This window comes from Gopherus flavomarginatus, chromosome 7, assembly GCF_025201925.1.
Source record: "Gopherus flavomarginatus isolate rGopFla2 chromosome 7, rGopFla2.mat.asm, whole genome shotgun sequence".
NCBI classification, from domain to species: domain Eukaryota; kingdom Metazoa; phylum Chordata; order Testudines; family Testudinidae; genus Gopherus; species Gopherus flavomarginatus.
In genome coordinates, this window is record NC_066623.1 from 9,065,399 (window position 1) to 9,137,487 (window position 72,089).

Genomic DNA, 72,089 nt, shown 5'->3' on the forward strand with positions numbered 1-72,089 from the left:
CTTGTCTAAGAGACAGATTTTTAGTCCAAGTTTCTGTGATTTCTTTCAAACAGCAAGCCCAAACAACTACTTTAAAAATCGAGAAATGCCTTGATGGTGTCGTGTTGCCAACTTTCATACTTCATTGTGTTGCTGCAGAATGGAAATGTCAACCCTAGCTAATGGGTTATATAAATCTGAGCATACACAGCTCCCATTAATGTCAGTGGCAGCTAGGCACATGCAGAGAGACGAGTGTGCAGCAAAATGTGAAAGCTGTACCAAGCCTTTTGTGTCAGACTTCGGTATTTTGTGATGAAATTATATCACTTTAAGTGATATTCCAGTATTTCTAGTTTTCCCCTACTGGCGTTAGCATCATTGTACAGAGCCAATCCACGAGCTGAGCAAAAGGAGCAGTAATCAAGTTATCCTTTTTTATGGCGATGTTCTTGCAGGCTGATATTCAATTGTGCATTTATTTATTTCACTGTTGTGTGAAAAACAAACCTCTCATCCAGCTACTAATTCTTTTTTTTTTTAAATGTGTCTTCCTCCAGCATCTTCATGTGCATTTCAAAATGTCAGAGATGGACTGAATACACTTAAGAGTGTGAGTCTGCACTGCATTGCACCTTGTTTTGTTGTTTACATTTGTGCAACAGGGATATCAGAGGCTACCAGATCAGATGGGGAATGATCTGCATGCACTGTGTGCAGGGATGAAAATGACTATCCAGGGTCACCAGAGAGACAGGCTGTAGGCCTACAGGTACTGAAAAGAGCTGATAAATTATTTGCTCCTCCTCTGTTGTTTTTTTAGTTAATTTAATTCAATAACTACTATTTAAGAATAGTTACAGCAAAGAAGGTGGATTTTGCAGTAGAAGTGAGTCTGCCAAGTGGCTCTCACTCTGGTTCTTAGCAGTTACTTTCTTGTAAGTTTCCAACAGATAGTGGGTGAAATTCTCCCAGGCATCCTCAGCACGAGGGCTAGAATGGGATTCAAATGGTGCATAAGCCTTGGACTGGTCCTCCGCACTAGAATAGATTTCATCCAACATGAGGATACACCGAAAGCCATCATACAACTAGGTTATGGAGCTATTGGAACTGGGCAAACTAGAGAGCACAGGGCATTAGGCCTTGGAATCTATGAATCTATTTCACCATTTTCTAGGCAGCTGAAGTAGGACAAATATAACCGAACTTTCAAGTACCTCACCTCCCCAGGAGCAGAGAGAATTGGTATTCAGGTATGAGACAAATACTTGAGTGTTACTCACTGTGCAAACTGTCCTTTAACAATCATCCTCAACGACTTGACTGATAGTATCTCGGGAGTATTAGCCTCCAATAAAACACAGATATTTTGGGAACAGGACCTTTTAGATTCAATGTGAAGCAATAATTGGGTGACCATATTTCCCAAAGGGAAAACGGGACACTGCATGGGGCTAGCCCAAGCCCACCCTGCACCCTCCCCCTGCACAGAGCTGGCCCGAGCTGCTCACCCAAACACTGACCTCCTCCCTGCACAGGGCTGGGGTCACCGCTTATCCATGCCCTGCCTGCCCCTCCCTCTCCTCCCCTCTCTCCCTGCAAGGCTGGGGCTAGCGTTACCGCTCAGCTGAGTCATGCCTGCCACCCCACAAGACTGAGGCTGGCATCGCTGGTCGCTCAAGCCCTGCCTGCTCCCCGCCGGAGCCCTGCCTTTCCCCCACACAGGGCTGTTTGCTCTTGCCAACTTGATCAGTTGGCAAGAGCAAACAGGACAAATGCCCACTTTTGTCAAAAAATGTCAGGACGGCTGGAACCCAGAACTTAAAAAAGGGACTGTCCCGGCCAAAAGGGGATGCACGGTCACCCTAAGCTATAGGCCAGACCAATTAAAAACTGCTGGGACTTTTCTTGTTGTCTGGCTGCTCCTCTCAATCATGAATTCTGTTTGAGTCAGTCTTACTCCCATCTGTGCTCCCCTTCTGCCATTGTGGACAGACTCAGATTGTTGCCCTGCAAATTGAAAAAATCTGGGTGAGCCTGGAAAGTTGCTAATTTCCTCCTGGATGCCTTTGCCTCTGTTGAGGAGGGCTTATGACTAACAAGCAGCTCTTCCAAAACTTCAGTAAACGTTTTGTATCCTCCTCTGGTATATGCAGGCTCTGTAATCATACCCTAGTGCCCTCAGCCCAAAAGACCAGGGGTAGGTCTCCCTTCAGAGCATCGCCTGCTATATCAAACAGCCAGCATAGGCTACTGTTGCAGCAGCAGGAAACCTTCCTACTTCTGTGAAGTTCCCAGGCCTTGCTGAAGTGGAGAAGACTCTGGATTCACAAGCTCAAACATCCTGTAAGTCAAATATTTGAACTAGCCAACCTCCCTTCAAGGCACCGGGAGCTGCCGTTCTAAACCCAGTTCACTACAGAAAGTACTGGAGCACTGGTACTTTCCAGACAGCTATAACCCTATCAGCTAGCTGTATCTGACCAATACTATGTCAATCCTATAATGAGCACCTTTTAATGTTCCTGTCTTCCTGGAATGACTGACCCTATAATGGCTGTCTGGAGTTTGATGCACCCATGGATAAGTCTGAGTTTCGGGGTGTAGCCTGAGTAGCTGAGGAATACAGGCTCCTATGTGTTTTCATAGCAGACCAAGCCTGGTTAAAGTTTACAGTATGCTTTTCTCTCAGATTCCTATGGCCTGTATCTGGCAATAGGATGTATTGGATCTTGTACTGGGATGAGTGGTTACAGTTCAGTAATTCTTTGCCTATCCCATTAACTCTTTGCATTCAGTGAAAGGGACAAGCTCAGTGCTATTAAATTTAAGGAAGCTTTCAAAGGTAAATTCTTACGCATGTGCATAACTTCCCCTAGACTGTAAAAAAGAGTGAAACTGCTAGTGTAACAATTATGGAAATTATATCAGTGTCCAAGGTTCAGAACACTGCGATGTATGCCATGAATCTTTAAAAGTATGAGTATTCAATTTGCATAGGACAGAAATCTGATGTAAGAGTTGTACTTTTAGCAAGTTTTATGAAATGTGAAAGCGTCTGCTACTGGTGGCTCCTAAATGGACTCAAAAGCATTACTATACATTCCAAATGTCCACCAAATTTTACCAGTGGTGTTATCAAAACTCTGTTTTTACCCCTCTGCTATACAACTCCCTGCGCAACTGTGCTTAGAAAACTGGGCGCTATGTTGTGAGAGATATTTTTATAAAGCAAGAACCAAACTGGGCATTGAAAGAAATATGGTATTAAAGATGTAAGTGACTCCTGATCACATGAGCATGGGTACTGAGTAGCTGTGTTTTTTCCTGCAATTTGTTTCTTTGTTTTTGTTGTTGTTTTAAACCCAAGTTCCTTCATATTCAGGTCAAATTGTTATCCCAATAACATCTTTTGTTAAATAGGAGTTCTCAGTTAATATTGACACTATATTAACTGCACAGGCAGGCAACAGGAAGGTTACTTGAAAATAGCTATTATGATTTTGTGACTGTACATAGACCTTACATAATGTTCATGGTAATGTGCATACTATACCCTGCATAAACACTGCAAAAATAGCATGGTCATCAGTACGCTTTATAGCCGTTCGTGGAAATTGTCTTAGCCTACATTCATGATTATAGTGTCCACCCCACTCCAATGCCTTTTTATACAGCTGTGGTGAGATTGTTATGGACCCATTTTGTCAGTCACGTTCAAGCTAATTTACTTATGTATACAATTTATATATTACAAACCTAATTTATACTGTGTTTTAACAGTTTGCCTGAACTGTCTCTGGTTTCTAAATTTTGTAATGTGGGTGTCAAATAAAAAAAATCAATGAAAGTTGTTGGTCCAGCTGTTCAGCTTTTAATGCATGTGCAATTTTATTCTTGGAGGAGACTTAGATAACTGGATCATCAGAACAGACAGTAAATTCTTTCTGCCTCTAAAGTTCCTCTAAAAAAAGACAGACAAACCTGATTGCACCTGGCAGTTTTCAAATAAACGGGTAATTTCTGCAGCTTTTCTGGGGTTTCCACTTCACTGTTTTGTTTTTTCCTGTGTAGGTATGAGATTGCACTGCACTGTACATCACAATAAAAGCGAAACACTGATTGTCTTGATTACTAGTTATCAGAGCTTAAGAAAATGTTACAAACATGAATCCCAGACTCACAGGTGCTATGAAGGTTGAAGATTTTACAGTCCTTTAATATACAATTCCTTCTTATGACCATGTTTCATTATATTATGATTGTTATTTGCACTGCAGTAGTACCAATTGAAATGTTTACTATGTGGGTAAGCATTTATAGTAAGATTCAGCCCTGAAGAAGCAAAGTGACATGCCCAATCGCACGGGAGGTGAGTGGCATAGAAGTCCTGTCACCTGTCCCATCCTGTGTCCTGTCCACTGAATCTCACTCTCTCTAATTGTACTACTTTTACTTAACATGCAGGATGATCCTTCATTGCTTTTACTCATGTGAGTAGTCCTTGCTCTTTGGAGTCATATCACTGACTCCAAATCTTGCAAATCCTTATTCACATAAATGACCTTGCTTGTGTAAACGGTGCCATTTTTTTTTTTCTGTTGAGTAGTTCTGACTGGTGAAAAATCCCACTGTCTTCAGCTAGATTACTCTAGAGAGTAAGGCTCTGGGCCATAGTAGCAAAAGAACTAGTGAATGCAGAGCGGGACGAGAGAACAAACAACACGAGACCTGTGTAGTCATGTTGCTACTGGAAGATAGTACATTGATGAGCTTTAGAAGAACCTATATAGAATAGAAAAGGGGTGGCAGTCCCACTAACCCCTCCCCTCCAACCTGCCCCTTTTGGGGATGCTGGATAACGCTGCTACCGTCTCTCTCTCCCTTCCACAGTCTGTCCCATAGTATTACAGCTGGAAATTCTGTAAACAATTTTACCCCTTCAGAAATGTGATCGGTATAATTCATGAGACCATTACCCTCAATGATATGCTTCTGCGCCCTTTGCTGAACTGTTCTATCTTATCTCTTTATCACTGCTATTATCTTCCTGAACTTACACATGCCATGAGCACCTAGGATATTCCGCCCCCTCGCAGTAGGGGGTCGGGGAGTGAATGTTGGCTTTCTCTACACATCTTAGAAATGCGCCCTGTGTTTTTCCAAAACCATCCACCCCAGCCCTCTTTTTAAATGTGATGTGTTGCTGTCATTACCACGTCCTAGAGCATCCAGACAAAGTTCACTTCCAGTACTGACCAACTCAGTGGATCTACAACCCTAGTGCCAGCAGCACATAAACCAAACTACAGTACACACGCTGGAAATCTGTTACAAAGACAACTAATGCAAAACATAACTACTAACCAACCTCTAGCATTGACCAGAGAGCAGAAATATGAAATCACCAAATCCTTAACTGAGAGAGGCCAGGTGGCCTGAGCACAGTACAGGAAGCCAGCAACTGACTCTGTCCTGTGGCTTTGGACAAGGCACTTAACCTCAGTTTTCATTTTCCCAGCTGTAAAATGGGAGATTAAATAATATTTAGCTCTATCACGTAACTGCCTGAGGATGGATCAGTTAATGTTATAAAGCACTCTGAAAATAAGTACTATATGAAGGCTATGTATTGTTCACCCCAAAGATTACATAAAAGGAATAAATTCAGAGAATTGTATTGTGAAGCAAATACTGCCAACACGGTCTCATTCACATTTCCTTTCCACAGTTTATACATTTGATGCTATACAGTCTCTAAACATGGTAACACTTGATTTTATAGATATATTTATATAGAGACACACACAAAAGTGCCAACCATGCTGACTCTCAATAAAAACTTTAATTATTTTCAAGTAGATTTGTATCAAAAATATCTTCTCAAACTGGTGTCAGTCTCAGTAACTCCACAGCACGTGAAACCACACTCCCTTCCCCAAGTTGCCAAGATTGGAACTCCTCTGCTTTCACAGTTAGCTAACAACCCCTCAAAAAAGGCCTTTTGTAGATGGGCTGTTTCCACCTTTGATACATAATTCTGCCTGAGTAAGCCTGTCATATTGAGTGAAAATATGCTCACAGATTGTATTCTCTATAGCAGAGGTTCTCAAACTGTGGTCTGCGGATGAGCTCCATTCAGGCGGTCCACAGATAGTTCCCTCTAAGGTGTGCGCCTGGGTGGCTGTACATGAGAGAATGAAGGGCCACCCACATAATTAGTGAAGTTGTGCAGGCGTGGCTCCGCTAAATAGTTTCCTGGACCCTGGAGAAGACGCACGTGTAAGGTGAGGTGGTGGCCTTGGGGGGAATAGAGGGTAGGTGGGAGGGGGCAGTGGGGTGAGAAGAGGGGGTAGGGGGAATCTGAGATGTGCAGGCTGCGACGGCCAGAGAAAAAAGTGACTTTCCCCACATCCAGGGCTGCGGCTGCAGGGGAGAGACGTTCCTCCTTCCCAGCCCAGCTCAGTGGCTGCTGTGGTGGGGGAGACCACCCCCTTCTTCCCAGCTCCAGCTCGGGGGCTGCCACGGCAGGGGAGAGGGAGAGACCCTGCTCCTTCCCAGCCCAGCTCAGTGACTGCTTTGGCAGGGGAGACCCCCCCCCCTTCCCAGCCCCAGCTTTGGGGCTGCCATAGCAGGAGAGAGAGGGCACATCCATTGCATTAGAAAGGTAAGACTACTCGCATTAAAATATGAGTTGTGTGCTTTTATTTGTAGAACAAAAAACATCAATTATTATTAAGGTTTTTTTATATAGTGCTTTTATCCAAAGCGCTTTACAATAGTTAGCTAACAGTACAAACAACGTTTGGAAATATCTTTAAGTGGTCCACCGAGACCCTCAACAATTTTCAACTGGTCCATGGAAAAAAAAGTTTGAGAACCACTGCTCTAGTCTATAGGACACTCCTAGTATACCAGCAGCCTGATTCCCACTACTGCTGTGCCATCACTGCCACCTGCTGAACAGAAAGGAAAACTAAATAGGAATCATCAAAACAAATGTGATTTTTTTGTTCCCCTTATTGTTAATATTGCGTTCCTTTTTTAACTAATGTAACAGTTTGTGTGCAAGCATTTTGTTCTGCACACACAGGTGCAAGGTTTGAAGCGCTGCTCTCAAATACGTAGCGTTAGCCAATTAAATGAATGGCTACATTTTTGTTATTAACACTCATATGTATAGAAACCCACTTACCAGGCAGCACAAGGGAACACAGTAAAGTAAGCTGCAGAGCCAGGAAGAGAATGCAGCTACCTGTCCATTTTCTTCTGCAGCATCCATACACGTGAACTAGTCTGTACTGCCACTACCCTCTCCTCTTCCCAAGCTCTTCCCAAGCTCTCCTTGAGACCCACTTGAAAAAGATGTTAATGAGAAATTGTCACTGGCATTGGCTAGATAGCAGGCCAATTGCAACCGAAAAAAAACATTATTGTGTTTTATTCTTCTTCCTCGCCCTTCTTCTATTGCTTGTTTTCTGAGTTTGTGAGCTTCTGGGGGCAGGGACTGTTATATGTTTGGAAAGCTCTTAGTATATTGTAGCTGCTGTTGTAATGGTAATAAATGCGAATAATTAATCCTCCAACCCTCTAGACCTTAGTTCCTCTTCTGAAGAACAAGTGGATAAATGGGATTTTCAGTTTGATGTAATCCATGTTTAAAGCCTTACCTCCAAGAACTCCTTCCTCCAAGGAAATCTTAATAAAACAGTTCACACAAAGCTAAAATGCCACGTTTGTCCACAATAGGTGCATGACTAGTCGCTAGTACTTGGCAGGAGTAAAAGTGAAAAAAACCAATTGTGCACCTACGCTAAAGTCATGTTTCACTTTAGGTATACAGTCAGTTATAGTAAAAGCCATGCTACACCTTAGCTGTTCACTACTAGTTTGGGAAGGCGGTTGCTCCGGGAAAGCAAATCCCAGAGTGTGCGCCAGAGTCTTGCCAGCCCTGCTATGCCAAGGATGACAGTTCCACAGAGTGCTCTGTGGCTGAGTCACTAGGAAGGAGAATCCCAAATATATCCACTTTATCTCCAGAGATTTAAATTTCCCCTCAGAAAGGCTACTGTAAATAAATGAGTCTGAGTACCGATGTATTTCCAGTGTACAGAATTGTACATGTGGTCAAATGCACTATACCAAGGGTTTGCTTACCTCTACAGCATCCGTGCTGAAGCAGGATACCAAACGTTATTCATTACAGAAAATGCCATGTTCCCACAGATATCAAGTGTCTAATGGTCAATATTGATCTGTTCTATAACAGATTATATGGAACCAGAATCTGCCACCCTTCCTCTCTGATTTTGCAAGTACAGGCAAGTCGCATCTTAGGCGCATTTAACATGCGCAAATTCAGCTTTGCGTGGTCAGCAAAAACAGGAAAAAAATAAAAATATAAAAACTGCATCTGTAGTGTGGGTGATTCCGCTTGCCATTCAACTCAACGAGTGTTTCACTATACGTGGTTTTCACCTTATACGCTAACCGCGGAACAGAACCCCTGCGTAAGATGAGACTTGCCTGTAGTTTCACTGAAATCAATCAATTGCATCCACCAATTTTGGGCCCCATCAGGAATAAGAAATAGATGGTCTCATTGATTCACTTTTGCTGAGTGATGCATATATTCTCTCTATTTAGGGTTCCAATCAATTCTCCAAAGGCTAATAATGGCATGAAGGATGAGTGGTTGCAGCTTTCTGACTTAGATAGGAAATCAATTGTATTAGATATTACTGCAAGGCCAGGGCTGGTTCTAGGTTCCTACAGCTGGTCCTGTGCAAGGCCTTCTGGTGTTATATAGAAGAGAAACCCTGAGGACAATCTGTTAGCCATTTGTTTAAGTCTGTCCATGACAATATAATTAGTCAACCTAGACACCAAATTGCCAGAGAAGAATTTAGAAACAGGAGAAAACTTTCTCTGGCTCTCACGGGGAATATGACTCACCTAGCGAACAAAGTGAGAGAATGTAACATTTGGTCCATTTGTTATGAGGAATTGAGGCTGTATTCATAAACAGAGATAAACAGTTTTTAGATGGTACAATTCATTACAAAAACTGACAAAGACACTAATAAATTGGCTACTGATGCTAGGTGAGGGATAAAGAGGTAGAGATGTATAGTCCCTTTTAGCCTTTAAAAAGGGATCATTTCAGAATCTAAAGCTGATGCAGCACATGAGATACTGTTTGTTAAGCATGTATCTCACTATCGGCATGGCACTAGTGCTTTGAGATCTGCACTGGCTGCTTGTTGCTTTCTGAGTATAGTTTAAGGCAGGGGTAGGCAACCTCTGGTACATGTGCCAAAGACGGCACACAAGCTGATTTTCATTGGCACTCACACTGCCTGGGTTCTGGCCACTGGTCTGGGGGGCTCTGCATTTTAATTTAATTTTAAATTAAGCTTCTTAAACATTTTAAAAACCTGATTTACTTTACAAACAACAATAATGTAGTTATATAATATAGACTTATAGAGAGAGACCTTCTAAAAACATTAAAATGTATTACTGGCACGCAAAACCTTCAATTAGAATGACTAAATGAAGACACAGAACACCACTGCTGAAAGGTTGCCGACGGACCCCTGATTTAAGGTGTTAATTCTGAGCTAAAATATTTTGAATGGTTTAGGAGCTGCCTACCTGAGAGACCTCCTCTTTCCCTGTACAACACTGCCCCATGAGATCAGAAGATGATCTCAAGAGCTCCTGAAGTATTATTTCACTAGTGCTTGAAGCATAAACCTCAATTAAATTACCAAACTCTGCATACAGCATGTTGACTACACCACTGTCATACTTCGGGGTGCAATTCAGATCACTAAGGGGTTGTGTCATATAGCCTGATCTATAGATTATGTATTCGTTATATTGATTACTTAAGAATTCCCAGTTAGCACTTTGAGGGTAGACAGATTCTCATCCCAAGCTCAGGCCCAGTAGTATTAAAATTACTATATAGTTGGGAACCCTGATGTGCACAGTTGCAACACTCACGCTATAGGAATTCTTCTATATTTACAAATAGAGTTTTAGCAAAGTTACAAACACTGACACTCAGTAATGGAGATAGAGAGACTACAGCACGTACATCTGAACCTCCATCTACTCAAACCATCCCTTGCAGAACAACCTGAAAAGTTACCAGTAGGCTTCCTCATCATCTTTTTCAACATCACCAGTGGGCATTATTCTGGCACCTCCCAAGGGATCTCTCTCCTACTGCCGACAGGCTGGGATGCAAAGTTTATAATAGGATATGCTGATGCCATGATATCTAATGCATATTCAGTAGGGGTATTCCTTTTCCTTATTTGCATTTCTTCATCCTACTAATGTTGAGGTGTCCTTCTTTTACAAGTTAGTATATTAATACATGTAGCTACCATTTCAGCTCATCATCATATTTGTCACCCCTTGCTTAAGCAGATTCACGGTTATTACTTCCATGTTCCTTGTGGTAACACGTATGGGAACATTCTAACGCCTACCATTGAGCAAGAGCTTCTTAGTTCCTCAAATCTAAAGATAACCCTTAATCTATGGCTACAGCCCCACTCTGCCTTCTACCAGCCTTGGTTACAAGTGGCAAGGTGACCCCAACATACTCTCAGTCCTGAATTTCCCCGAAACCATGTGCTCTGCAATGTCCAGCCCTCTCCTGGGCCACTCAGAGAAATAACAAGGTTTGTTGCTCCTGTAAAAAGAAAAAAGCACATTACAGCTTATGAACTTAACGGGAGTAAACACACCTTTCCCTTCAAACATAGCACTGAGTTGGTTTACAGTATCAATGAAACAAATGTATTCACAATAGGACATAGGTTAAGTGATGCCAAGTAAAAGGAACAAAGTTAGAAAGGGTTCAAGCAAATACAATTGAAAACATACATCTAAAGTCTACAATTTAATCTTGCAAGATATCGGCTGGGCTTTGTTCAAGATGAGTTTTTTCACCAATTTTCCTTTTTCCCAGCCACGGCTGATTTTCTCTCAGTCAGGACCTGGCACAGAAGCACAAGGAGTTAGTCACCCTTGTCTTCCAAGGCAAAAGATCTTTGCCTAAGCAGATTTCTCACTTATATTCAGTTTCTAGAGACTTCAACTCCACCTTGTTTCTCTCTTTGTTTGGACATAGACTGTAAAGCCTAATATTAATAAGTATCTATAATTCTTAATATAGTGCTAATACATACATTTTACAATGACATTAATCACCAGTGTGTCATAAGCTTTTATAAAACACCTTATACAATAAATTTTTATAATACAGTAATATTGTACACAATCAGTTGATTCCATTTCTTATCACTTGAGGTTCAGACCCCTTGTCTTTATAGCCCAGATAAAGTTTCTCTTTCCTGATGGAAGCTGTCTCCACCCTGACTTGTTAGCAAGATAGCCTTGTTCACCTAATATGTAAATGAACCTTCACTGTCTCTGCCTGATGACCAGACTGGTCAGAGAAGTAAATACACTTTCCTTTATCTAGGGCAGACCTGTTTACCAATTACCCCTGACATGCCTGGTTTAAACATATTTTAGTTATCATTCCAGCATATATCCATAACTCACACATACATCTTGCAAGAGAATTAATGATCAGCAAGTTATTCGTTTTCCAATATCATGTTACATGACACCTTTTAGATACAGATTATAACCAGAGTGAGTTAGTCAGAACAGCTGAAACCCATTACCTGATACCAGCAAGCCCTTGCCCTCTGGCACTGGGATGCTCTAAGGGTGTCATAAACAGATAGCTAAGTGTTAATGTCTCTTACACCTGGAAAGAAGTAACCTGAAACACCTGACCAGAGGACCAATCAGGAAACAAGACTTTTTCAAATCTGGGTGGAGGGAAGTTTGTGTGTGAGTCCTTTGTTCTTGGTCTTCTGCCTGTCTCTCTCTCGGCTATGAGAGGATTTCTGTCTCTTGTTTTCTAATCTTCTGTTTCCCAGTTGTAAGTACAAAAGATCAGATAGTGATTTATATGGTTTTTTTTTTTTGTATTTACATGTGTGTAGTTGCTGGAATGTTTTGAATTGTATTCTTTTTGAATAAGGCTGTTTATTCATATTTCTTTTAAGCAATTGACCCTGTATTTGTCACCTTAATACAGAGAGACCATTTTTATGTACTTTTTCTTTCTTTTTATATAAAGCTTTCTTTTTAAGACCTGTTGGAGTTTTTCTTTAGTGGGGAACTCCAGGGAATTGAGTCTGTGCTCACCAGGGACTTGGTGGGAGGAAGAAGTCAGGGGGAAATCTGGGTGTGTTAGATTTACTAGCCTGACTTTGCATTCCCTCTGGGTGAGGGGGAAGAGAGATTAGCTCTCGGTAATTCTCTTTTCCAGGACTGGGAACGGGGAGGGTGGAGTCCCTCTGTTTAGATTCACGGAGCTTGCTTCTGTGTATCTCTCCAGGAACCTAGGGAGGGAACACCTGGAAGGGAGAAGGGGGGAGAAATGGTTTATTCCCCTTTGTTATAAGACTCAAAGAATTTGGGTTTTGGGGTCCCCAGGGAAGGTTGTTGGGGGGACCAGAGTGCCCCAAAACAATCTAATTTTTTGGGTGGTGGCAGTTTACCAGGTCCAAGCTGCTAACTAAGCTTGGAGGTTTTCATGCTAACCCCCATATTTTGGACGCTAAGGTCCAAATCTGGGAATAGGTTGTGACAAAGGGTCACACAACCTCAGTCAGTGGAGCTGATATCTTTACCTTATCTTCTGATTGCTTCCCTTTGCTTACCATCATCACCTCAGTCTTCTCAAGGATGTAACGTCAGCTAGCTCACTCTCATTCATGCTCATATATTGAGAACGAAACTAAACCACACTCTCTGGGTCAGGCAAAATGGATAGATGGAGCTGAGTATTATCAGCATATAGAAAATATGAGATTTCGTCCCATGTCTCCTCCTTATTTCTCTCACCCCGTAATGGCCCTATATGCTGAAAAGGAGGGATGAAATGATGGGGCCCTGTGTGGCACTCTCAGGAGAGAAAAATAATTACCTAAAACTACTCTCTGGGATCTCTTGTATGGAGAGAATGAAGTCACCACAAGACAGCCGGGTCCCCAAGTTAGCTGGCAGTAGTCCATGATCAATGTATGATAGATCAAGCACTATCAGTATGGACATCTTATCTTTAACTATTGCCAGAAAATCATTGACAACGCAGTTTCAGGTGCTGTAACCTGTTCTGAAGCCAGACTGACAAGGACTGAGAAGCTCAGAGGCATCTATGTAACCTGCTCCACAATCCTAGCCAAAAAATGGAAGATCACGATGACCCTCCTTAAAGGAGGTCATGACATTCTCCATCAGAAAAGGACTCGGTGTTTGCTCACTAGCCTTCACCAGCCAGGTAAAGCATGAGTCCAAAGCATGGGTTGTGGAATAGAGTCCAGCATGTCAAGAACTTCATGGAGCAGCACCAGCACAGGTTCTAGCATTGACCTAGCCTGCTCTGCTGTCACAGATACAGACAGCTCAGTACGGAGCTGGAGCAAAGTTCTCTGCAAAATAGCAAAAGCTGTTTCCTCCCAGAGGGAAGTGTAAAAATGAGTCCCCAGAGGAAAGCAGCCTAGACAGAGCCAGTTATGTGCTATGCAGGTAGATCTGCTGAGAGAGATGGTGGAGGTACTAACATCTCCTTCATCTCCTGCACAACCAAGGGCATAGGAGCTGGGGAAATCCTGGGTCAGGAGCAATAAGGACATATTACTACATTATTCACCAGTGTGGTTAGCAGCAGCTGCCCTAGGTGCAGCTATCACAGTCTCTGTTCTCTCACAGCCTTCGTGTGAGGTTGTGTCCCACTAGAAATCAGACTTTGATTTCCTGATTGTATAGCTATTCCCAAATTTTTTTCTGCTTGTCAGTAGTGCCATGTGCCTGTCTCAGCAGTCGGGACATGGAACACTTGACAGCAGAAACTCTGTCTCTGCTCCAGCAGGCCCGAATCCTTGTGCCCCGCTTTACAGTGCCCCACAAGTAGGGTCTAAGCATCTACACCTCCTCCTTCCCCACAACAAGGGGCGGAGTTTGTCTCCCTTTCCCCCCAACAGGGGGCGGAGTCTCGGAGCCTCAATGCTTCCCAATCGCCGCTCCCGCTAAGGGGCGGAGTCCCGTTGTTCCTTTCTCATCCCATCCCTTGCTGAGGGCGTGTGACGTCATTCCGCAACGGGGCGGGGGAAGCGAACCGCAGGTATCTCTAGTGCTCGGGGGCGGCCGCCATTTTGTTTCTGTGCGGAGGGCGGGGACGGGTTTCGCTGAGCTCCTCGCCTGCCGTTAAGTGACCTCCGCCCGCATCCCGATCTCGTCAGGGGCCGGGGAAGGCCGACGTCGTGGTGGACTCGAGCCGGCTGAGCTCGAAGCTGGTCGCTTATCGCCTGGGCCAGGACAGGGGGCTGCCCGAGGTGGGGTAATTGTGGCGGGAAGGGGCCTGAGGGGGATTTTTGGAGGGAGGGAGAGATTCTGAGGGGGTAATTTGGCGGGTGAAGGACCTGGGGGAAGGGCAGGCTCGGGGGGGTGATTGATTTCTGGACAGACTTCGCTGGGCCCTCACACGGGTGGCCCTGGCACCTGCCCAGTTTGCAGATAACCCCCGTGGTCAGACAGCCCGGACATACGCACCCCTCCCCCTCATGGCGGGAATGCCAGGGAGACGCGCGCCTTGTACCCTGACTGCGGATCGGGGCCGGCAAAGGAAGCAAATGTCGGTGGAGGAGCCTTCCCTGCGCATGCGGGGCCATCGGCCCTCACCGCTCTCAGCCGGCGGCCCAGTTCCCCGTGGCTGCTGTGCTAGCTCACGGGGAGGAGGATGGCCTGTGATGGACCTGGGACACAGGCAGTTTAGGGGTGAATAGTGTCAGTAGCTGAGATGGCCCTAGGAAGCCAGGGGATGTGTTGGAGAAATGCTGCCGTGGTAACCCTCTGGTGTGCGGGCATCACAAACGTGATGAGAGGGGATGAGTTCGGAGGGTGGAGGTCGCAGAACTTTATCCTGGTGGTGAACAGCTTTACAGTAGGGCAGGGCCTGGTTGAGACCTTGCAGAGTGAAGGTGGAGTAACAATGGGCTCCCGCTCAGCTGTTTTTCCAGTTGGCTACTTGATGATTTGGAAGGAGGAGCTTGGGAATCTACACTCCACAGCAGAGACCACCTCCACCTGGAGGTTGTGAGTTCAGCAAACTAAGCAGCAAGGGTCTTCAATTTCATCCTACTCATCTCTTCAGGGTGTAGCAATACTGGTCTCCTCTTGCCCCATCCCCTCCCCCTGCCCCCCGTGATGATGTGGGACCCTTGGAATTAGTGGGGAGTTGGGTCTTCCCTTTCCTTGCACGATTGGTCCCTGGTTAGTACTGACTGGGTCCCTCTTTGCATTTAATTTGTGTACACTTGGTATGCTGCGATGGCACAGCTGAACCATTGAAGTGCTTTAGTGTAGATGCTGCCTAAACTAATGGGAGGGTTTTTTTCTGTCTGTGGGTAATCCACCTCCCTAAGAGGCGGTAGCAACATTGACAGAAGAGTTCTTCTGTTGATTTAGCACTGACTACATGGGGATTTAGGTCAGTTTAACTACGCAACTCACGGGTGTGGATTTTTCACACCCCTAAGTGAAGGAGTTAGGCCTGGAGTGCACCAGAAAATTAAGTCAGCCTAACAGCTGCCTCACTCTTGCAAGACTGAATTGGTTAGGGTGTGATAATAAAAACTGGGATTCTCATTAATTTGCAGCTGAATGAAGGGAAGAGGAAAATTCCTCATCCCCAAAAGAGAGAAATTAAAGTCCTCGATTATGAGGAGTGGATATAAAGAGGAAGACTTTGGAGTAGGGAGTGGAGGCAAAAGGTGAGGGATTGAGGGATATACAGGGGGGAATGGCTTCACCCTGAAAATATAGTCAGGTATGCACTGATTCTGCAAATGCTTATGCATATGCTTAACTTTCCTACTCTGAGTAACTTCATTGAATTCACTGGGACTACTCACAGTAGTAAAGTTAACCACGTTTGCAGGATTTAGTCCATACTTTTTATACCTTTTGATTCATCCTCTCTTGTAACACTGTGCTTCCTCTTTTAAAACCTGGTGATAGAAGTGATTTTTTAAAATCTGTTTGAAAGAAATTTGGTAGGAAGGATTTTTACGATTGTCAGACGTCAAAGAAAGCGAATTGATCAAATTAACATCATTTTGATGCTGCTAGTTTGTAATATTCTTTGTATAAACTTCAGAGTTAAGAAATACTTTCAGGTGTGGAGAGAGACAAGTCAGAATTGCTGATAACTGTCAACGATCAGCTTCTGAAATGAAAGGTCATTCACTTGCCTTCTCATTGCAATCGTATTCAAGTATGATGATTCTAGTTTTATACTTCAGTTTTAGAATCTGTCTTAATATACAGATGGTGTGAGTTAGTAGCACACATATATATATATATATATATATATATATATATATATATATATATAGTTTATTCCACATTTTAAAATATGTATTCAGAAGACTCCTTTGGATGTACAAATGGACTTTGATTTCCTGATTGTATAGCTATTCCCTAATTTTTTTCTGCTTGTCAGTAGTCTCAGCAGTCGCTACATGGAACACTTTGACAGTAGAAACTCTGTATCTGCTCCTGCACTTCTTTCTGGTAGAGCAGCCAACTTGAAAAACGCCTGCGTAGTTCTGTGCTAATGGAGTTTTATGAACTGTGGTTGGTATGGATTATAGTATTGTGGTGCTGCATATTTACCTAGGCACTGAGTTCAGAATGTGATTCTATAGATAATTCTAAAATCTGGCTCCGGATTACAATGAGATTGGCGAAATAAATCTGTGCAATATCTTAAAACTTATGTTCTGAATTAACACACACACACACACACACACACAGCGTCACTGGTTTATATAGTAGTTACATATATAATATATAAAGAGCTAATTGTATAAGCCTTGTTATAATGTGGATCTTATTGGAAAAAATGTTTGAAGACTGTTTATTTTTGAGTACCCATGTTAATATACAGCACCAAAAACAACAGTTACAAGCATACACTAGTTTATGGCATAAAGTTTGAAAAGAAACAAACTTCTATAAACTTCAGTTCTGTGTAAATAAATATTTTAAAGAAAATATACATGTTATCTCAGTCTTTTCCTTTGCACCATACCATTGACTATTCTCATTCCTGTCCATTCCTCACTCTCCTCAAAAAGACTGACTTAAGGGTTCTCTCGCCTTCCTTGTATTAGTGAGTTGGAGCCCAGAACAATGAAAAATGGATTCTTTCACTTTATTTTTTCAAGTGAGGAGGTGGTTTTCTTTTCCTCCTCTCCACAAAGTATACTAATATGGATGTGAGGCCTGAAGCTAGCATCGCCACCTAGAGTGCTCCTATGAGCCCCTACTGGCCAATGACCAGGAAACCATATTCCATAAAAAACCTGGAGGAGAGGAGGGAGGAGGTGTACTGCTGTTGGCTTTTATGGAGGCATGAGGGATAAATCTGGGCAGTGAAGAAATTCTGTATAGGACACTGATGATTCAAGGCTGCATTTTGATTGGCCATGTTGCCCTTGGTGATGTCACAGATGTGCATGACCTCTGAGTGGTTATGTCATAGATACCTTTCTTTTTATGGTTATTGGAGCTAAAGAAAGTAACAATATTCTCAACTGAGGAAAGATGTAAAATGAAAATAAGCTTTCAAGGTAACTGAGTCTCATAGGTTCAGGACTTTAAAGATTATCAGTGCCTTGATATGCATCTGGATATGAACAGGAAGACTTGCAAAGACTTGAACAAGGGTATAATTTGCTTCTAGTGACTCACCCAATTAAATTGTGGTAAATAATAGCTATATTTTGAAGCAGCTGAAGCTTCTGGGTGGCCTTTCCAAGATAGTTCTGGATAGATTGTTATAGTAGTCAAGTTTAGAAGTGACAAAGGCAGGATAATTGTCTGTATTAGAGAGAAATGGATTGAGCTTTCCTGACTCTGTACAGTGTAATTACTGGTTCTAGAGAATCTGGCAGCTCCAAGGCCTCTAATAAAAGAATCTGCATATTTAATCCATAATCTGTTCCTAAAAAGATTATTGTAATAATTTGTGCTGCTGCTATCCATTTTTTAGCCACACCTCTGTTCATTGGCAAAGTAAAAATTCCCTGATCCTTCTCATGTAGATTGGTCCCTTATTATGCAGTTCTTGTTCTAAGAGATTTCCCAAAAATGTCCTCGTTGGAATAGTTTTGTTCCATCTTTATTCAAAGACTGCTTTTATTAAGCAAATTACTTTTTTTCAGTCACTTGAGTCGTCACTTAAGACAAATGTCAGTGTAATCATAAAATGTAAGTTACTGAGTGAAGTTAAGTTAGACAACTTATCCCTGTTTTATTTTTCCTTGTAACTAAATGTAACAAGTTTAGGGTGAAAAAAGATTTATGTACACATCCAAGTCTTAAGTCAGGAAAAAGGGGAAAAAAAAAGAACACAGAGCATTTATATAAAACAAGTAAGTTATTTGTGGAAACATTTACTCACTTCTTCCACATTTACTCAACCCTGAGTTTTTTAAGATAACCTGTTTTTTCCAGCCCTTACTACACCGTTCCTTATTTTACGTTTAGGAGAGTATTCTGTCTGTCTTGAAAAAGCAATAAATGCTTGAACTTTGTGCTGCCTTCCAAGAATTATTCTCTCTAGATTCTAATTCTCCAAAATAAAATCCCATCACAACCTCTTGAATTGCTGGCAAACACATTTTTTGTTCTGTTTTGTCACTGACCACCTTCTCTTTGGAAGTTTAAACCCCAACGGAGGATCAGACTTGTCCTTGTGGGTTACTTTGACGTGACTGATAGGTTTTTAAATCTTCATTCGTCCACATTCTGTCTTCAAAAAAAAGACTAAACCAGGGGTAGGCAACCTATGGCATGCGTGCCAAAGGCAGCACACAAGCTGATTTTCAGTGGCACTCACACTGGTCCGGGGGGCTCTGCATTTTAATTTAATTTTAAATTAAGCTGCTTAAACATTTTTAAAACCTTATTTACTTTACATGCAACAATAGTTTAGTTATGTATTATAGATTTATAGAAAGAGACATTTTAAAAACTTTAAAATGTATTACTGGCACGCAAAACCTTCAGTTAGAGTGAATAAATGAAGACTCAACACACCATTTCTGAAAGGTTGCTGATCCTTGGAGTAGACACTAAATTAACTTGAAATTGTTGCACTTAATCAAACATCCTGCAAGCGAGGCCCCCTGCTATATAATCTAGGGTTTCTTTGTGTCACAACTAACAGCCCACCTCTTACTTAGTGTTCCCGTAACAGTTTGCGACCTGTAATTTTGTAAATAACACATTTTAAAAGTCCTTAATGGTTTGTGTTCCATCGATATTCCTTAATTTGCATAGTGATGAAAAACATTCTTGAAGTTTTTGGAGTGGATTAACTATGCCAGCAGAAGCTCTCCCATCAGCATAGTAGCATCTTCACTAAAACACTATAGTAGCACAGCTGCAGCACTGTACGTGAAGACAAGCCCTCAGTGTGGGATTGAGGACTTAGTCCATAACCATTTTTGTGTCATGACAGCACAGAGTCCTAACTATACAACTCTTAGGCTATGTCTGCACTGCTGTAAGGTTTCCTATGTAGCTGCTCAATGCCGGCAGAAGAGAGCTCTCCCACTAGCATAATTAAGCCATCCCCAATGAGCGGCAGTGAACTCTTGATTTCTGTATGAACTAGCCTGTTGAATCTGGTTTAGTAGACTGTATCATTGCTGTGTATACTAAAATATAACCCTTCTTTCCCTTTAAATATTTCTGTGACAGATGCGACATTCAAAACGAAGTCATTGCTCTGAGTGGGATGATAGAAAGAACTGGGATCAAGGAAAGCACAATGCTCCCCATAAACGCAAAAAGAGGTCCCACAGCAGTGTACAAGAAAGCAAACCCGATAGATCACATCATCTTGAAGTTTCAGACAGGTAAAAGGCTCTTTGGATTACCAGTACTAATATCTCTAATTGTAACTAAAATTAATTTAAACCAAAAAATGTTTTGAGTAGACAAGACTGGTAATTCCTTTAGGATTTGGCTCATTATTTGCCAGGTTTAAGAATTTGTTTTACTGCTACAATGATCTAAATTATTTAATTGTGAATCTGATACAAAATATTAACATGTAATCTGTTTCTGTGAATACCCACATAGCAACAATATGTAGTATTAAATTTCAAATAAAATGTTTGTCATGTATATGAGGATAGGGGAAGGAGATGAAGGTTTGCTCTCTTAGAACGTTTCATAAGAGAGTAAGTATGGGTTAGATTGCTTTCATTCATTGTTCAGGTGTCTTTTCTCTCTCTTTTTTTCCTTTAAGAGGGGATATAGGTGTTCTGTGTTCTTCCTTTGAGAGAGGAAGACCATGTTTTAAAGAGCTCATCAGGTTGCTTCTAAAATGGTAGGAGTGGATGTGTGGCAACACAGGATGCTCTTTTCCTTGCTCTGCAGCTTTAATGGCCCCTGCTTTCTGAGGGGAGAGTCTTAACCCCAAAAATCTCTCTGGTTCTTAGTGTGTTAATGCAGAGTACTAATAAGAGGAGTAGCTCCTTTTTAGATTTTTCAGGGTGGCAAATTGGTTTTAAGTTTGTCTTTTATGCTTGTATGTTTTAAGGACATGGAAGAGGATCATTGGTGTATACCAAAGAAAGAGTGGGCTTGCACTTTATCTTTGATTTTTGTATGTTTTAAAGAGAGATTTTCAGTTGTTGGAGTGGAGTTATGCCAGGTGTTTAGACAAATATTTCCTATTTGGATATGGATTTCTTGTTACTTGTACAAGTTATTCTTCTTACACAATTCCAAAGTAAGGTAATATGTGTTAGACAGATGACTAAACCAGCTCCCTCATATAAACTAGACTGAAAATCTCTAGATGTTTGCTCGAGGTGGAGATGTTGTAAAGCAGAATTTGTGCTGTAAATAAAAATGTCATAAATGTTCAGTTAAACATTAGCAACTCAAGTAATTTTTCTTGTCGGACCACAAGTATTTTTAAAATGGAGAAAATTCACTTTAAATGTATTTTCAGTCATTATTTGGATGATAGATCCATAAATGAGAGAGATCATCATGACCGGAGATATGTTGAGGAATACAGAAATGACTTCTGTGAAGGATATGACCACAGGCATTATCACAGAGACTATGAAAAGAGTCACCATCACCACTATAGCAAATCCTCTGGTCGGAGCAGGAAAAGTAGTCATAAAAGGAAGCATAAGAGACATCATTGCTCCAGTCACCATTCACATTCGGTATGAGTAATTTTTAACTTTATTATTAATAGATTAGTGATAGACTTCTTAACTGAATGTTAAAACTTCAATTCCTAAGCAACAAGTAGCTTGGACAGATATATTTTATATATAAAGGGTTCATAGCTGAATCTCTTCCTGTGTGTGTGTATATATAAGTGTGTATATATAAGTGTGTATATATACTTATTAGATGAGAATTTTGGTACATAGTAAACAGATAGTACTAGGGAAAAAAATATTAGTACTATTTTATCCAAGACTTGATTCCATTGGAAATATCCTTTGGCCAATAGTTAGGTTACTGACATCTTGTGAATTCTGTTCTGGAAATGAATGAAGGCACCTTTCCTGCTTCACAATGCAACTGTCACAGTGTGGTCAAACAGCTGTTTTACAGCCAGTTTGAGACCCCACTGAACTCCAGTACTAAAAAGAATTGAAATATGTACCCTTGTATTTAAATTTGATAAACATGACATGCAGCTGATGCCTGTAATATGTTAAAAGAGAGACACTTCACCTCCATACCTTGCTCCTCACATAATTTTGATCATATGTCTGACTGATAGCAGTTGAATGTTTTATTGAAGATTGGATAAGCATGCTATTTGAATTTTTTTTTACTGTGCCCATTTGAATATTTTCAGCTCTAAGTTTTATGATTCTAAGTATTCATACTTCCCTACTCTTCAGTAGAAGCAGAAAGATGTGTTAGATTATACACTGCAGTTCAAGGGCTTTTTGAGTAAATTTTTCTCTCTTGTTTCTCTGAATATGAAAAAAAGTAATATTGCTTGATTTTTTTTTATTTCTAAAACCATTGTTTTAAAACCTTTACTGGTCAGACAAGGAACTCTCCCCTGGTTAAAAGTCCGTATATATACAATACAATAAAGATTTTTTCCTGTTTAATAGCAAGCTATTACTAAATAATGACATTGCAGTCTTAATCTTAGTCTTCACTTAAACCAGTGTTTGAGAGACAATTGTGTTTTATTTTCTGTTGCTTTATCACTTGAAGTATTTATCTGAAAATCTGTTCCTTGCCATGTTTTTCTTCTGTAACATAAACTGTGCCCTGTGAATTTCTGGGGACTGAATTTGAAATTGCTCCTGCCAACTGTTCGTGCCCTGGTGCATAACTGAATGCCTGAATGTCTCCCTGCTGAATGAATTGGCGTATTCTGCCCTGAATTCACTGTGATATATTGATTGGCTGGACGATCTTGGTGCCGTTTCCAGAAGAGTCACCGAAGGAAAGGATCGAGGAGTGTAGAGGATGATGAGGAGGGTCACCTGGTCTGTGAAAGTGGAGACGTACTAAGAGCAAGATGTATAGAACATTTTTCAACACTTTTTTTAAAAAAGGTTTTCAGCAGAAACTCTGTTTAGAATAGTATGTCAGAGGAGGGGGACTAAAGAAATCTTCATTGTTCTTTGTTTTGTTCTTTTGTGCTTTTTTGTTCTTTTGCATATCTTTTCTGTAGAATTTAAATACTATTATTCAAAAGTTCTAAAGAAGTAACTGAAGCTTGAGATTAGAACAAGAGATAGTTGTTAGCTAATTGTTTCAATGCCACTTATCCAATAACGTAACATATTCAATTGCTGAGATTTAAGTTTAATTATGCTTTTATAATGGCACATTTTAAAATCTTACATTAATAACATTCATCATTGGTTGAGTAGGTCAGTAATTGTCCTGACTTGTGTTTGTTCTTTTTAGATGAAATTATTGCCACGTTAGGGGAAGGGGCATTTGGAAAAGTAGTGGAATGCATTGATCACAATATGTAAGTATGTTAGTCATCTTCATAAGGGCACTGTCTCAACAAAACCCCTTGGCTGAGATCAGAAATGATAGTCCAAATATTATATTGCTTTGACGCAAAATACAGATTCAGATAAAATGTAACATGTCATATATTCTGAGAAGGAGTCTTTGTGCTTATCAGTATTGAAGGGACATCACAAACCTGAAATCTGGTCACACTTCAAAAATAAATGTAGTTTCAGATACTATTGCACCTGCTGCTGAGTTTGCCCGTCAATTTTTGTGTGGTTCTTCAATTATATTTTACTATCTTTTAACTGTTTTCTCTATCCTGTTGCTATGCAAAAGACACATACAGCACTTACAACATTTGGGAAACAGTGAAACTGTGGTTATACACAAAATGCTGCGGGTGCACAAAGTAAGCAAACTGAAAAATATATAAAAAAATATTCCTGGTTATGGAATATATCTTTGTTTTTCTGTTTCTCAGACAGCATAAGCTTGTTCTGTGATCACATTTCCCTTGGAAAATGTCTGCTAGCAGAGTGTTTCCTTCAGAAAGAGGCCAGTTTATAATATTTAACACTACTTTTTAAAAAGTACAGTACAGACAACAGCTAAACAGCAACTCCTCATTAATTGCCAGGCATAGATAAGTATTATCTCCACATCACATATGGGGAAACTGAAATATAGGTGGCACGGTCCTTCATTTCTTGTGCTCCTACAACTCTTGTTGACTTCGGGGGATTTTGGGTATGCAAGGGGATGCGGAATTAAACTCAGAGAAATTGCTTTAGATAAGGCCACACAGTGAGTGAGCCAGCATTATTATTGTTGAAGTTACTATTCAAGAGTTTGAGACCGGAGTTTCTAGCTAATAGAAATTTATTCAATCCACTAGATCACAGTAGTTTTTCAACATATCCATCAAACCTCTTATGAACACACAATAAAACAATGTTCTCCTTCCTCATAGAATATTATGATTGTTTATCAAGGAAATGTCATATTTTTGATCAAAACATTCCCCCTCCTTCCTTCTGTATGTATTGGATCATTTCAGCAATGTACTTAAAGCTGCAGATTAAAGTAATTAACTATGTGTTTCATATCTCCTGTTCCACTAACATTGTTATAGTTGATTTCTTCTTCTCTTTTTGATGGTTAATTCATGCTGTCATTTGAATAGTACTTTTCAAGATCTTGGTGTTAAATCTTAAATGATTTTTAAATCATTACCATTCTATCTGAATGAGTGAGAGAGGGTGAATTGCTTGGATCTGTGCTCAGTTTTAAGAGAGACAAAATTACAATTAGGGCTTTAAATTAGTTGCAGTTAACTCACGCAATTAACTAATTGCGATTTAAAAAATTAACCGCGATAAATCACAGTTTTAATTGCAATGTTTAAAGAATACTAATTGAAATTATTTTTGGATGTTTTTTCTACATTTTCAAATATATTGATTTAAATTACAACACAGAATACAAATGGAGTGCTCATTTATATTTTTATTACAAATATTTGCACGTAAAAAATAAAAGAAATAATATTTTCCAGTTCACCTCAGACAAGCCCTGTAATGCAATCTCTTTATCAAGAAAGTGCATCTTAAAAATAGATTTTTTTGTTGCATAGCTTCACTCAAACACAAAACAATATAGGCATTAAAGTTTTACAAGTCCACTCAGTCCTACTTCTTATTCAGCCAATTGCTCGGACAAACAAATTTGGTTACATTTACAGGAAATAATGCTGCCTGCTTGTTGTTTACGTCACCTGAAAGTGAGAACAGGCGTTCACATGGCATTTTTGTAGCCGGCTTTGCAAAGTATTTATGTGCCAAATATGCTAAATATTCATATGCCCCTTCGTGCATCAGCCACCATTCTAGAGTACATGCTTCCATTCTGATGACGCTTGTTAAAAAAAAAAAAAAAATGCATTAATTAAATTTTGACTGAACTCCTTGGGGGAGAATAGTATGTATTCTGCTCTGTTTTACTGTCGTTCTGCCATATATTTAATGTTATAGCAGTCTCAGATGATAATCCAGCACATGTTGTTCGCGTTAAGAACACTTTCACTGCAGATTTGACAAAACGCAAAGAAGGTACCAATGTGAAATTTCTAAAGATAGCTACAGCACTCAACCCAAGGTTGAAGAATCTGAACTGCCTTCCAAAATCTGAGAGGGATGAGGTGTGGAGTATGCTTTCAGAAATCTTAAAAGAGCAACACTCTGATGTGGAAACTACAGAACCCGAACCACCAAAAAAGAAAATCAACCTGCTGGGGGCATCCAACTCAGATGATGAAAGTGAGCATGCATCGATATGCACTACTTTGGATTGTTACCGAGCAGAACCCGTTCTCAGCATGGAAGCGTGTCCTTTGGAACGGTGGTTGAAGATGAAGAGACATACGAATCTTCAGCACATCTGGCACGTAAATATTTTGCAACGCCGGCTACAATGATGCCATGCAAACACCTGTTCTCACTTTCAGGTGACGTAAACAACAAGAGGGCAGCATTATCTTCTGCAAATGTAACCAAACTTGTTTGTCTGAGTGATTGGCTGAAGTAGGATTGGCTTACAGGTGCTCAAGTTTTACATTTTTATTTTTGAATGCAATTATGTAACAACATCTACGTTTGTAAGTTGCATTTTCATGAGAGAGAGAGAGACTGCATTACAGTACTTGTATGAGGTGAATTGAAAAATACTCCTGTTTTTTACAGCACAAATATTTGTAATAAAAAATTAAGTGAGCACTGACACTGTGTTCTGTGTTGTAATTGAAATCAATATATTTTAAAGAGTAGAAAACATCCAAAAATATTTTCGTAAATGATATTCAATTATAGTTTAACAGTGCGATTAATCACAATTGATTTTTTTAAACACTTGACAGCCCTAAGTACAGTGTTAACATTATAAAACAAAAAACATGCAGATTTATCAAATTACAATAGTGGGAAACATGCCTTTAATCTAAAATCCCATGCATCCTATGAAGTGGGTATTCACCCATGAAAGCTCATGCTCCAATACGTCTGTTAGTCTGTAAGGTGCCACAGGACTCTTTGCTGCTTTTAATCTAAAAGTAAGCTAATTCTTATACCTTATCAAAGTTAATTTTCACTGCAGCCAGCTGAGACATTAGGAAACAGCGAGAACAATGTGGTGTATATTGCAGAGAAACTTATTTGCAGTACTCTTCCCTCTTTGGAAATGAAAACCCTTTTTCAATATTTTTGTCACCTTGAGACTAGACTACTGTAACGTGCTGCTTGAAGTGAGATCTTGAGGCCATCTGGAAGAAACTGAAGCTAGTGTAAAACCTTGCTTCCTGCTGATTAACCAGAGCTCCTGTTAAAAACCATATAATGCTTGTCCTGCCTTGAAGTGCTAAAATTAAATGGCCAAAAACGAATCTGCAATTCTCTGTGTCCACAATCTTCGAGTGTCCCTGGTGGTGAGGGTGTGTTCGAATTTTAGATGTTTGAGAACTAATATAGTTAATCTTTTTTTTCCAAAGGAGAGGAATGCATGTAGCAGTTAAAATTGTGAAAAATGTTAGTAGATACCGTGAAGCAGCCCGTTCAGAAATACAGGTATTGGAGTATTTAAACACCATGGATCCCAGCAGCACGTTGTAAGTATAAACATGGAATATAAGCCAAAGAGTTAGACTTGCAAAATGAACCACATATGAGTTGAGTATTCACTTCACTTTCTTTCCTTTTTTTTAAAGCCGCTGTGTCCAGATGCTGGAATGGTTTGATCATCATGGTCATGTTTGCATTGTGTTTGAGCTGCTGGGACTTAGTACCTATGATTTTATTAAAGAAAACAGCTTTTTGCCATTTCATATTAATGACATTAGACAGATGGCATATCAGATTTGCCAGTCTATAAATTGTAAGTAAACTTAATGTTTTCATTAATGTCTGCATGCTTATCTAATTTTTTTTAGGAAAATAAATAAAATAGTGTGTGTGTGTGTATATATTGATTTCCATTTTCTCCTTCTTTTGTAGTTTTACATCATAATAAGTTGACTCATACAGATCTGAAGCCTGAAAATATTTTGTTTGTGGAGTCTGACTATGTAGTAAAGTACAACTCTAAAATGGTAAATTTACGTCTTTTATTCCAATTCCCATTGGACTGTGCTTACCACCACCTTTTACTTTGGTCTTTTAAAAATTAACTTGCCATGTGTAAAAGTTATAGTGATAAATAAAGTTGTCTTTCCTACCTTCCATATGCTCACTGAGATGGGCTGGCTTTCCTCTTAACAGACAAGATTAGTCTGATTTCAACCAAACAATCTCTAAAGTGGCAGAACAATATAATCTGATAGTTCACACATGTCTAGTGTTGCTTATTGAGGTTCTGGAGGTTCACAGAGAACTTTTGAGCTAAGAACTGTGAGTTGAACTTGTGCTTTTCCTGGCCACAAAAGTCCAGCATGGAGATACAGTTTCACTGCCTTTTTAAGAAGTGCTTGTTAGGTCCTTGCTCAAGAAACTCTCTCAATATTGAGAATTGTACCAGTTTTGCCCTGCATCTAATCTCTCTTTTCAGGGAATCTTTTTAGAAAGTTGTAGCGACACTAGTGATGATGCTTCAGATTTACTTGACCTCTATCAATTTTGGTTATGATATGGAGAACAGTTTGCTGTTGTCGGTTAATGTTCTGGCAGTTGACAAGGACAAGTGTCTCTATGCTGTTTTTTCTGTATTTGTCAGGTGGTGGTATGCCAGTGAGCCTTGACCAGGAATGGAGAGGGTTACTTGCCATTCTTTTTTAAGAGAGACCCGGAGCGTAGCATTAGGGTAACTGCTTGTCTGCCTAATAGCTTTGCCATGTAAGGTAACATAGTGTTCTGTTATGTTGCCCCTCCTTTTTTAATGTGCACAAGCTGCTTATGGAAATAGTGAGGTAATTTGGGCTTTGCTGCCCTCGGTTTGTGGATGAGGTCCAGTTCTGTTTCAGTTTCTTTAGATCTACAGTGGTGTAAGTTACTGTCTCTATCAGCATGTACCAAAGATTTAGGGCATGGAAAAGGATAAGAGAGGTGTAACATTAAGGATAACAAACAGATGAAAGGGCAGAAGTACAGTAATATGTGCCTTCTCTATTGAGTTTGCATTTTGTCACTTAAGGTTTGCAATTTCTGGCAGTTTTGCAATTTTGGATCCTCTATTTTTGAATGTTCAGAAAACATAATGAGTAAGAGGGCTTTTTTACTTGCATTTTAGCAAGAAGGTTTTGTAATTTTATTTTGGATGTAGATTTTGCCACAGCTATCCATGCCTAGTGTCATATCCAGATTGACTTGCTGTTATGCACTATACAGAATGTGGTTGCCCACTTAGTCAGCAGAGCTTCTCCCAGAAAACATATTGTCTATGATTCAAAGATTGCACTGGCTTCCAATTAAGTTAGAGTTCATCTCAAGTTGTTGATCTATAAAACCCTTTGTGGTTTGGGTCATGCATTCTTTAGAAACCACTTTATGCCTCATATCTTATTGGTTAGTTGAGTGTATTGGGACATTCTAGCATAAAATATTAAGATATGTTCAGCAGAGGCAAAGAATTTTCAGCAGCGGATGTTGATTTTGGAATTTCCATTTGTGCATATGTGCTCATGCACTGGGCTTCAGTACAACAGAGCCCATATTTGCTGACTTTCAGGACAAGTTGGAAAGCTTGTTCCTTTTGCTTTATGTATTGTGGGATTTTTCGTTTTGGTTTTTTAGAGTTGGGCTGAATGGGAGTAAATGTAGGGAGGAAGTGCTGTTTTATAGGGCTGGGCTGGAAGTTTATCATGTCATTAGGTCAACTGGAAACCTGTAGGTATTTTAAAATTGTGTATGAACCTAGAATTTTAAATAAGCATGTCTGTTAACAAAATGTAACACGTGTATGTTGTTTGTTACAGAAGCGGGATGAACGCACACTAAAAAACACAGACATCAAAGTTGTAGATTTTGGAAGTGCAACTTTTGATAATGAACATCACAGTACTTTAGTGTCTACAAGACATTACAGAGCTCCTGAAGTTATTTTAGGTCAGTAGAGACTTTCAGGCCTTCTCACATATGGGATCTTGGTCCTTAACTACTGTTCACTCCACAGCATCATTATTTTCCATAAACTGCTCTAACTAGTTGTTGACAGTCCTAATTATTTAATATATGGTCCTTTCTACTATTACCATCTAGTAGGTAATGATGGCCTACCCTATTAATAGCTCAACAAAAAGCCTCTTTCTTATTCTTAACTCTTCCTTTCCCCACCTATGACCAGAGAGGTGCTTACAGGCTATTTCACCTTGAACGGCACCTTGAAATATATTTTAACTACTTGTGCTAAACCGTCTGTTCCGCCTTATATTTGGCTGTGACACTCTTGGTATGACTACACTGCAATTAAAGGCCTGTCAGCTGGCTCAGGCTCAGATGTTGTAAAATTGTAGCGTAGATGTTCGGGCTCAGGCTGGAGCTTGAGCTTTGGGTCCCCGTACATGCCCCAGCCCGTACATCCACACCTCAGTTTTGTAGCCCTGCAGCCCGAGCCCTGCAAGCCTGAGTGACCTGACATAGGCCAGCCCACAGGTATTTAGCTGCAGTGTAAACATATCTGCTGATTACATTTCCCAGATCTGAAGAAGAGCTCTGTATGGCTTGAGCTTGTTTTCCTTGCCAACAGAAGTTGGTCCAATAAAAGATATTGCCTCACCCAGCTTGTCTCTCTCCTGGGACCAGCATGGCTACGATAACACTGCACATTAAAAAAACCTGACAGGTCTCATTTTTTTTCAAGCCAAATTCTGTTTTCTGTACTGTCAAAATTATTTCGGGGAGAGAAAAATTGTAAGGACAAATGGCTTAGGAATTAGGCAAACATTAGGTGGAAGTTGATTGGTAATTTATACAGTTTCAGCGTAAGCTAAAAATTAAACATGCTTTGGAATTTTTGTTTCTTTTGTAGCGCTGGGGTGGTCACAGCCCTGTGATGTTTGGAGTATAGGTTGCATTCTAATTGAATATTACCTTGGTCTTACAGTATTTCAGGTATGTATGTTAAGCAGTTCTGTACCATTTTATATTATGGGCTCTTGACTTGATTTTCTAGTGCCATCTACTTAAAAGAATGTAAATATAAGAGGCATAAAATATGTTTGCAAATTTAAGTATTATAATAGAAAGTGTAAATAGTGATACATTTATATAAAGATAACATGATGTTACATACAATGTCTTACAAAATATAAAGTAGTCATTCTTTTTTTTAAATCCTCTTAGCTTTCATAACTTTCTCAAGCAAAACACCAAAAGTTACATAATTTATTTGTAGATGTGGTAATTTACAGGAAGGAATGAAGTAGATAGAACTAGGTTCCAGTAGTCTTTTGGCTGATGTTAAAGTTTCAAAAAATAAATTCAGATGAACATGGTGAATTGCTGGGTATGCCACAAGTCCATTAGACTTTGTGGTGTTCTTATACTGCATATGACCAGGAGAGTATAGGGGCAATTATATAGATGAGTAGGAGGAGATATGATGTTAAAAGGCTTCCTATGCTTTCAAGAACCTTTGACGTGGTAGTTACATGTCTTAATAAGTTAGAGCATGGATGGAGTGAGTACCTCTAGGTTCTAATCAAAACTCTGTCACTGATTTACTGAGTGATCTCAGGCACATCACTCATTCTGTCTGTGTCTCAGACTATACATCAGTAAAATGGTTATAATAGGAACAGGTATTTAAGCATAATATTCATGAAGGATGAAAGTCACTATAAATTTAAATTGTTATAATACAGATCTACTCAGAAAATTCTGTTGTCTACAATATCTTAAACCAAATTTTGCTGCTAAAGTGGGTATATATTAATTTCCTTAACACTGTCTAGACTATAAAAAAGCTGATAAGATAGGAATAATTAAATGTGTATGTATGATCTTGTTTAGATTATAAACTTTTGTTCAGGGAACACTTTACTCTGATTGGAAAGCATAGTGTCTATTTATAGCGCTGCATAACTTATTTTTTGGTAATGTGTAATGATTCTGTGATAAAGCAATGGCTGACATTTGATGTGTAGAATAAGTATACTTAAGTGGAAGGGAAGAAATAGTGTATAAATTGTAATGACTTTTTTTCTACAGACACATGATAGTAAAGAACACTTGGCAATGATGGAGAGAATGTTAGGGCCTCTACCAACTCACATGATTAAGAAATCAAGGTAAATATGGTGGGGGGAGGGGCCTAATAGCAACTCCTGTATTTAGGTTGTGTAACACTTCCGATTCTTGTGACCTTTTTAGAGAAAATCTAACCTTTCTCTTGCTGTGGTGCTTTGAAATTCAGCAGAGTGAAAGTCCTGGAGCCAGAGAAGTGCTATACATTATAAATTGTGCTTAAGCAATGAGATGTTTGTCTATAGAGCTATAATTTGTGCCTAGGAATTCTAGAGCATCCAAAAACAGCCCCTGAAAATCTAAATTGTGCAGGTGATTATCCATCAGTAACTCACTAGTCAGAAGATTTATTGTACTTTCCAACGGTGTTCAAAGTGCATGCAAAATTTGGGTAGCAGCACTGGGAGGGAGATAGCTGTAACATTCCAAAAATTTCCAACACCTAGCAGTGTTGAGAGGATAAATAGAGATGGATGGATTTAGAGAAAGAGACTTCACAGTCAACAGTCTTTTGAGATGAAAGAAGTCTGTTCTTCTCTATTGGGGCAAGTCAGCTGGGTCTGAGGACACCCTTGTAACTGGTGAGGTGTGGAAGTGGTGTGGGTCTGCTGTATAGTGGGTCGAGGATGTGGGAGGACAGTGCATGGGATGCACTTCAGAGCCTAGTTCTTTATAAAATCCCTGCATCTCTGTGCACAGTGGGGTTTGGGGGATGGAGCTGGAGAGAAGCTAGTGGATTTGCCACTGTGCCAATCCATTCCCAGCACATCGGGAGTGAGGGGTGGAGTGAGAGGCAAATAGCACAAAGGTTACTCCATTTGTGAGACTAAAGAAACAGACATGGAGTAATACGAGTACTTTGGAGTGGTCTGGTCTGGGAAGGAAGGATTTCTTTCCCACAAGACAACAGGCACCTCCAGAAGACAGGCTTGGATGGTTGGGCTATGGGTTGTGCATGGGTTTAAGCTTTAGACAGCCTCTCTGCAGATTCAGGAAGATAGCACTGTGTTAGTTACATTAATTGCTTGCTTGTTGGTTACTTTTACAAATAAGCTTCAAAAGTTATTTTTCGGAATGAATGCTTATATTTGGCAGAAACTGGATAAGACTCCTGCATCCTCCCCTACCCCCATCTCCTCATCCTTTCCCCCCCAAAAAATCATCCTACTTGCTGTCGACAAGTGCATTTGTCAAGCATTTATTAGGACCCAGTAGCTTTTAGGTGTTTGGGGAATATAGTCCCTGAAGACTTTGATAATATCCAGTTGTACTAAGAATTTGACTTTGACAACTTTTTTTCAAAAACTAGAAGGATTAAGTGTAAGAAACCGAAATTATGATACAAGACTAACAAAAGTTATAAAAATCAGTAAGGCTGACATCCTCCCCTTTACATCTACCAGTCTAAGCTGAGGACAAATCTCTCTCTTCTTTGGAGCTTCTGGCTCTCTAACTTGTCAGTCATGTAAATATAGTTTAAATGTTTGCTTTTAGTGGTTTGAATGCCAAGGAAAATGAAGTAATTAACCTGCTTTGTCAGTATTCTGATATAGCAGTAGATACCAGGTTTTCTCATGTATGTATGTTAGCTGGAAAATAAAGGTTTTCTTGAATCCAGGTATAGAGGGATATGAAGTATACATCATTTTTATGGTGTTTCCAAATTACTTAGAAAGATGTAGATATTTCCAGGATCAAACTTACAAAATATTGCTTAATAAAACTCTTTCTATGCAGAAAACGCTATTTTCAGCATGACCAATTGGACTGGGATGAACATAGTTCTGCGGGTCGATATGTTAGGAGACGTTGTAAACCATTAAAGGTAAAACCCAAAGCTATCAATTTCTTTCTCAGCTGAATTCATATTTGTGAAGAATCTATGTACATGAGTTTTTCTTCTTTCTTTCAGGAATTAATGCATTGTCATGACTCAGATCATCAGAATCTATTTGACCTAATTCGCAGAATGTTGGAGTATGATCCAGCCAAAAGAATTACTCTTGATGAAGCCTTGCAGCATCCTTTCTTTGACTTATTAAAAAATAAATAATTCAGAGATCTTGTGTTTCTCCGAGGAGACTACATAGACTGTGTCAGTCAACAGAGCTAGCGTGAGATTTTTGTAAACTTTAATTTATTTTGTACATTAAATTTAAATATTTCCATATGTTTTGTATCACAACCATGTTTATCTTGTTGGTCAGTTATGGTCTAAATCATGGATATCAAAATGTAAAAATTAAAAGTAAGTTTTATTTTTTTGAAATAGGTTGCAGTTTTTTAAACTTGGCATACTAATACTCTTTCACAGATAGGTCTAACAAATATCACCTTTTTCTTTAGTTTGAAACAAGAGTCCATGTGTTTAATCATTAAAGCTTAAACGATGCTGGAAAAAATGTTGCATATGTACCTAACATTAGGTATGTACCCATACTTTTCTGTATGGAGACATGTAACATTATAAACTAGTATCCTTTAAATATTTCAAATATTTTACATGCAGTTTAATTTTAAAAGCCCTTAATTGTTTTTTGTTTTTCAAATTCAATAGATCTTACTGTAACCTTACTATTTAATACCTACTGAGCAGTAATCTTCTGAACTATGGTTAATGACAATTGCAAATCTAAAGAGAGGGGAGTGTACATTTGCATGGGTCATTTTTTCCAAGTGTTTGGTGTAATGCACATGTGCATACATATAATCTGACTAGTCCGAATTCCTGGAAATTTCTGTTGGCCCTGGTGCCCATACTGGCAAGTACTCCTTGGTTAAGACGACAGTCTACTAAGAGTATCACTGACATTTTCACTTTACGTTTGTTTGAATCTCTAAACGCCAACAATTTCCTTAGTAGTGCCTCACAGTGAGTGTTTTTGTGGGACTCTCCTGCTCTCCCAAACATAAAAACCTGTCCCTTTACTCTAATGAAAAAGAGGGTGGAGGAAGTATTGTCTACCCATGGATTTCAGGGTGAGGGAATCACTAAACTTCTGACTACCAGAAGAGACTCTTTGCAAATTTGTAGTTCTGTTAAATAAGTTTAGGTTGGCCAGCTGTGGATAAATACAGCAGGAATATAGCTGTAAAAATCATGTTGGTTTTTTTTCTATGAATTGCAATGACATCTCAAAGTATCAGTGGCTGTCAAAAGTTGAACAAAGGTTAATCACTGAAACCCTGGTCCTGCAAGGAAAACCTGTATTCATGCACAATCACAGAAGTGGGTGCTGCACATGGGCACATCAGTTCACACATGCAGTTCTCTTTGTAGGATCAGGGGCCAAAAAGGTGGATACAAATTTCCATCTGCATCACTGGAAGTTTGTGTGTTGAATGCTAAATAAATTCCATTACACTTTTCTGTCCCGGTTGTAGCAAAATCATCATTAATGGAACAGACACCTGCATGATCTCCTCCCTAAGTATTAAGTCTTCATGATTTAAATAGTCTCCTGAAGTTGGTCTGTATTTTCTTAAGAAGTAATAGTTCTGCTTTAACCTCAGGAACTCATAACTTTTCTTAATGAACGTAAGATTGGCAGGCCTTTTCAATGGTGCAAAAGAGGGGGGAAGAGAAGATGGATTCTTAGTCATAATTGCTGACTGTGGAAACCAAGTCCTTTTCAGACATTTTCAAGAAAAAATTGGTACTGATTGCCAGCCCATCTCCTACCTGAATCACAGTTTTGTTGTATTACTCAGTGCTACTTAACTCACTTGACACAGCATGATTGGCTTGTTAGGTGGGAGGGTCTGTGCTTCTGGAATGTCATTCAACTGATGGTCCCCATAAGAGTCTGGGTTTGGCAATGTGCAAGATGCAGCTATTTATCCAGGTCTTTACTTAATTTTCATACCTTGCTGCAGTGCAGTCCTACAGACTATGTAGGAAAGGTGCATGTGTGTGGAAGTGAGGTGTGCACCATTTAGAATTCTTTACAGCTGAAATGTTGTTCAACCCAGCCTTCCTTAAAAGCAAAAAACAGAAAAATGGTTCAGTTTTTCAGAAGGCTGATTGCAACCTAGACACCAGGCTCCGAGGCTGTTTCTTTAAGTGATCCATAAATCAGAATAAGATTCAGATTAGTGGTCACATTGCATTAGGCTGTTTTTGGGTAGGGGTGGAGACTAGATCTTGGGACAAAGCTACTTGTGTCTGATTATGTCTCATCTGATCTCCTAACCACTCTTTTGAAACAATAGAATTGTGCTGAAGATCCATCACAGCCCATTCTTCTCTATGTACATACCAACTCACCATGCGTGATTATCTTTTCATAACACTCACTCCTTCAATATAGTCTTCCCCCTCCGCTCCCTTGCAAGCTCCACCTCTCTAGTACTCTTTCACCTATAGAAGGAGAGAGAGGTGATGCATTCCTCTTTCCTATCTGCAACACTTACTGCTGTGAAATGTAGGCCTCTCCCAAATGGGTAATTTCCTTTTGTTGTTAATTTCAGTCCTCTCAAATGTATTTACCACAGCGATCGTTGAGGCAAAAGGGGAGAAAGTGAGCTCACATGGCAACGCTATGCAAATCAGAGGCAGCTGTTGGGCTTCTGCCTAGGTAGCAGTCCTTCCAGTGACCACCTAGTCTAAATAAATGCATTGTTATAGTTATCTCATCAAACTCCGGAGTTCTACCAGGCTCAGGAAAGTTTAGAAATTTGAAGGGAGAAGATCAGTGTCTCTGCTCTGTTCTACTTAGCTCAAACGTGAGTATTGTAGCCTTCAATAACACAGCTACTAAAAGATGCTTCATAGGCTCCTACAGTGATAGATTTGAATAGGAAACATCACAGCCACAAGCACTAGCTTGTTTGCTCTGATTTGGAAATGCAATTTTTTTTTCAACTTTAACAGGAAAAAGTAAAATCAAGATAGATAGATACATAAATAGCAGCTCTTCTGGGGGTCCTAAATGGTGATGCAGGTGATATAAGTGTGGAATAAGACCTTTCCTGGCTGAGTGCAAAAGGTTCCACAGATGTTATAGAAGTACTATGGAGCTGTGGCTGCAGCTGGGGACCAGGAAACTTCCAGAATCCTCTTCTAAGATGTCTGTCCAACTTGTCTTACTCTCTTCCTTGACTTCCCACAGTGTTATCTTCACTTGGAAAAAATCAGAGGGTTGAGGAGAGAGGGAGGTTTAACCATGGTTAACACATCTTAAAATGTGAGTGTGGACAAGGCCTTTTGTAGGCTCCCCCTATGTGTTTATCTCAACCTGCTAGCCTATATGAAAGCTGGAGCTGCCCTGACTGCACTAGAATTTTATTGCATGTTGGCTAATGTGGCAATAAACTTGCCTTTTTTCCTAGTACTGATGTACCTGTGTGGTTTTGCTTCCATGTGCAGCATACAGCCACCAATCGCTTCCCTTCCTTCCAGAATGAGCCCTCTGGTGAATAGTGTTGGAAACAAGGTGGAAGCCCTATGGTTAAGGGGCGAGGGAGGGACAAACAAACTGGAAAAGAGAATGGGGAAAATAGGAGAGATGGAAAGGGAATTAAGAATAGGAAGAAGAGAGAAATAGAAGTGACCTGGAAGAAAATTCAGAGGAAAGAAGAAAAGTGAGGGAACTGAGATGGAGAGAAAAATAGAAACAAAAATAAAGCAAAATAGATTTGGGACAAAAATAAAGACGAAGGGAAAGAACTGATGGAAAGGGAAGAGAGGTGGGATCCACATCAAGGTTGACATGTAGGCACTAGGTGCAAGAGACAGCCACATAGTCATCACAGAGATGGAGCAAGGCATGTCTCCTGTCCCAGAAGGTTGAAACCTTGGACTGACCCAGAGAAAGAATAAAGATTCACAGCAAGCCAGGAAGAAAAAGCTTACCTGGAAAGAAGAACAGTCCGTGCCATAATGGTGATGGTACAGAAGTGCAAGAAGACATTTGATGCCTCCTCAGCATTAGACCATTGTTATTCTCCAGAGTGATCTAGTCTGTATTTTCTCAAAGTCCTCCAGCTTACTGAGTCATTTATAAACCACTCTCACAAGCCTACATACTTTACTGCACTGCTCCTCTGTGCATGGAGCTGCTTATGCCAACATTGCAATTCCATTTTTCTCACCATCAACTAAGCCTATAGGATCCATTGCTCTACTGGATCTGTATGTTGCAGTATTGTATTGTATTGTTCCTACTAACATGGACTACTTGTAAATTAATAGTCTCCGGCAAAGTGGGATTAATTCCTGCATGTGCCTCCTCTCAGAACCTATGATTGGCCACTCTGACAATACATGTACTTGGGAGCAAAGGAGGGATCCACAAAGGGACTTAGGCACCTAAAAGCCAAACTTTGGTTCCACTGCAATCCACAAAACTCCTGATGATCCCTGTAGGTACCTAAACTCAGCCACTAAATTTTTCAGAGGATAATGGTCTACCTACACTTGCAACTCCGTAGTAGCATAGCTGCCGTGCTCCAATGTGGACTATGTACGTTGACAGGAGGGCTTCTCCTATCACGGTAGGTAATTCACCTCTCTGACAGGTGGTAGTTAGATCAACAGAGGAATTCTTCCATTGACCTAGCACTGTCTACGCCTGGGGGTTAGGTGGCTACAGCTATGTCTCTGGGAGGGTGCAGATTCTTCACACCCCTGAGAGCAGTAGCTATGCTGATATTCTCACTGTAGACCAGCTGTAAATTCCCTCAGTACCTATGTTCCTACCTCTGCATGCTGCTGCCTATCCTCCACCTAAGCGCCAGAACGATGCAAAAACCATAAGAAAATTGGTGGTGGTCAGCTGCCTAAATCATGAGGAGGGTCTAATCTGGCAGACATGCTAATAGGCCACCTATCAGATTGGGTCCCATTTAAAATCTGGCAGAGGAGAACCTGCTACTGTCCATGCCCACTTTACAGCTTTTAGACCAGTGTTAGAGGACCCGTGTAGGAGGGCCTGGGTCCTGTTCCATTATTTCAATCACACTCATTATTTATGTAAAGGGCAACAGCTTCACCAGGAGTGACTGAGGAAGCTCAACATCAGAGTGGCCTGAAGGCTGACAGCATTCTCCAGAGGTTGGGAGACTGCTGTTCAAATCCTTTCTCCCCTGCTGGCAGAGAGGGTGGGGGATTGAACCTGGGTCACAAGTGAGTGCCCTAATCAAGGGGCTTCTCCAGACATTTTCTGTGGAGGCACCTACCTCATTCTCCCAAAAAGTGCTTAGGTGTGTAAGCTACCTGACTGCAGGCAGTGGGTTCCTGTGCCTCCCTGGAGCTTTCACTTAAGCGATTAATTAGGAGAAAGGGGCGGGGGCCTAACACATCCCCCTCCTGTGGGCATCTCCCATTGGCCAGTTTAGGCAGCACTCCACCTTGTATACCATTTTGGAGGATGGCACTTGTAGTCATCTAGTTTTCCCCGTTCATTGTATAGGGAACCTAGGTGCCTAACTCAGCTTTGTGGCTCACAGTGTTGTTCCTCTGATATTCTAGGCGCCTACAAGTTAGGTGCCATGATATCAGTGTTGTGGTCCTTAAACCCCTTGGTGGATCCCACCCCCTAGACATTAAAAGAAAGTTCAGCAAAGGGCAGGCTTGCTTAAAACAATTTACTTGGGGCTTCCTTCCTAGCATCTGTTTCTCAGTTGTTGGAACTCCAAAAAAATCCTCTGCTCTGGTGCTTATCAGCAAATTATATTAATTTCCATGGCAACAGAATGAACAAGTGGGATGAGGTGGCTTACAGAAGAGGAAAGTATTATTTAAATGTATACCTGTTAGTATATGGTGTGTTAGGAGTTGATTTCTGTATATTACAACAGAGACCAAGGATTTATTCACAGTTTCTGTCTTCTCTTTTCTTTCCCCACTCATGCGGTTGCTCCGACAAAACTTTATCCCTAAAATTATGCCAACATCTCTTAGAAATGCACATTCTGCCACCCTTACTTGGGTCTATGGGACTAACTGTGAGTAAAGCTGGCAGAATCTGTTCCTCAAAGAGGAATTACAAGTTATATTTTATAGCATGTGTGCCAGAGGCTAGGAAACTGTAAAATTGTCTGAGCATTACTTTTTCTAGTTTAGGGGACTATGATACTCCTAAATAAATAGTTTGCATGATACATTGCAATGCAAGTAATAAAAGGGGGACAGTTTGGTATAAGCAAACTGCAAGAAGGTGTTTTTGATAATCATAAAATGAGTTTATTTAATGATTTTGTCCAATACCAGTTTCCTGCAAACACACGTTTCCAAACAAGATCAGGCACTTTAACCTGATTAAACTATTACACGTGCATGGCATCATCATTATTACTTTAGTGCCACCACAAAAGTGCAGGGTGTTTGGCAGGCAGTTGTTGTTGACAATCTAAACTTTAAACAGCAGCTTTTGTAGAAGGCAGACATTTTGTCTTGTAGATATCAGTCAGCATGAAAGGTAGCTAGAAGGAGATAAGATTCTTTTCTTATAGATATCTTGTCACTCAGTCCGCATGATAAGAATGTCTGACGTCTATTTTTAATCTTCCTTTCCTTGAAGTAAACAGGGAAATTCAGTATTATTGGTCTGGCCAATCTTCTGCCGCTGGAGGGCGCTAAACTCTACGGGCAAAACAGCGACAGTTCAACGCAGAAGTAAGAGCTTAAAATCCACTGCAAACTTGGTTGAGGAAGCTTTCCTGAACAGGACTAAAGGGTTAGATGTACCCGCTCCAACAGCACCACTTCTCTGATGAGATACAACAGAAAGTCTCGTTTCAGTCTCCTGTTTTCCTTTGCCTTACACGTTTTTCTCCTCTCCCATGCTGTATTTAACTCTGTCGAGGACTGTGGGTGGATACAATGTGTGGGAGCCAGGCGAGACAAGGTGAAGTTGTCTTGCTGCTTGTCTGTCATGATGTGGCTCATCGCCCTGTAAAAAGGTGGGGTTAGCTGAGTTTGCCTGTGTGTTAGCCTGCGCAGGGACAAGCGTCAATACCTGGATCTGTGGAATTTGGAGGCGAGGATTGGATACCAGCTGTACCCATGTTTGGGTCTTTTTCTTATTAGGCTCCTATTACCCTCCACCTCCACCCGATTTTTCACACTTGCTGTCTGGTCACCCTATATACAACGGCCTGGCTAGAGCCCACTGCAAAGCGTAGCCTCACCGCGTTGAAGGTCACCCTGATTTTTGTCACCCCTTGCATGGCCGCACAATTCAATTGCCCTGTGGCGGGAGTCTCCTGGCAGGGGATGCTGACAGCAGGACGTGCGGATCCCGCAGCCCGGCTCCCCCGCCCCTGTCCTGCGGGGTAATGGGGGGGAGGAGAGGGCAACGGCTGCTGACTAGAGACCCCAGCCCAGGTGGGTGAGGGGAGACCAGGCCAAGCCCCAGCGAGAACCCCCGGGAATCCCAACTCCAGCCTGGGGAGGGGGACGCTTAGCGGGGAACCCCCAATCTTTGGGGGTGAGCGCTGCCCACAGAGCCCACCCCAGGGTTGGGGAACATTAGGGGGCGTGGCCGGGTGTGATCCAGGTGGGTGTCGTCTTCCATCACTCCTCAGGCAGCGGGGAGCCCCCCCTCCTCGGGGGGCGGGGCAAGGCCCTGGACAGCGCTGTGGGAAGCCCCGGGAGGGGGTGATGGGGTGCGCACCCCCCCCCCCCGCTCCCAGGCGCGCGCCTGCCGTTAGGCGGCTGAGGGGGCAGCGGCAGCGGATGAGTGTCTGTCCCGCCAGCCTGCTCCGCCCCTGGGGAGCGCAGGAGGCGCCCATCTCCTTTTCTGGCCGGGGCTATTTGCACAGCCCCCGCGGAGAGGGAGTGGGTGGGATTATTACTGCGTTCACCCCCCACTGGGGATTACAGAGGATCTCCCCCCTCCCCAGAATAGCGGGGGATGGGCACCCCTCCCCCCACTTTAAGACACACCGAAGGAGAAAACCAGCTCCCCCGGCGCTTCCTGCCCCACTTCTCCCGCAGCCGCCTCCTGAGCGCCGCCGCCTCCGCTGCTGCGCGCCCCGGGCAGGAGCCGCACGGGCGCCCGCTCGCCGCAGCCTGAGGGCGGATCGGGGCCGCCGCAGAACCGCTCTCTCTGCTGCGGGACCATGAGCCGGGACGACGGGAGGCTGCAAGCGGCGGGTGCCGCTGCCGGGCTGCCTCCGGCCGGCGCCCGGTGCGCTGGGGGCGGCGGCTCCGCAGCCCTCTGCCTGCTCCTTTCGCTCACCTCGCTGGCCGCCTGCCTGCTGCTGAGCGCCAAGACGTGCGAGCTGCAGGGCAGGGTGGCGGCGCTGGAGGAGCGGGGCGGCCCCGGCTGGGCACCGGGAGCCCCCCTGAGCCCCGGACCGCTGCTCGCCCTGCTGCAGCCCCACATGGAGCAGCTCTTCCGGGAGGTGAGTGCTGCGGCGGCCGGGCACGGGCTGCGGGCTCCCTGCAGCGGATTTTGCCCCCTCGCCGCCGGCGCTGGGCTCCGGCCCCCCCTTGGCCCCCCAGGGATGGGGCTGAGTCCCGAGCCCCTGCATGCGGCGGCGGGAGCGCTGCAGCGAGCAGGCCGGTGCCTGGGGGCTTTGCAAGTCTCTTCGGGGTGTATGGCACAGCCCTGGCTTGGCAATGGGGGGCTTGCGGGGGTCCCAGGACGAGCCCCAGCTCCCCCTGTGCCAGGGGCTGGGGCCAGAGTGGCCTTAGCGTTCCGCTCAATACCTGACCCCTACAGAGCCTAAAAGATGGCCAAGCCCGTCCCCTAACGTTAAGCCTCCCCAGCTTGGGTCCTGACTATGCCGGGCGTTCGGTTCCCAGTGCAGTGAGCGGAAGGTACCAGTACTAGGCAGGATCGGGCCCAGCTGCGACTCTGAATCCGGCCAGTATCATTATCCCAAAGAGAGACAGGAGAGGTTCATGACTGCCTGAGGTTACATGTGTGTAGTCAGTTACCTGCTAACTGGTGGCAGGGTGCACAATAAAACCCCTGAAGTGCAGTTGTTGATTACACATTTGAACAGCAGCCCATGAAAGATGAGATTATTGATTACTTACCTTGCAGCTAAAGTAATTGATTGAACTGTATAAGCACATCTGGACTTTGAGATGAATACTGTTGATAAAAATGAAAGGGAAAAATCTAAATACTGTGGGTCAGATTCTGCCATCTTTATTCGCACTGAGTACCTTACTTTGTGCGTAGCCCTATTGATTTCAAAGTGGCTAACTTGTAGAGTAATGCCCCTTCATTAGTTATTTATAAGGAGGAAAAAATTCTAGGTGATACTACATCTAGTTATGTGTGTTGTGCATACAGCAAATTTGATTCCTGTGTGAAAAGAGAATCCCTGTATTTAAATACAAATTTATCTTTGGCTGTAATGGACAACTATTTTTACGTTACACGTGCTTTAACATGGTCCCCCATTATCTTACAGAGTGTCATAAAGCATCATATAGTACAATGGTGCTGTGTTGATTTATGGATGATAAGAACACCAACAGCTACTGTTCTTGTATTTACTGAGTCTTTTGCTATGATCCCATAGTTTCGTGTGCTGAATGAATTGTTCCGCTTCCAGAACGAGTTTCTATATTTGTTTCTATCTTCTAATACAAAAACTAACACTACTCAGGAGCTTGTTACTCTTTTTGGTGCCAACTGTAGTACTTAGTTCAGGTGGATTCTGTTTGTGTAGCTTTTGTCCAATAGTAAAGAGTTTTGGGATACTAGAACTGATTTGCTAGTTTAGGATATAACATTAATTTTTCATAAAACTTAAGCAGGTTACAGCAAGATTCCAACAGGATATTAGTGGGTAATGTAAGCTTGCCCTGTGCAGAAGTGGCTACAAAATGGAACTCTGGATTGACTTTTTATTCTTGTATTGCACCATTGACATAAAAGAGATTGTGTTGTATTGTGACTGGCATATAAGCAGTTCTCTGCCCCAAGAAGTTTGCAGTCTGAAAGCCTCAATACTGTAGAAAGCTTACATATAATTTTACTCACTTGAGTAGTTCCATGGAATTAAATGGGACTACTCATGGGAGTAAAGTTACATGTGTACTTGAGGGTGGAAAGGGAAAGGAGACAACAGTAAACAGTGGGAAGGGACTGTTGAGAGAGCACTGATTTAGCAAGGAAAGCAGAATGTATATGTTGCTTGTTTGTTACATTTAAAATTATGGGTGGGTGTTAAAGAAGGGAATAGGTGGAACCACATGGAGGTCTGTGATGTGAATCTAATAGAAAGCTGAAAGATGTAAAGGAAAAACTCATAGTTGCCTGGCATTCAGAAAGATGAAGACTATTCCAGGCACAGAGGGTAGTGTTAATACAGGTGTGGGGGCCATATGCGCCCTCACCTTTTTATCTATCAATCAATCATCTAGGTATGATTTAAGGGATTTCCAGAATATCAGTGCAGAGAGGGTGCTTGCAAATGAGACACTTTCAAATATGTTTAGATTTCATTTCTTGATGGAAGCTGATTGAACAACTCTAGCTAATTTGTATGTTCTGGCTAAGAATTCGCATGTCATTCATGACAGCAGTTCTGTTCCTATCTGTTGTTTCATTCAATAAATATGTTTGTAGGTGGGGATTATACTTGATCTCAGGCAATGCCACAGAAACAGTTTCTCACTGAAGTGTGGAAAGCTTGCATTGTATTGTGAATGCTCAGATGGGGATTGTAGAGGGAAACTAAAGTGAAACCACATAATTGAATTCCTAATGCAAGAATAAATATGTTGAAATATTTAGTGTGACCAAACATCTGTCAATAATGAGAGCACAAATTTTTAAATGAGTAACAGATTCAAGGAATGAATTTTAGTTAGTCATTCTGCTATCTTTTTAATATGTACAGTAGGCGTGGCAGTCCTGCTAAACTACATCTGTTCATTTATGTTCATTTTAAATAACAAAAATGCTCTTTGATTAACTTTTTGTTAATTATATAAAACATATGACTAGCAAAGTAACTTTCCTTTACACTTGAGAATTTCACCAGAGGTAAGACTGTTTTCCCAGTCTATTTCATGACCATAAATTGACATTTAAAGGTTGTTTTGTTTTTTTTCAAATTCTACCACAAAATCACAGAAGAAACAAAACTAAAACTAAATATAATATTATGTCCTCTGTTACTGCAGAGCATTAATGTACCCTGCTACTAGGGTTCTGCTGACATATCCTTTAAGGTGAGGCACATACAAGGGCATAAATGCAATACAGCCGTGCTGGGATGCATTTCATAAAAATAGAGGGGGAAATGTTTGACAAGTAGAACAGGACAGAAAGTTGGTAGAGTAGGGAAGAAGATGGTCTTGTGGTTAAAACACTGGATTGGAATTTGGGTGGCTAGTTTTCAATTCCTGGCTCTGCGACAGAGACCTCCCCTCTAAGGGTATGTCTGCATTGGTAGAGTTACAGTGCCGCTTGGAGAGCACTGAAGGGAAACCGCTGTTGTGTGTTTACACCGTCAGCTGCCTGTGCAATTGTGTGTTCACACTTGCAACTGTATTCGGAACGGTGCGCTCTGGGCAGCTATCCCACAGAGCATCTTTTCCTCTGCCGCTAAGAGCTGTGGGAAGGCGGAGGGGGTTGCGGACATCCTGGGTCCTGTGCTAATGCTCCATGATGCATTGCTTCACATTCCAACCATCCCTGTAGTTTTGTCCACATTTGGTGCCATCTTTCAACCGTTTGTGTACTGCATGCTCTGCTCTGCCTCTTTGAACTGAAGGAATGGATCCCGCACTGTTGACCAATATGCTGCTTGCTCTCACTACCACATCATGAGTGGCAGCAGAGTTATTCCTTAAACTACAAAGGCAAGAGGAGTGCAACATTGATCTCGCCACACCTACTAGATATGACACGAGATTGCTTGTGGCATTCATGGAGGTGCCGACCACAGTTGAATACCGCTTCTGGGCTCAGGAAACAAGCACTTAGTGGTGGGATCACATCGTCATGCATGTCTGCGATGACAAGCAGTGGCTGCAGAACTTTTGGATGAGGAAAGCCCCATTCATGGGACTGTGTGATGAGCTCCCCCAGCCATGTGGTGCAAGGATGTGAGAATGAGACCTGCCCTGCCGTTGGAGAAGCATGTGGCAATTGCATTGTGGAAGCTGGCTATTCCAGACTGCTACCGATTGGTCGCTAACCAGTTTGGAGTGGGAAAGTCGATCGTTGGACTCGTGTTGAAGAACAAGTGCAGCGCCATTATAGATTCATAGACTTTAAGGTCAGAAGGGACCATTATGATCTTCGAGTCTGACTTCTTGCACAAAGCAGGCCATAGAATCTCACCCACTTGCTCCTGTAACAAACCCCTGACCTATGTCTGAGCTATTGAAGTCCTCATCTTGTGGTTTAAAGACTTCAAGGTGCAGAGAATCCTCCAGCAAGTGACCTGTGCCCCACACTGCAGAGGAAGGCGAAAAATCCCCAGGGTCTCTGCCAATTGCCCTGGAGGAAAATTCTTTCCCGACCCCAAATATGGCGATCAGCTAAACCCTGAGCATGTGGGCAAGACTCTCCAGTCAGACACCCAGGAAAGAATTCTCTGTAGTAACTCAGATCCCACCCTATCTAGTGTCCCAGCACAGGCCATTGGGCATATTTACTACTAATAGTCAAAAATCAATTAATTGCCAGAATAAGACTATCCCATCATACCATCCCTTCCATAAACTTATCAAGCTTAATCTTGAAGCCAGATATGTCTTTTGCCTCCACTGCTCCCCTTGGAAGGCTATTCCAGAACTTCACTCCTCTGATGGTTAGAAACCTTCATCTAATTTCAAGTCTAAACTTCCTGATGGCTAGTTTATATCCATTTGTTCTTGTGTCCACATTGGTACTGAGCTTAAATAATTCCTCTCCCTCTCTGGTATTTATCCCTCTGATATATTTATAGAGAGCAGTTATATCTCCCCTCAGCCTTCTTTTGGTTAGGCTAAACAATCCAAGCTGTTTGAGTCTCCTTTCACAAGACAGATTTTCCATTCCTTGGATCATCCTAGTAGCCCTTCTCTGTACCTGTTTCAGTTTGAATTGATCCTTCTTAGACATGGAAGACCAGAACTGCACACAATATTCCAGGTGAGGTCTCACCAGTGCCTTGTGTAATGGTACTAACACCTCCTTATCTCTATTGGAAATACATCGCCTGATGCATCCCAAGACTGAATTAGCTTTTTTCACAGCCATATCACATTGGCAGCTCACAGTCATCCTGTGATCAACCAATATTCTGAGGTCCTTCTCCTCCTCTGTTACTTCCAAGTGATGTGTCCCCAGTTTATAACAAAAATTCTTGTTGTTAATCCCTAAATGCATGACCTTGCACTTTTCACTATTAAATTTCATCCTATTACTATTACTCCAGTTTACAAGGTCATCCAGATCTTTCTGTAGGATATCCCAGTCCCTCTCCGTATTGGCAGCTTCGTGCCATCCGCAAATTTTATTAGCACATTCTCAGTTTTTGTGCCAAGGTCAGTAATAAAAAGATTGGTCCCAAAACCGATCCCTGAAGAACTCCACTAGTAACCTCCTTCCAGCCTGATAGTTCACCTTTCAGTATGACCTGTTGTAGTCTCCCCTGTAACCAGTTCCTTATCCATTTTTCAGTTTTCATATTGATCCCTATCTTTTCCAATTTAGCTAATAATTCCCCATGTGGAACCGTATCAAATGCCTTTCTGAAATCTAGGTAAATTAGATCCACTGCGTTTCCTTTGTCTAAAAAATCTGTTTCCTTCTTAAAGAAGGAGATCAGGTTAGTTTGGCACAATCTACCTTTTGTAAAACTGTTTTATTTTGTCCCAATTACCATTGACCTCAAAGTCCTTAATTACTTTCTCCTTGAAAGTTTTTTTTTCAAGACCTTGCATACTACAGATGTCAAACTAACAGGCCTGTGGTTACCCGGATCACCTTTTTTCCCCCACTTTCTTAAAAATAGGAACTGTGTTAGCAATTCTCCAGTCATACAGTACAACCTCTGAGTTTACAGATTCATTAAAAATTCTTGCTAATGGGCTTGCAATTTCATGTGCTAGTTCCTTTAATATCTTGGATGAAGATTATCTGGGCCCTCTGATTTAGTCCCATTAAGCTTTCAAGTTTGGCTTCTACCTTGGATGTGATAATATCTACCTCCCTATCCTCATTCCCATTTGTCATCCTACCATTATCCTTAAGCTCCTCATTAGCCTCATTAAAGACTGAAGCAAAGTATTAATCGTATCCTGCTCTGAAAGACCGTGACTCTGGGCAACGTGCGTGACATTGTCCATGGCTTTGCACAAATGGGCTTCCCTAACTGCGGAGGGGGATAGATGGCAAGCATATTCCAATTCTGGCACCAGACCACCTCGCCATCGAGTGCATTAATCAGAAGGGGTATTTCTCAGTGGTTCTCCAGGCGTTTGTGGATCACCATGGGCATTTCACGAACATTAATACAGGTTGGTCTGGAAAGGTGCATGAAGCACACCTCTTCGGAACACTGGCCTGTTCAGGAAGCTGCAAGCAGAGACTTTCTTCTTGTACCAGAAGATCACCGTAGGGGAAGTCAGAATGCCCATTGTAATCCTTGGAGACCATGCCTACCCCTTAATGCTGTGGCTTAAGAAGCCATACACGGTGCACCTTACAGCAACGAGGAGTGGTTCAACAGGCTGAGCAACTGCAGAATGACTGTTGAGTGTGCTTTTGGCCATTTAAAGGCCCACTGGCGCTGCCTATATGGGAGTCTGGACCTGGCTGATGACAATATTCCAATGCTTATAGCCGCGTGCCGTACGCTCCATAATATTTGTGAAGGGAAGGGTGAAAGCTTCACTCAGGGCTGGACCACAGAGGCTCAGCACCTGGAGGCTGAATTTGAACAGGCAAAGACCAGGGCTATTAGAGGAGCTTAGCGTGGGTCATAAGGATCAGGGATGCCTTGAGGCAGCAATTTGAAGCTGAAAGCCACTCATATTTGTTGCTATGCTCGGGATTGCAGTGCTTGTAATGCTAGGAGGTGATTGTGATTGGTGCAGACGATGCACTATGAAGGTTTAAGAAAATTGCCTGTTGCTTTGCAGGGCTCTGTTTGTTTTCAATTAATGGAATAAAGATTGCTTTCAAACCAAATCAATTCTTTTATTAAAAAGCAATACCTGGAGGAGAGAGACAAACAATAAAAACACATCAGCACTGAGGCGGATGGGGGAAGGTGGGGTCCCAGGAAGAGGTGGGGTCCCAGGATGGTTAAAGATTTGTATATGTCCAGGTATCATATCCATCCTTCTCCTTTGGACTACAGTGCAGTGAAGTACTGTATGTCAGCAGGGCTAAACTGAAGCAGGATGGGTGTTGAGTGCAGTGGGTACTAGGTGTCAGCAGTGCTGGACTATGATGGGTGAGGAGTGGAAAGCAGCAGGTACAGACTGGAGTCAGGAGGTTAATAAGTGTGTTGGCAGTGTCTCAGAGAGGGCTCATATGAAAGAGTTTTGCGACAGTGGCTGCAGGGGAAGGTGGGCACAGAGCTGCTCAGTTTGCAGTGCTGGTAGCATCTGGAGCATGTCTGCTTGGTGCTCCATAATGTTTAAGAGCTGCTCCCTGGCTTCTTTCTGGCACGCCGCATTCTCCTTTCGGTCCCTCTTCTCGCTGTCCCGCCACTCTTTCAATTCTTGTTTTTCAGCTGCGGAGTGCATCATGACATCACACAGAAAGTCCTCTTTTGTTCTTCTTTGCTGCTTTCTAATTCTGTGCAGCCGTTCAACTGGATAACAAAGAGGGAGGCTGGGCTCTCAAGGTCATCTCTGTGAAGCCAAAATGCAACATTTTACAGAAGCAGTGTTGTTCGCAACACACAGACCACTGATTGAGTAAGTTAAAACAGCCACTATTCACATACCTATCACTAACTGGCTGACCCCAGGCAAGCACACATGAGCCACAAGGCCCCCCAAAATGGTGAGTGACTGCAGAGGCAGGAGAAATCAGTGTTCCAGGACTGTACTGTACACTGGGCACATGGTTTTTGGGGAGAGCCAGCACTGTGTGTAGGGGGGAATTTATAATCATTACTGTCCCCACATTTCCCACAGGCTGTATTCATTATGGAAGATATCTTGCTCCTGAGGGTGAGCTGGGAATCAAGGAAGGGTCTTCTCCAAGACTGTGGCTTCCATCCTGGCCCTTATGGAGATCCCTGAGTCAGATTGCCGTGAAGTGAGGGAGTCTATCAACACCCTGTTCCACCGCTCAGACTAGGCACGTGGTAGTACGCGTATCATACAAACACAAGCCTGCTTTCTGCAACGCTCCTGCCCCAAACAACTTGCTTCAGCAATTCCCAAAAGCCACTTACCAGGGGCCTCCTCTCCTGTTTGCACTTCACCAAGCTCTGGCAGCTGTGACTGGCTAGCCTCCTCCAGGTTAGAGAAGAGCTGCTGGCTGCATGCATCTCTGACCTCTAAGTCATCCTCTGCCTCTGGGTCCCCCTCCCCCTCCCCCTCCCCCTCCCCATCTTTGTCCAAGATTTCCTCCTCCTGGCTCGGTCCACTCTCAACTGGCACATGAGCCACCAAAGTATCCACAGTGACCCTCACAGTGGAGGTGGGATCGCCACCGAGTATTGCATCCAGCTCTTTGTAGAACCAGCAACTTGTGGGCACTGCACCGGAGCGGCGGTTTGCCTCTCACACCTTGTGGTAGGCGTTCCGCAGCTCCTTCACTTTGACCCTGCACTTCAGTGTGTCCTGGTCATGACCATTTTCTGTCATGCATCATGAAATCTGTCCGTAAGTGTCATAATTCCTATGGCTGAAGTGCAGCTGGGATTGAACAGCCTCTTCTCCTCAAATGCTGATGAGGTCCAGTAGCTCGGCATTGCTCCAAGTGAGGGATCACTTGGTGCATGGAGCAGATATAGTCACCTGGAAAGATGTGCTGAGACCACTGCATGCGTCACCGAGCAAACAGGAAGGAGACTTTCAAAATTCCTAAGGAATTTAAGGGTTGGGGCTCATGGTTGGTCACCTGAGGGCAGGACAGTAGAGTTCAAACGATGACCAGAGAGACAAGAACAGGTATTGTGGGACACTTCCCACAGGCCAATCGCAGCGGTGTAATTGATCTGGGTGTCTACACTGGCACCGCGACACTGTAGCACTAGTGCAGAAAGCTGTACACCTCTCATCAGGGTGTGTGTGTTGTTTATTTTTAACAGTGCTGCAACTGTGCAGTTTCTGCACCCTTAAGTGGCTTGGCAGTGTGTACATCTTGGGAGTTACAACGCAGAAAGCCACTTTACTGCGCAGAAACTTGCCAGTGTAGACAAAACCTAAGCTTGCACAAGTTGTTTATTCTCTGTGCTTCAGTTCCCTATCTTCTGCTTGTATATTGAATCTGTTTCTCCTACCTTTTGTCTGTCTTGTCTATCTAGATGGAAAGGCTTTCTTTGAGGCAAGGGCTCTCCCCTACTATGTGTTTGTGCGGGGTCTAGCACAGTGAGGCCCTGATCTTCGTTGGGGCCTGTTGATAGGATTTCCTCCCCCTTCCCACACTTCTCTAAGAGGTGATTCAAACAATGGGAAAAATAAAAAACTCAGCCTCATGAAGTTTATGTGCAAAACAAATATCTTGGTGCCCAAACTGGGGTTTATGCTCCCATTTAGTTGTAGACCCAAGTAAACCCTCAGGGATTTCATACATGCTTTTGTAAATGTGACCCTATAAATACACACATCTACACTAGTGTTCTGTGAGTCTTATTTACATAGAACCTCACTGAGTGTTTGTTGTTGTTTAATGAAAACATTCTATAGAGTCATAATACACTGTACTCAGTGGTTCTCAACCAGGTGTACCTGTACCTCTGGGGTACACAGAGGTGTTTCAGGGGGTACATGAGCTCATCTACATATCTGCCCAGTTTTACAACAGGCTACATAAAAAGCACTAGTAAAGTCAGTACAAACTATTTCATACAGGCAATTACTTATTTATACTGCTCTATATACTATATGCAGACATGTAAGTATAATATTTATATTCCAATCAATTTATTTTATAATTATATGGAAAAATGAGAAAGCAAGCAATTTTTCAGTAATAGGTTGCTGTGACACTTTTTTGTATTTTTATATCTGATTTTGTAAGCAAGTCATTTTCAAGTGAGGTGAAACTTGGGGGTGCACAAGACAAATCAGACTCCTGAAGGGGGTACAGTAATCTGAAAGATTGAGCGCCACTGCTCTAATACAATATGTATTTCACTATGGGGTCCAGGTGTAGTAATCTCCATTTGCTCCTTAACAAAAGCTTGAATTCAGAAGGCATAGTTCTCATGCATAAACGTTTGAATGTGAGGATTAAAGAAATATTTAGTTGTAAACAGAGCAGGACAGTTTTGTTCACAATGGATTTATTGTTCCTTATTAGCCATATAGTGTTCAGATTAATCCATTTAATGCTTAGGAAAATTCAGTGGAAGAATGCAACACTCATTTCAGAATTAAAGAGATGCAAGTATTTTCCTTACTCCCCAAGATATCTAAATCTAACGAATGGATTAAAGATGGGATAATTTACATTCTTGCCCTGGGCAGTTTCATCAATTTTATGATCAGGATGACTGTAAAAGTCATAAATGACTCACTGCAGTTTGAGCATTACAGGTATGTGATTGTTAGAGAAATGCATGATAGTTTAGACCATTCTTGTTCCCAAAACCAATGGTTGCCTGAACTCTCTATATTCTCTTAGGAATCTGTGTAGTTTTATAATATGTGACTATAAAGCTCTGCAATCCAAACCAATACAAATGTCTGTACAATTGCAAGGACTGCACTGTGTCAATAAAAAAAAGACTTTTTCACCTATAGGACGCTAGGGACATTTTCAGCCTTGGGTCAGGAGTGCTGGCTTGTCAGTCTTAAGTGCAAGTCAGCAGCAGTGAATAATTAAGTGTCCCGTGTCTGGACTGAGTTACGTGGCTATCCCAGGCTTCTGGACAATGGGATTTCTCCTAGCCAGTCAAGATTCATGAAAGTTTTAAACACAGATTTTTGGGCATTTTCAGATGACAGATAATCCTTTGCCTTAGTTCCTTAACTTGAACAAAACATTTAAAAAGATACATTCCTCTCTCCCCGCTCTCCACCAAAATCAGTGAAAGCCATGATGAGGGTCTAATTCAAAACCCATTCAGATCAGTGGGAGCCTCTCTGTTTACTTCAAGGGACTTTGGATTGGGCTCCTACTGGATAATATTTACAAACCTACTGCTGTGATCGCTGTACTGCATGTGTGCCCTTGTCTTCTCTAATGGATGTTGTAATGCTGTTGTAGTATTATAGAATATTGAAAATGAGGCAGTAGCATCTGTGCTCTGTGACCGAAAAAAAAAAGGGGGCTTTTAATGTATCTCTCTCTCATATATATAATGAATTAGTGGTGTTTGGAGAAAACAATTTTAAAACTCAAGCAGTTTTCACCCTTCCATTAACCCTTCCTGTAGTTGGAATTGTTCTACTGTGTGCCTGAAACCAACAGAAATATCTACATATATTCTATAAAAAATATGCAGTTAACATGAGCTTAAAAATATACAGTCATTTAATATACCATCAGTGCTACCACCATGGATTTATTATGGTGACTTCTAGGGGACATTTTTACATTCCTGTGAATTGGTTGTTTCCTATGGTTTGTGACAAACTGCAGGAAAACTTTTGGTCCAAATATTCCCAGTGAAAGAATAAATATCAGTACTATGCTGATATCTGCTGAAGCGGGTGAATAAATAGTGCCTAATGTTTTCTGTGTCCCATAAGCTTGTAGACAGCAATATAGCTTATATGTAAACTTGGAAAATGTCATCTAGATGAAATTACTAAAAGGTGGGCACACAGCAGGTGGAAAGATCATACTCAAAGAGTAGTTCTCAATGGTTTGCTGTCAAATTGGGAGGGCGTGTTTTAGTGGTGTTCTGCAGGGCTCATTCCTGGGTCCAGAACTAGTCAATATTTTCATTAATGGCTTGGATAATGGAGTAGAGAGTATGCTTATAAAATTTGCAGATAACACCAAAGCTGGAAGGGGTTGTAAGCATTTTGGAGGACAGGTTTAAAATTCGAAATGACCTTAACAAATTGGAGAATTCGTCTCAATTCAACAAGATGGAATTCAATAAAGACAAGTGCAAAGTACATCACTTAGGAAAGAAAAATCAAGTGCACAACTACACCGTGGGGAATAACTGGCTTGGTGGTAGTACTGCTGAAAAGGCTCTGGAGGCTATAGTGGACCATAAACTGAACATGATTTGTCAATCTGATGCAGCTGCAAAAAAGGCTAATGTGATTCTTGAGTATATTAACAGGACTCTTGTATGTAAGACACAGGAGGTAATTGTCCCACTCTACATGGCACTGATAAGGCCCCAGCTGGAGTATTGTGTCCAGTTCTGGGCACCACGTTTTAGGAAGAATGTGGACGAACTGGAAAGAGTCCAAGGGAGAGCAACACAAATGATTAAATGTTTAGAAAACCTGACCTATATGGAAAGGTTGAAAAAACTGGGCCTGTTTAGTCGTGAGAAGACAACTCGGGAGACCTGATAACAGCCTCCTAATATGTTAAGGGCTCATGGGCGTGCACAAAGGGGCACGGGCAAACATGGGCATTGTCCCACCCCAATGATTTGTTGGGGCATAACTCCTCCAAGGCTGCAGCAGGGCACAGAGCTCCTCTGGGCCCGGGGCTGCAGCGAGGGCATGGAACATGTCCCTCCAAAAGCGGTCAAATTAAACTTCCTGCACATGCCGCTGCAAGGGCTTGTATAAAGAGAACGGTGATCGATTGTTTTCCATGTGCACTGAAGGTGGGACGAGAAGTAATGGGCTTACTCTGCAGCAAGGGAGATTTAGGTTAGATATTAGGGAAAAGCTTTCTAACTATAAGGGTAGTTAAGTTCTGAAATAAGCTTCCAGGGAAGATCATGGAGTTCCCATCATTGGTAGCGTCTAAAAACAAGTTGGACAAATGCCTGTAAGGCATGGCCTATGTTTCCTTGGTCCTGCCGCAGTGCAGGGGGCTGGACTTGACGATTTCTTGAGGTCACTTCCAGTCCTACATTTCTATTATTCTGTGATATATTGTTCACTCTTTTATTTTTTGTATGCATATGAAAAGATGTGGGGATAATTCCTTGTGGCATTCTTGGCCCTTAACTCCTGTGAAACCCTAGAAGCAGTTTTTTGTGCTTGCCTTGCAAACGTGCCTCTCTTGGGGCAAATAAGTCACTCTTCCAGTCATCCTACAAGAGGTGCTAGAGATTGAGTAGCACAGTAGGCTCCCTTTGGAGGCTGAGAGCATCACCGTTACAACTTAAACCTCACTGCACTGTTATCATCCTGCATTGGATCTGCTGGGGACGGGGGGGTGTCTTATATAAAGTATTAGTTAATATCTCTGGGCCAGATTCTGCCATGCTCGAGTAGTATCTTATTTGGCAAGTAACTTCTTTGCTTTCCAAGGGGAAAGGTTTTACTCTCCTCCATAAGTAAGGGTGGCAGACTGACCAATTTTAAACATCTTGTGTATGATTTTAGAAGAAGCTATTGTTAAACTGGACTGACGAAAATGGGGTGGAGTTATTTGTCCATAGCATGAAGATTTGTTTTTGTAATTTGGCCCTTTGTATGCACGCAGTGAGTATACATTTATTCTCTAAATATCCTTTTTTTTCCCCCCCTCTCTCCCTCTGGACAGAAACTGGGCGAAGGATTAGCCAAGCTGCGGACAGTGCGAGAGGCTCCATCTGAATGTGTCTGCCCACCAGGTATGTGGAACAGTGACATCTTACTTATACCATTACCACCAAAGTTTGACTGTTGGTAAATTGTTGACAGTCTTACTGCGCTAATACTACCCACATTCCTCTTCTTTCTTTTAGCCGCTTCTTTGTATTAAATGGAATATGCTAACGAGTTTAAATACCTCCAAAGATGAAGTGCCCTCTTCTGATCAACTGGATTAACTTTCCCTGGCTTGCATTTGTGTGTTTACATAACTATGGTGTTTGGGACTTGAGTGGGGGAGCCATGTGCACTATTAAATAACTGTTTTACTCTAACATATCTACTGACCTGTGTGCCCTATACAGTCCACTGAAAGACATTCAGAAAAAGACATATCAAAACCTCTGCAGTTTAAACATCAGTGTGATAATTAAAAGCTGTATCACCACTTCCTTTTAAGATGCTAAAGTGGCTTCTCCAGTATTGCTCTGCATATGAAAACTCTAACTGACTGTTTAAATTCCCTCACACAGTTTAATGAACTTCCTAGAAAATCAAGATCTTCCTGTTTTGTTTTGAAAGAGCATCCTCTTTAGAAACAATAAACATCTTCAATTAGTCTGCGTGGGAATCACATTTACACAAATACACTCAAAATATTCAGCTGTTATAGTAAATAGTTTGTAGTTTGCCCTCTGGAGCATTTCTAATTGTTTTTTTGCACAGATGTGTTGTGAAGATGAGCTAGTTTGCACAATGTTTGATGATGGAAAATGCACGGAAGTGCTAAATTTTCTTTAAAACATTTATTCAATCATTATTGACTGTAATCTCTTTAGAACAATATGGAAAGAGTATGGTATACAGAGCTGTCTGTACATTGTGCACGGAAAGATAATTTTAACATTTGAGGTAAAAAGCTTCCGTATGAGGGTATTTTAATCTTGTACAGAAATCAAAGTCTACCTAAACAGCACTGATTAAGATGAAATTACTTTTGTATGAAAAGCTGGAAGTTCCAGCATTTGGAAACACAATAGATTAAAAAATGTATTCTGGGATTTTCCCAGCATCCTGAACATGAAAACTATCACAGTCTGGCTCCCAGTATTATTCCTTACTCATGAGACAAAAATGGTGGTGTTTTTTCCTTTTGATGTTAAGCCTTAAAATTATGCATAATAGCCTATAAAATATTTGACTCATCGCTCTTTTAAATGCATTAACGCAATTGTAGTAATTTTATTTAATTTATTTGCTAGTGGTTAGCTAACGTGAATGGCCTTGCTCCATGTCTGGACTGATTGTCTTGCAACCACACTAGATTAGTTGAGAAATAAATCAGGGTTATTTCAGCCTGTATCAGAATGTCAGGGAAAGTCTGAAAGAGAGGCCTTTTATTTTTCTCATACACATTTTGGCTCAGAGGAGGGAAAATTAACTTTATTCCCTTGGTGTTCCCAACTAACAATAGCTGACCTGATGTTCTTCATCTCTGTTCTGTGCATTCCTATTCCTGATAAGGCAAATTATTGCTTTGGGACTGAAGCTGGCCAAGTCCGTGGGGCTCTGGGTGCACACTGCTCACTGCAGGATCGAGGTCTTGAGCCACAAAAATTATTAACCAGAGTACTTGCAATCAGGAGGGTACAGATACCTGCTGATTTAAGTGCTAAGCACTGAAAAAGCCTTTTAAGTACAAAGGCAACTGAAATCCAAGAATTTTTTTACTTTTTTTTTTTTTTTTTTTTTTGCATGAGTGGGCCACCACTCTGCTAAAGGGCCTACGGATTTGTTGGTGAAATACTTGTTGCAATCAGAGTAATTTGTAAGGGAAAAGGAAGAAGAAAAGCTTTTGTGAGGCAACTGGTGATACACAGTTACTTTGAACCTACTACCTATTCTGACTCCCATCAATCAGTAATAATATTTGTACCTGTCTAGTACTCTTCCTCCAGAGAGATGAGTGCTTCGTTAAGTTGGTGGACCACGTTTTCCCTTACATAAAACTGAAGATGCTTCAGTTTGTCCAAAATTCAGCTGACAGCTATTTTTATGTGTCGTAGCAGCCTTTCCTCCAATATTCTTTGCCGAGGAATATTGAATTCCTCTGACCCCTAGTTAAATACTCTGATCCCAACAGTGCTGATCACCTGCAACTGTCATTGAAGTCATCTGGAACTGCAGGGATATGTCCAGGGCCAACTCCAGGGTTTTTGCCACCCCAAGCGGCGGGGAGAGGGGGGGAACAAAGCCACGATCGTGATTGGCGGCAGCTCCACTGCACCGCTTTCCTTTTTCGGTGACAGGTCCTTCCCTCCAAGAGGGACCGAGGGACCTGCCACCGAAGAGCCTGGCATGCTGCCCCTTCCCCTTGGCCACCCCAGGCACCTGCTTGCTGAGCTGGTGCCGGCCCTGGATATGTCACATTGTTAGAAAGCTAAGGCCAAAATCTGTACTTGGATCTGGCCTTTCTGCACCAGTCAAGAGGTGCAAAGGGGCCAGAAACTGACTGCCACTGATGAGTAGAGGATTCCCCTGTAGGAGGGGAGTTGCTGGCTGGTGCTTGTATGCTGGGTCTTGCCAGTCCCCTTAGTCCTTGGCATAGGTAATTGGAGTTGAGGGATTGAACTAGGGCAATCCTCTGCTTCTACAGGGTCAATTAAGGACCCTTGGTCAGTGGTGCAAGTTAGAATTGCCTGGAAGCTGCTCCAACTCTCATTGGGGCCAAAAAGCTAGAACTGAGTGGAACTCAGTCACAGGAGAGAATCAAGTTCATAGGCTTAACATGGGAGGCAAGTTTGTAGAAATTTTGGTGGTGCCCAGAACCCACCCCCCCAACTCTGCCTCAGGCTTTGGGCGGCGTTTCAGGGGGGAGGTCTGGGGTGCAGGTCCTGGGCTGAGGATTAGGGTGCAGGAGGGGTGCAGGCTTTGGGAAGGAGTTTGAGTGCCGGGTGCAGGCTCCGGGCTGGGGCATGGAGTGGGTGTGCGGGAGGGAGTGAGGGCTATAGGCTTTGGGATGGAGTTTGGGTGCAGGCTTTGGGCTGGTGGTGGGAGTGTAGGAAGGGGTGAGGGGTGCAGGCTCTGGGAGGGAGTTTGGGTGCAGGCTCGGCTGGTGGGGGTGTAGGAAGGGGGAGGTGGTGCACGCTGGGGCAGAGGATCAGGCTACAGGGAAATGAGGGTTGGGGCTGAGGATGAGGGGTTCATTTTGGGGGGGCTCAGAGCTGGGGATGAGGGCTCTGGCTGGGGCAGAGGATTAGGGTGCAGGGGGATGAGGGCTCTGGCTGGGGCAGAGGATTAGGGTGCAGGGGGATGAGGGCTCTGGCTGGGGCAGAGGATTAGGGTGCAGGGGGATGAGGGCTCTGGCTGGGGCTGAGGATTCGGGTGCAGGGGGATGAGGGCTCTGGCTGGGGCTGAGGATTCGGGTGCAGGGGGATGAGGGCTCTGGCTGGGGCTGAGGATTCGGGTGCAGGGGGATGAGGGCTCTGGCTGGGGCTGAGGATCGGTGCAGGGGGATGAGGGCTCTGGCTGGGGCTGAGGATCAGGGTGCAGGGGGATGAGGGCTCTGGCTGGGAATGAGGATTAGGGTGCAGGGGGATGAGGGCTCTGGCTGGGGCAGAGGATCAGGGTGAAGGGGGATGAGGGTTGGGCTGAGGATGAAGGTTTGGGGCATTGGAGAGGCTCAGGGCTAGGGCAGAAGAGCAGGGTAAGGGCAGCGTGCCTTGCCACTAGCGGATGGCAGGTGCTAGGACCCTGGGGTGGCAGACAGCAGTTCTGCCGGGAGCGGATCTGCGAGCAGGCAGGGATGCGGCGGAGGGAGGATGCAGGGGGAAGGGTGGAAGGCGGAGGCCGGGACCTGCTCCAGGCAGGGACGCAGCAGGGTGGGGTGGTGGGGGGAGACCCATGGGGGCTGGGGCCCGATCCGGGCAGGGCCGAGGGAGAAACCCAGCTCTGTATTGCTGGAGCAGGGCACCCGGCCCCTGAATATTCCTGGAGCCCGGGCACCTCGAGCCCATATAACTCGCTGCCTATAGGTTTAATTTCACCATCTCCAGGACATAGGCTAACATAAGGTGTTCCTTCCTTTTATTTGGATCCGTATTTGGTTTTAAAGCAATATTTGTGCTAGCTTTTGTAACTTTATTTGCTCTGTTTGGTATATGTTTGTGTTTCATGTAACTCTCTTCTTTGCATCTTCTATACAAAAAGAGCTTTTCTTGCAGTCCTCTATGCCTTCGTTATCAGGCAGGGATGCTGTTGCTTGATTCAAAACACTTCTTAAGGGAAGCGGGGCAGGCTAGGGAAAAAGAACAATTCAGCCACATATAAAGAAGTGAGCTGGAAAAACAGTCTCCTGAAGAAAGGGGTTAACCATGGTAAACCATCAAGTTAAATGAGACTCAAAGCTAATTTGACCCTTGTCCTAGATATCATAAAGTCACATGCAGGAGCCCCAAATAAGGGTTGAATAGGCCACCAGTTAAGCACTAATTGTGCTTTGTTGACCAAATGGCTAACATTTTTCTAAATATTTTCATATGACTTAATTACTTTTGTTTTTTTTAAATAACTTGGCTTTTTTTACGTGATCAGCTCTCAGCACTGATTTAAAAAAAACTTTAAAAAATGGTAGGAATGAGTGACTCTAATTTATATTGTTCTAGGGGTGGGGGTCAATAGAATTCTTAATACATAGAAGAACCCCAGCAGGATTTCAGCTGACTTTGTTCTGAAATAGAAAGTAGAGAGTTGATCCACTGAGACTCTTTTGTTATTTTCTATAGAGGTATCATTGGCCACCAGAGGGAGCCCATATTATTTCATGAATGCCATAGAAACAAAATGAGAATGACAAGGAAAAGTAGCTCATGAAAAACCTTGGCTCAAGTCTATGATGCTAAAATCAGGTGCATTCCTTAGCTCCCTGCAAGGTCTGTGTGTTTGCAGAGCTTATTAAAATCCAGCTTAATATAAAGTGTGTTTTCATTTCTTCAACAACAACAAAGATTGCCTAAATGTTTGGGCTAGAAGTTTCTCCATAACTTGTTCAGCTCCATGACCTTAGTGTGAGAAGATTGTTGCACAAGTTAGTGTTTGGTACCCTCAGGGTGGTATCCCTCACTGGTCAAGTTCAGTGCTGTGTGAATAGTAACGGTAGTGCTTGTTTTCTATTTTGGCTTTGTGTTGCTAAGACCTTTCATTTTTCAGTGTCTCCAACTACTCTGTGGCTTTGGATACACCTGTTTGTATTCAGACCAGAACTAGTAACAACAACCTCCTTACGTCAACTCCCTGTGAAGTACCACCTCAGTTTGAAGATTTACTGGCATTTCTGACTCATGGCCGTTATAATTTGCAGAGGCCTTTAACTCCTGTGTGCCAGTTTTTCTTTTTCTAGCTTGATCCTCATGTGACCTCTACTAGATAAACCTCAGCAGGTGCAAGAACACTTGCTTAAAAGGCACTCAAATGTTGGAACTCCTAATAGCTTTTCAACCGATGGGCCTTTGGAGACAGATAAAAGCAAAATGAAAACCCTCTGCTTTGCTCACTAACAGTTGTGAAACCTGTGGCTTATTTTTTATTGTTTATTTTTATTAGAGGCTTTTTATTGTATTTTCATCCACAGTGCTTTGAAATATTTTGCCTGAAAGACCCCTTATAAATGTAATACTGTATTTGCCTTATGAGAAGTTTTTCTGCACCCTTCCAATCGATGGTAAAGGAGCCCGAGGAGCTTGAGATGTTAGATCATCTTAGAATCAAGCGAGTACTTCCTTTTAAATGTGTAGATTTAAGAAACCCCCCAAATGGTCACCTTGTATGTAGTTTAGACGGGGCCTTGGGTGCAGCATGTGTAGAAGATGACAGCTGCTTTGCTGGCAGAAGTACAAAGCAGACATCTATGATATGTTGTTTCCGGTTACTATCAGTAAAAGAAATGAAATTTGGGCCATGATGGAGGAAATTCCTGCAAGATTCCCCCTCAACAAGTTCTCCTCTGACAGCTCTCTTGGAGACAGGGAGGAGGGTGCCTTCCATGGGCTAGGTCTGCTCCCAAATCTGGCAGATCCTCTGAGATCCATTGAAGGTCAGGACCATCCACGAAGTGGCTTTTGTACACCACCTCGTTTGCTATGTCTCTCAGCACACTTCCCCTGAACCTTCTCTCCCACACTTACCCAGAATGTCTGTGCAACTTTCCCCTTGTTGGCGTGCTCCAATCTGTTGTGAATGGGCAGCCCTAGGTGTAAGAGAGTTGTCCTCACCACCTCAAAGCCTATCATTCTTTGACTTCTGAGACGAAGGTGCCTGTTTCACTGGTTTCTTTTGGTGTTGATGCTGCTCCATTAGATGCTGGATTGAGATTTCCAACTCATGCCCAACAGCCATCAAACAATGATGAGTTTTGATGACTGTCTGATATGTATCAGCTTTGTTTTGATTCACTCATGCCTCTCCGCAGGGTAAGAAGATCCTATCTATTATTCGTTCCACAGTCACACAACAGTTCGATCATCAATACATTCAAACAGGCAGAATTACAGAGAAAAAATCTTAACTCAGAATTTCCTAACTTCTGTATGATAAAATTTTCTAGTTTTCACCTTGAATTAATGTTGGATTTTTGTGTGTTTATAACAAACTGCATAAAACATTCAGTGTAAGTGATTGGAACATCAAATTAATACATGACAAGTATTTCCTAATAATGTCTTGGCCACAAAAATAGCAAAATGGTGATTCCTACCTGCAGGAGAGCAGATGTTTTTAATTGCCTAGAAAGGGAACTGTGTGTGCCAGAGAGAGGAGATTAGATGAATTTTAATACACCTCTGCAGGCTTAGTGGCTCCATTCTATTTTTCCCTGTTGCAGAGCAACTTAATAGCTTGTACTTTCCCTTCAAACATTTCTGGGATTTTTCTAGGAGCCAAAGGAAGCCTGGCACTTAATTCTCACTGAATTCAGTGGGATTTGGGTGCCCAGTTCTCTCAGGCAACTTCAAAAATCCCAGCTATCATACCTAAGCCTGTTAGGGTATGTGGACACTGCAATAGAAGACCCACGGCTGTCCCATGTCAGCAGGCTTGGGCTGCAGTTCTATAAAATTGCAGTGTAGGCATTCAGGCTCACGCCTGAACATCTACATTGCAGTTTTATAGCCCTGCAGCCTGAGTCTGCTGACGTGGCCCAGCTGTGGGTCTTCTACTGCAGTGTTGATATACCTGTAAAGGCTATGATTTGGTTGTCCAGAACATATATCAGGTTGTAAAACAGTTAAATGTACCAGTAGGTCCTATGGCTCCCAGCTTGTTGAAATACCTGGCCAGTAAAATCATCATTTTTATTGTGAGTGGGGTCCTCCAAATATCTCTTGCTATCTGAGCCCTCTGTTCTCTTCCCCACGTAAATATTGAAATGGAATTTCCCTAATTAGCAGAGTTCAAAGGTAATGGGGCTCATCTCATTTTTTAGCGTTGACCACTGACAGACTTTACCCAACAGGGGGCAAGATGATTACTGCTGAGTTTGCAGATTGAATTGATTTTAACTAGCAGGGTCTCTGTTTATCTATGTTCTGCAACACCAGGCTTCTAATATCTTTCCTGGGCTGTGTATATGAAAGATGTATCCTTGTGGGTTTCAAAATCCTCATTTTTGATCACTTAAATGGACATAGTAAAAATAATGAATGGTGCATCAAATGGAAGAAAAAATTTGCATTTATCCTTAAAATTTATGGGGTCCTATACTCCTTTGTTGTCTTTTTGAGTACTGGTAAACTTGAATGTCTAAGACACTAAGATTTTTTTTCCATTCTGTGAGATTGTGATCCCTAACAAAACACAGTATTTGTTTTTATTAATTCCCCGGTTAGAAAAAAACACAGATTATCCCCCAATAAATCTTGTTTTTTAAACTCCACTTTTTTTTGTATTATTCCTCTCTACAGCAATTTCATCCTTGTCTTAGCATCTCCCTGTACCTCACCCTTTGTTTCAGTAAGGTTCATCTTCCCATTCCTCCTTTGCTCACTGGAGCGTTAGGCAAATCATAGTCATGTTAACTAGCAGGTTTTATTAAATCAGATTTTTTCTTACACAGTAGCACTTAGGCCAAGATTTTCACAAATGGAGGCCTAACATTAAGCTCATATATAGGAGCTGCTGCGTGTGTGACATGTTTGAAAAATTGGGCCATCTGTTTAGAAGCCTACTCTCAGGCAAGCTATCTTTGATTGGATTTGATAACCTTGGCCCTGGTTAATATAACCCCATCACAGATCTGTTAGCAACTTCATGTAAGAAAGCAACGTTTACAGCTCAACAGTGCTGTTAACAGTATTTCCAGTGGTGTCCCTCTGATGGCTGTTTCCAGACAGTGACCCCACTGCTCTCCCTAACTCCCTTTGGGTGGTGATGAAAGACCTCAAAGGGCTTCTGGAGTGGTATCTGTGCACCACATGTGTGCTGCAACGTCTGACTTGGCTTTCCCATGACCTACCTGTAGTAGTTAGTGATACCCTAAAACTCCTTAAAAAGATTCTAATCTCCAAGGCCATGATCCACTCCCCCAGATGAAACAGGGACACTCTAGTGTTGCATTCTAAGATATGCAAAGAGGGCTGGGCTGTTAACTCATTCAGTGCCAAATTGTCTGAGTTAGGTAGATACCATAAACTGTTGCAACCTCAGCTATTGAGCAACTGCTATTGCTCTCTATAATGTTTGTAAGTGGCCTCCATGGCTGTAACATCTGTGACCCTTGCTGTTAACATGAATCCACTAATCATGGAAGCTTTCCCCACAGAAGCAAGTGAATTAGTTAATGATGTTTGCTCTGTATCAGTGATGTGCTTGATCTGTGCCCCAGAGTGATCTCGCCATTACTGCAGCCCCAGGGGTTTCAGTGCTGCCTGCTGGGATTTCCCTCACTGCACTAATGTGATTCTTCCACCCCAGGGGTATATCTGGCAGTGCCTGCTCCTGCTTTTACTGCTGCTTCACTCCTGTTCTGGGGGATCTGGTGGGGAGAGTGAGAGAGAACTACATTAAAGGGGCATGCAGAGGGAGATGATCTTTGGCTGGCAGAAGGAAAGAAATGCAGCTTCCATCGAATGGGATAGTGACTGAGAACTGAAAGGGCTGCTCTCAGATAGGGGTCCCCCAGAATTCCTGCAATTATTAGTTCAGTGAGGCATGTCCTCTGGATTCTAAAAAAATCTCACTGTCTTCTAGTAATGATGTTAATGTCTCTTGTGGGCCTTTGAATGGGTTATGGGTGGGTGCTCTCTTCTGGTTGCTCAGCAGCTGTGAGCAGGTTACAAATACTAGTTCCTGAGTGGTACTGACAGCAATGACACTGGTGCGTGACCAAGGAAGGAATCAAAAGTCATGTCACCTTAGTTTTCAGCTCTCTTAAACACACCAAAATAAAACAATGAACCTGAACCTGGTCCAATTGAAGTTCCAGGGCAAAACTCTTGTTTATGTGAATTGGGAGCAGGACACAGTCCCAGAGTTTACCAAATACAAAGGTCCAGAACAGTAGAGTAATAGCGGGCCCTTTCATAGTGCTATTCATCTCCAGAGCACTTTAACAAACATTAACTAATTAAAAACAATGACATCAATGGGAGGAGACTTACAACATTTTTCTTAAGGCTCCCAAAGCCTTAAGCCTTCATTACTGTTTTGTGAGTAATGAAAACTATAAAAATAAACATGATGCCCATGGCCTCTGTAAGAAACTGTATGTAACTTTCTTTGTCTTGACGCATGAAATTTAGTTAACTACAGCCAGATACTCTTGATGTAGACCTCATCAGTTGTGGGTTTCCAAAGATTAGACTCCTGAAACTAGACTGGTTGGTTGGTTTTTTGTGTGTGTTGATTTGTCTAGGAATTTCCCACTGGCTTCCCCTCAGTGTCCTTCCCCCTTTTATTTGAATTCTGTCTGAATGCTCCCCTGAATGAGTGGGAATTATTGAAAGTAGATTACATTGGGTTTGGCAACTACTGTATCTTTATGCCATCTCAGTGAGTCAATTATGCTATCATTTCTGATCAGTCCTGTGTGTATAATGGGATTAGAATGCATTTAAATGTACTTTAGGCTGATCTTATCATGCATGCAGTGTTGAGAGAAGCAGTTTTTAGCACAAGCCGTGTGTGAAAATGATTTTGGCCTGTCAGCTAGTTTTGGCAGCATTCCTGCAGTGATAGCTGCGCCACCAAGAAACGGTAGGCAGCTATTTAACGATTTGGTTTTAGAACTGCACCGCATAATGAGCATCATCCCCTTGTGCTCGGTGTGCCATACTAAGGGGTTAGGAGGTGACATGAGTATGTCAAAACTAAATGTGAGCTGAAGCGTGAATAGATTTATATTAATTACATTTTGCACCCCCATCTCCCATCAGACACAGGAATCTGCTTTCTTTGATAGCCATTTTCCTAAATGACATTCTGGGGACCCCCACTGACATGCCACTAACTCCTTTCCAGAGGGGCAAAAAAGTACCAGCTCAGAAAATAAGTGAAAAAAGCTGCTGCTGCCGCTACCAACCTATGGATTATTCAGCAGCAGGATTTGCACAGTGAGGATTTACTGTTTATAGAATCCAGTGGGTTAAGTTGTTCAATTTGCCTTCAGTTTAAGATGCAAGAAATCCTGGGCCATTGATAAATTCTCATCTCTTGCCCAGCTGTGTTGCTGCACCCAGACCAATATGTCTTGTGTTGGTTTGTTTCTGTTTCCTTAAGATAATAAGACCTTATCTCTTTCTTGCAAGGACTGTAAGGTTAGTGGGTTTAGGGCAGTCTAAGTTTAAAGACTCCAGAAATATCTTCATTGCTCTTATCAAAGACATAGAGGCTTGTCTTGTGCTGAAGAATTAAGCTCTGGCCTTGCCAGAGCTACAAGTACAATGGTGCCAGGTAGATGCCGGGTTTGCTGTTGGTTTGTTTTCCAGAACAATTTTGTTCTAAAGAATCAGAGTTGGTTCTTGCTACTGAACATTTTCGTTAAAGGAGAAGATCCTTCTAAGGTCTAGGAGTATGAACACTTAGCACCTAATATCATACTTTACGTCTTCAAACCTCTAACTTGCTAATTTCCATAATGCCTCCTCCCTCCCGAGAGGTAGGTAAGCATTACAATCACCATTTGACTTTTGGGGGTAATCCTGACAGTGTGGCTTTGTCTACACTAGCACTTTTGTCAGTCAGAGGTGTGTGAAAAACACACCTCTGATCAATATAGGTTGCACTGACAAAAGCACTGATGTGGACGTGCTATGCTGACAGAGGACGCTCTACTGCCAACGTAGCTACCGCCGCTTATTGGGGGTGGTTTAATTACGCCGTCAGGAGAGCTTTCTCCTGTTGGCATAGAGGAACTACACAGGAGAACTTACTGTGCCGCAGCTGTAGCAGTACAGCTGTGGCACTGTAAGTTCAGTAGTGTAGACGTAGCCCAAGGCTACATCTACACTACAGCCGGGAACGAGGCTCTGAGGTTGATCCACCAGCGGTCGATTTGGTGGGTCTTCACTAAACCCGCCAAATCGACAGCAGATCACTCTTCAGTTGACCCATGTACTCTACCCCGATGAGAAGAGTAAGGTAAGTCAATGGGAGAGTTTCTCCTGTTGACCCCCATGGTGTAGAGCCCGCGGTAACTCAACCTAAGGTACATCGACTCCAGCTATGTATATGAATAACATAGCTGGAGTTGCATAGCGTAGGTTGACTTGCCACAGTAGTGTTGACATAGTCTAAGACTCGCTGTTGGGGATAAACTGTGCCATAATAGGATTTTAACTGAGTTAAGTAACTGGTTAAAGATGATTCCAGCTAAAAGGACTTAAGTGTTGTTTGAGAGACAAGGTGGGTCAGGTAATTGGATCAACTTCTGTTGGTGGAGTGGAGAAGCTTTCCAGCTTACACAGAGCTGTTCTTCAAGTCTGGGTTAGGTGTTGTTTGGCTGACCAGTGTGGATGGGGATGTGCTGTGCTAAACCATTTTAGAAACATGAAATGGCTCAAATATGGATTTATCGCAGTGCTTTGCCACCCCCGGCTGGCCAGCCAAATCGAGCATAGATAGTTCTGCCAGATCCGTTCTTAGAGCTTTAAAGTGGCTCAGCTAGTGTAGTTAAATTCTCAGCATAGATGGAGCCGCACAGTGGTTAGATGATTTGCCCAGAATCATACAGTGATTCTGTAGCAGAGATGGAGACTGGGAGTTCCTGGCTTTTGGTCCCATGCTTAGTTGCCTTCATTATGCATTCTCTACAGCTATACAATTTGGCAACGAACAGAAAACATGTTCCTGTGTCACTTACTTCCTGATGGAAGTTTTCCACTGAAACATTCTTTTCCCAGCTTCTTTTGGTGCGAGAAGTGGGGTCCCTAGCATCTCCTGAGCATTGGAGACCAAGTTCGGTGGGGGGGGGTCTGTACTGTGTAAGCCCACTTTCATTTGTTTGTGACTGCCCTGATTTTTTGTTTTATGAGCAAAACTAGTGGAAGATCCACAAGAGCGGGCACTTGAATTCAGGGGTGGCTTCAGCAGCAAGCCACAGGGGGTGCTCTGCCGGCGCTGCGAGGGCGGCAGGCAGGCTGCCTTCGGTAGCTTGCCTGCGGAGGGTCCGCTGGTCCCGTGGCTTTGGCGGACCTCCTGCAGGCTTGCCTGTGGAGGGTCCGCTGGTCCTGCGGCTTCAGAGGACCCAAAGCCGCGGGACCAGCGGACCCTCCGCAGGCAAGCCACCGAAGGCAGCCTGCCTGCTGTGCTTGGGGCAGCAAAATGCCTAGAGCCACCCCTGCTTGAATTCATTCAGGGCGTTGGGGAAGTTTTACTTGAGTGGTCAGGACTTATCCCTAAAAGCCACAGTGCAAGACTCTCCTTTACCAAAGGCTTGAATAGTCTGAGCTGAAGCCATAATTGCTCAGTTTATGCTGAGAATCTTTATAGCCTGTCTGGAAACCTGCTCCTTTGAGGGTCTGCAGTGGCCAGGGCTTTTAAACCCCTCCCATGGTTTAATTTGAAGTGTAAAACAGACAGAAATGTGCTCTCTGACAGTCTATAAATAGAGCCATCAAGCTACCCTTACCCAAGCAAGCAGTGGTCATTTCATCACTCCTGAAGTGATCTAAAACGGCTCCTTGTGTCTGATACACCGAGCAATTTGCAACCTAACTCTGCCAGAAGGCCTTTGGGAAGAGAATGCATTTGCCTCTGATAAGCTCCCTCTCCCCACTACCCCTTTCATCTTGTGGCTTGCATGAGCATTCTTCCTTACTAGTTCATATGAAGCCAATCTGGCTAGAGAGGACAATATTTTCAACATCAGAAAGCTAAATCTAAGTGTTGAGGCATTATCTGGAGGGGTTGTCAGTTAAAGTGATTCTGAAGTGTTCAGATAGGCTAGTTCAGCAGTATTGTGTACACCCTCTCCCCTCCTCCCACCCCAAAGGCTCTGTGCCTGGCACCAGGGTGCCAGAAATGGCTGCAGAGGAGCCTAGTATTTCAACCTGGCGGTGGAAAAGTTGCCTGTCGTAGGCTGTGTGCTGGGTCTCATGTTGTGCCCTGAGACGGCATACAATTGAGGTGACCTTTCCATGTGTGTATGTTAAGGTAAGCTGTTCTTTGAGTGACAGGTCCTGCTGGCAATACAGTGCATGGAAAAGTAGGAGAAGAGGATGGGTCCCTCGCTCCCTTGATTGCTGATGTCCTAACTAAATATTTTGGTGACTCTCCACTTGGTGACTCTTCAAGAGGGATTAAAATGTAGCAACAATGTACTAGCTCAGAAAGTAGGCGAATTGCTGCTGCTACCGCCTCTACCAACCTATGAAGCTGTCATGAAGATCATAGAATGATAGAAATGTAGGTCTGGAGGGGATGTGGAGAGATCATGTGATCCAGTCCCTGCCTCCCCCAGCCATGGCACTGAGGCAGGCCCAAGTAAACTAGAGCATCCTTGACAGGTGTTTGGGAATTCCAGAGCTGCTCTTGCTAACCTGTTCCAGGGCTTAACTATGGAGGGTTTTAAAAAAATTGGATCAGACCTAGTGTGACACATGAGACGTGGACATGTCAGAATTATTTTCTGAAAACTCATGGTTTTCCCACAAGATGCAGTAATTTTCCCACCCCCACTAAATGTGACTACATAAAAAATCACAGAACCTTTCAACCAGGGGCACGTCTTGCATATGTCGCTATAACCTATTTATATCTGCCATCCACTCCAGCATGGAGGAATCCAGCACACACAATAACTCACATTACTACAACCTTGCAAGTTACAATCAAACTGTTTCAATGACCTAATTAAACCTCCACCTGTTCTTATATGTTTGTCATAGTCAGTCTTTTCCCTGCATGAGATAGAAGCTATCCCTCAGCATTAGCATTTGGCAGCATACAGAAATACAATGTGCTTCTTTAATTTTGTCCCGGCAGTAGATTAGTTTAGCTCCAGAAGTCCCTGCATATGTACTGTTAAACGGGCTTTTGGAAATTCAAGGCTATCAGTTTGAAGTCTCATCAGTTTTGAAAAATGAGTTGAAGGAGCTCTCAGGTGCTGAATTGCCCTATCAAATGTGGTTTTATTTTCCTAACTTGAAATCTTTTCCTCTTCACTGTTCCTTTGTGAAAACCCACATGGAAAAAAAGGGGAAAGTGACTGGTGAAACTGACCGTATTGGTTTGCAGCCTGGGTTGTGGCCAAAAAGGGCACAGTACAGCCCAGGAGAAGGGGTACAAAGTAGCATCCAGCCACCTTTGCTCTTGATCTTGAGCCAACTATGCATCAGGTAAGGGAACAATGGGTCAGTCAGGGATCAGTGACATGTACAGAGACCCTGGCCACAACCCCTTTAGCCAGGCCAGGCTCCCTATGCTGGCAGCACGGAAGGAGGTACCGTAAGTGCCACTACAGCGGCTTTACTGGAGGATTCCTCTGTACTGGGAGATCCTCCCAGGACCCACAGTGCCAACATTAGGGCTTCTTTGCATCATGGCATGGGTGGAAAGTGGTCAGAGCACAGTGCAAAACCTGGCTCACTCTGCTGACATATGCACGGACTAATCAAACTGAAAATTGGGGGCCAGGGAGACAGGGAAAGAAATATTATCTCCTAGTCACTTGCAGTTGCAATCACTTTTAGGAGTTACTTATACTACTTACTAGTTAGATTGTAAGCCCTTACAGGAAGGGGCAGTCTTATTACTTGTGTGTCTAGTGTGTAGCACAGTGGGACCTTGATCCCTTATTGGGCCCTCTAGATAGATGCTACCTCAAATAATAAATATTAAGAGGGAAAACATTTTCAGGCACAACTGTTTGTTTGGTTTGAAGTTGACAGAATCCCTTTCAGAATTAAAGTTTAGAAGCTTAATTCCTGGAGATAGTGGGTTCATATTTGCCCGAAGACCACAAATATTCATTGCCATCTAGATGCTTAGGGCGAGACCCTGCAAAATGCCAAGTGCCCCGGCCCCGATCCAGCAAAGCATGGATTTTACTTGAAGCACTTGAGTATAGTCCCATTGAAGTCAATGAGACTACTTGGATGCTTAAGTGCTATGCTGGATCAGGGCCAGAGGACTCAGCATCTTGCCGGATCAAACCCTTGGAAGGCAGATGTAAAGAACTGAGGAGAGCACACCAAGCAGACTGTTGGTTTTATACAAATAATACAGAGCAATAAATCATCCAGACCATTTCCCTGGCTGTGGAGGGATTTTCCCCCATGCTACACTGCTGTATTGTCCTGTCCAATGTAGTTTTAGAAGACTCAATTAATGGACCTGCTGCTGCTTCCCCCCTCCTATCCCATGGGGGATCCTGTTCTCAGTCTCGTATATCTTGCTGTCAATATGTTTTTTGTCTAAACATTAAGTCAAAAGTTTCCGGAAATGGTAGCAAAAATTTCTGGTTCTTGCTCTGATATTTGTTTGGTGGTGGTTTTCTCTCTGCAGAGTAAGGGAATAAAGTTGTGGGATTGTTTCACAGAAGTAGTGGAGATATGTTGCTGTTTTAAAAAGTCAATAATCATCCTCTTGATGCAAGTGTCAAAGTTGTAGACATAGCGGTTAATTGGTGGAATAAAATCTTTTTCTGAAGGCTTCCAAAGGCTCATTGGCCATGCTAAATTTTGGGTAAATCTTATGGGTTGTGTGGTTGGTGGGGGTTTTTTTAATGCTTTGCTAATATTCATGTGCTTCCCTTTTGTGCACAACATTTTAATAATTTTATTTTGAAGACACTAAAAAAAGCTTGGCTTTTGCTGAGCAGCTGCTGGCTCTTACATTAAAATATTAGAAAAATAGGCTGAAATAGTGACATGGATTAAACCCCCCCCCCAAACCCTATGAGCCAATCATTAGCTAGATACAATTGAACAATATAGGCTACTCCTTTCATTGTTCTTCCTTTGCTCTCAGTTGTGTAGTTCTTACTCACATAGGTAGCTTTCTTGAGTCAGTGAAATTGCAGGGAGTAAAGTTTATCAACCCATGTTTGTCAGGTAGAAGCTCTGCTAAATGTAGATGAAATCTGTGTGCTATTCCCTGGTAGATACATTTCAGTAAAGGAATATTTGAAAACAAAATGACATATTTTCCACGCTAATTAAGAAACAACAGGTAGAGATGCTTGTAGGGCCTGATACTTTGTTCCTTTCACACCCCAAACTCCCACTTACTTCATTGGGATTTCAGGATGCACAACAAATGTGGGATCTGGCCCCTCTGATGCATAACTACCCAGACATGAGTTCTTGAGAAGGGAAAGTATGTTTGTGATGTGGAGATGGGGTGGGGAATCTAAAGTCTACGCATGAGCCTGACTTAGATCTGATCGCATCCGTCTGACAGACACCTTTGCGTTGTTTCAGACTATAGGCACAGTACAATTGGAAATAAACCCTTCAGGATTGCAGTCTGTATGGGTTTTTTTT

The 72,089-nt window shown here is 42.5% G+C and overlaps 1 protein-coding gene across 3 annotated transcripts; it reads left to right on the top strand.

The window, feature by feature from the left end:
- The first annotated feature begins 14,200 nt into the window (after positions 1 to 14,200).
- CLK4 (CDC like kinase 4) lies at positions 14,201 to 33,627 on the top strand. 3 transcript variants are annotated; one of them, XM_050961597.1, is made up of 13 exons: positions 14,201 to 14,209; positions 19,858 to 20,015; positions 21,122 to 21,347; positions 22,593 to 22,683; positions 23,077 to 23,143; positions 26,675 to 26,791; positions 26,891 to 27,057; positions 27,177 to 27,271; positions 29,090 to 29,219; positions 30,142 to 30,224; positions 31,323 to 31,402; positions 33,096 to 33,183; positions 33,271 to 33,627. In XM_050961597.1, the coding sequence occupies exons 2-13, from the start codon at positions 19,858 to 19,860 to the stop codon at positions 33,409 to 33,411; spliced, it is 1,443 nt and encodes a 480-aa protein (XP_050817554.1). In that variant the 5' UTR covers positions 14,201 to 14,209; the 3' UTR covers positions 33,412 to 33,627. The 3 variants fall into 3 exon arrangements, with proteins under 3 accessions (XP_050817554.1, XP_050817553.1, XP_050817555.1); XM_050961596.1 differs by lacking the exon at positions 14,201 to 14,209 and adding an exon at positions 14,216 to 14,420; XM_050961598.1 differs by lacking the exons at positions 14,201 to 14,209; positions 19,858 to 20,015; positions 22,593 to 22,683 and having other exon boundaries at positions 21,322 to 21,347.
- The last annotated feature ends 38,462 nt before the right edge of the window (positions 33,628 to 72,089 follow it).

Coding starts and splice junctions, on each gene's coding strand:
- CLK4 (XM_050961597.1), top strand. CDS start 19,858: ATGCGACATTCAAAACGAAGTCATTGCTCTGAGTGGGATGATAGAAAG. Junction 23,144..26,674: donor GAATGCATTGATCACAATAT/GTAAGTATGTTA, acceptor TTTTTTCCAAAG/GAGAGGAATGCATGTAGCAG. Junction 29,220..30,141: donor AGCTCCTGAAGTTATTTTAG/GTCAGTAGAGAC, acceptor TTTCTTTTGTAG/CGCTGGGGTGGTCACAGCCC.